The following is a 71,625-nucleotide window of genomic DNA, read 5'->3' as shown; positions in this document are numbered from 1 at the left end:
CTTGGGAAAGCCTGTGTCCAGAAGCCAAGGTGTTCCGCACCTGTGAAATGATGTTTGAGACTCAAGTACTTGTGTAGACATGCACCACACACACCTAAAGTTGAGTATACACATGCATGTACACAAGGACACACATGGACAAGTACACAAGTTAAACATATCATGTATGAGTGCATCTGTACACACACTGAAAATAGTGATACAGAAGTCCACAGTCAACTTAAGTACCAGGCAGCCCTTTGAAAGGCCGGACCTCCTTTCTGCAGGAGCATCCTGGTGGGTAAGACTTAGAAGAATCAGACAGAGTGATGATGCTGAGAACACCAGAGTGTTCGTCAGTGGATGCTGGATGACGGACAGAGCCCAGCAGGCCCAGCTTTGGGGAATCTCATGACTACTGATTCCAATGGTGGGCTTCGTTAGCACCGTGAGTCACCTGGATGCCTCACTTCCATGCAGCATGGGGACCAGGTACTTCTCAGAAGCCAAGGCAGATGGCCCTGCACAGGGGAGAAATGAAGGCCTCCTGGATTGGTTCTAAGAGTAACCTCCCCCACCCTTTAATCATTGCAATGCCTTCTATATTGGAAATAAAATCACATTGTTGAATGGGCTTTCTGATGTTTTGGTTTTGTTTTTTTTTTATATTTAAAAAGTTTTATTGGTTCTCTATAAACTTCATATCATGCAACCCCCCAATCCCACTCATCCTCCTGCCCCCGCCCCATACCTGCCCTCCACCCTTACAACCTTTTCCTGCAACAGTGAAATCTCATGGAAGCTGTAGTGTGTCCGTGTGCCCACAACACTCCCTTTTATCTACTCCTTTGTTTGGAATGCTCATTGCAATGACTCCTTGCTCTGGTCTGAGGCCTCTGGCTTCTGCTACACCATCAGTACTGGAACCTCACTGGGACTCCTCTCGGATATCTTGCTGTTGCCCGGTGTTATGGAGATCCTGTAGTTTTAGAATCAGCACCTCCAGCACTCCAGCAGTTCACTGATGGAGTAGACATTGGTGGACCAACTGAAAACTCTGATCTGGGCCTGAGAGACATCAGAGACGGTCACCCTGCCGGCGCTCATGCTCTCATGCCCTTGGAGCCAGCTCATCCTCAACCCCCACAACCAGGGCCAGCTCTACGCTGCGACCCAGGTGAGGTGCAGGGCCTGTTCTCCCAACTGCTGCAGCAGGTGGAAGGCAGGGCCAGCTCCCCCATGCTCACATCCTCAGGGCTGGCTCACCCACACCTCTGCCATCATGGTCATTTCTACTGTGCTGCCCAGGTGAGGTGCAGGGCTTGCTCTTCCAAGTGCTGCAGCTGGTGAAGGACAGGGTCACCCCCTCCCTGCGCGCCCACCCCGGAGCCCTGCTCTCATGACCCCAGGGCCAGGTCTCCTGCCTTCTGCAGGTGGTAAGGGACAGGTGGGGAAAAAGTACCTCTCTCTCATCCACACCACCACAGAGAGACTAGTGGTAGGGCCAGCTCTACCATGTGCTAGCATTCTTAGAGCCGGCTAACTCTCAACTCCTTCAAGTTCTTAGGGCCAGCTCTCCCACAATGCCCAGGTTAAAGGTGGGGCTAGTTCTGCTCAGCCTTCCAACATCGACATGTCCCCCTTTGGTTGTGACAGATCCTTCCTGTTGCAGGGCCTCAGACCCAGATGTGGCCCCCAGTGTCAGCACAGGACCCCACCATGGTCCCAGGTGGCATCACTGGCTACTCCCATCGGGCTGTTCCTCGCTACCTTCGAGTCTCCAGCTCTGCCTCTCTCCATTGTGCCCACACCCCTCTGTCTCTTTCTCTCCCATTTCTCACATGTACTTGCTCCACTTAGTGGCACCTAGGGTCTCAGAGTGTCTGGGGTCGTTTTAGGTGATCTCAAGAGTGCTATGTTCTGCTCAGGCATTTTAGTGCCTGGCAAGGGTCATCTCCAGCATGGTCTACTTCCCCCAGGGGTGGGGTAGGGCGAAAGACTGATGTTCATCTCAGGCTAGCTCCCTGTCAGGCCCACCCATGTCAGTCTGATGGTCATCCCAGGCTCACTCCTCCACCAGCCCACCCAAATGGCTTTCTGTCTTGGGGTCACTCCTGCCTGGTGCCTGTGCTCCCAGGCAGGGTTCTAGTCTGTGACTTGCTTCCTGCCCTAGGAGTCTGTCTAGGCCTGCCTGGTGCCAGACTGGTGGTCGTCTCAGGCTATTTTTTAGGGAATGTTAGGTTACCCATCATTCAGATATTCGTGGGCCAACACACTGAGCATAGACACAGCTTTCCTCCCCTCTGCCACCTCTTGATGCACATGAAACATGGTAGCCCCACCCACAGTGCCTATGGGGCAGGCTTTTGTTGTTTTGAGATGGGGCTTTATGTGCCTCTCTGCTTGGTTGGCCTGGAACTATGTAGCCCATGCGGGCCATAGATTTGAGGCAGTCTCGACTGGAGTCTTAGTCAGGGTTTTTATTCCTGCACAAACATCATGACCAAGAAGCAAGTTGGGGAGGAAAGGGTTTATTCAGCTTACACTTCCACATTGCTGTTCATCACCAAAGGAAGTCAGGACTGGAACTCAAGCAGGTCAGGAAGCAGGAGCTGATGCAGAGGCCATGGAGGGATGTTACTTACTGACTTGCTTCCCCTGGCTTGCTCAGCTTGCTCTCTTATAGAACCCAAAACCACCAGCCCAGGGACGGCACCACCCACAATGGGCTGGGTCCTCCCACCTTGATCACTAGTTGAGAAAATGCCTTATAGCTGGGTCTCATGGAGGCATTTCCTCAACTGAGGCTCCTTTTCTGTGATAACTTCAGCTTGTGTCAAGTTGACACACAGAGCCAGCCAGTGCAGCAGGAGACGTGGCTTAGTGATTAGGAACACCAGCTGTGGGTCTAGAGGACCAGGTTTCAATCCCCAGCACCTACGCGGCAGCTCACAACTGTAACTCCAGTTCCCGAGGACCCGAGACCCTCATACAGGCAAAGCACTAATGCACATGGAGTAAAAAGTAAAAATTAAAAAACAATTTGGCGCAGTCTGCCACAGCTTTCTTAGTGGCAGGGATTACAGGCCTCCTCATTCCCGGCTTTAACACACATTCCTTGTCTCCTTGCCTCTGTCTCCGACTCTGTCTCAAGTGCCCCATACTTCCTTGTTTATCACTGAACTTGTGAAGATGCAGAAGGTGCCCTTGAAATCCTGAGCTTCAAGCCTCCAGCACTCTCAGCCACCCTGGTCTTATGTGCTGCTGTCTGTCACATCCGAGTTCTCGTGCACACTGGGTTAGCATTCTGCAAACTGAGCTGCACTTCAGCCCATAACGACCCCTTTGCTCTTTGCTCTTGACAGTTCTTCACTGGGTAACTAATTTGCCCACTATCCTTTGAAAACGCTATGGCTTATTAAGAACGTGCTTAAAAATGACCTCACCAAGTGAATTGAATTCACTTCCACAGTTAGCAGCAAAGAATGGGATCCGGACATCGCCTTAGGCCCCTGCACGAAGTCAGGACTTTTGAACTGGCAGGGAGACCCTAAGGTAATCAGCTAGGGGGAGGAGGCTTCCTGATAAAACACAGTGGGATAGTCTGTAGGTCTAAAGAGCCAGTCTTGTGCTCCAGGAAGAACTCTCCTTCCTGGGACACACCACAGCCCATCCCTGAACCTTCTTGGGACCCTCTGTCTGCCACTGTCATCCCATGGGTTATCTTCTGTCCTAAGGAGAGCAAACGAGGCACTGAAACTAGTATGTTTGTTATCAGGCACAGAAGGCGGGGCAATAACGACATTGAAGCAAAGGATCAAGCCTGTGCCCTTGGGTTCTGCTGGCCAAAGAGCTCAAAGAACATGTCCGGGGACAAAACTGCCCAGTGCTGGAATACTCTGCCAGCACTCCACAGAAGCTCCCCCAAACGCCATCCCTTTGGAAAGACAGAGTGCTTTTTTTTACTGATAAGGAGAGTCCCTCCAAATTTCCCAGCCTAGGCCTGAATAAAAATTCCTTCCTCCAGTCCTAATCTTTTCATCTGTTAAGGAGAGGCAGTGGGGAGCACAACCTTTGTGGTCTAGCACCAGAGCCCCTTTCCTGTTTTCCAAGGTGATTCTGAGGAGGGAGCGTCTGTCCTCTGTGACTTTCAAAAACTAAATATCTGATTAGAGGCCTGGGGAGTAGGGCTCTGCTGCCATTGCTGGAAGCCCCTGTGTCTCCCTTTCCTTGTGTGACAGGTTAGCTCCTTAGAATCGCTCACCAGTGCTTAGTTTGGGATGTGGAGACGGGTGCTGCCTTCGGGTGACAGCGGACCTTCTATTAAGAGGGAATGTCCTCCTTGACCTCTGCTAAACTGCAGCCCAGTGACAATCCTTGGTCACGTCTCAGGTAGCTAGTTCTGGATGGGTCCTGTGAGGTCCCTTTAATGTGTAAAACTGATGACATCTGGTGGGAGGTGACAGCTTACGCTCAAGTGCATGGAAATGGCTGACCACAGCCCTCACACCACAGTCACTGATGTCACACTCTCATGTGTCTATGCCCCTGTCCAATAGCAGCCATTAATTTTTGAGGCATTGAGAGCATAGATCATGCAGAAAACAAAAACAAACAAAAGTTTTCTCTCTTCCTTCATTTGCTTTTGCTTTTTGGTTTCATGAGACAGGGCCTCCTGGAGCACAGGCTGACCTCTCCACCACTGTGTAGCCAAGGATGACTTGAGCCAAAGATGATCCTCCTGCCTCCGCTTTCATAAGTTTTATAACTACCGTGGGCTCGTCTTTATGAGACTCTCCCGACTTTCACTTTGTCTCCTGTCTGTCAACTGTCCCTGGAGGATTCTCTTCAGACTGGGCACAGCTAAGTTGATCGTGTCTAGATGTGTGGTGTGTGTGTCTGTGTCCCACCAACTCCCTCTGCAAACTTCAACCCCAATACAACAATAGTAAGGCTTAGTGACTTACAAGCACTAGAGACTTGCTACAGAGCAGAACAAGTGGCCTTTAGCAAAGGGCTTGATAGACTGGTTTCATGATTCTCTTGGCCATCTTGGAATACACATGTAGTACCGGTTAGAGCTAGAAAGCAGCCCTATTACACAATCGATCTGTTAGTATCTTGCTCTTGCCTTGCCAACATCCAGATACACAAGCAATCAATTTCTGTTGTTTATAAGGACAGAACGAAGGTGTTTTGGTTTTCTGTTTGTTTGTTTGTTTTGTTTTGTTTTGTTTTTTGAGAGCAGAAGGGGCCTAAGGTGCCAGGATATGGCTCCATCTCCCACATCTGTTGTTTATAGGATCCTGGCTGCCAGATGTTTTCTTGATCATTTGGAACGTATCAGTCTACTGTCTCTGGATCCTGGGCTTTGGTGAGAAGTCTCAGGTCTAATGGGGAACACAGAAATGTGGCATCTTCCTCTCAGCGCCACAGATGTTAGTCTCATGCCCTGGGGTGCCCTGGAAAACACTATTTCGCCATAACTACTACTGCGGTCAGGAGCTACCATCCTTTAGCACCCATAATCTGAGTTTAAGAAAAATTAATTGACCACTTTGAGTGTAGACATGAGTTACTACAAAGTTATCACAAAGGCTAGGACCCAAGTGAAAACAAAACAGTTTCCATCTACTAGCCGGAGAATCCTGCTGGCCCTGTCATTCCACCCCTACCAAGGCCATGCTGGACCAGGCACATTATGGACAGCCACTCTCTGCTTCCAAGCTGTGGACACCATGTGACTAGCTACTTCCTGCTTTCCCTCCCATGTCTTCCTTGTCTTGATGCACTGTATGCCCTGTCTTGGTTAACTAAAGTAACCCTTCCCTTAAGTTGCTCTTGTGGGAAATTTTGCTACAGAAATAAGACACTCTTCTTCTGTGAAACAGAGTAACATCTGATTGTATGTGCACCATGTTTTACTTAACATACAATTTACAACATTCAATTTACTGTTGAGCAATATTTTAAAACATTTAGAAAAATTCTCATCATGTGCTATGAATGACACTTGGTAATTGTTATTGTTACAAAGAAAAATTTTTAAAAATATACCAACACATTTCCCCTTTCTTTTCTGTGTTTATTTGCATTTCTTGTTAACATGGTTAGCTGATTTAAAATTATTTTAAGGACTCATACTTTCAGCCTTTTTCCTCCATATTCTTAACCAAATGTTTTAGGAAGGAAGGAAGGAAGGAAGGAAGGAAGGAAGGAAGGAAGGAAGGAAGGAAGGAAGGACGAACTGGGTGGTGCGCAGTGGTAATCCAAGCACTGGAGGAGGGGAGGTTGGATGATCCAGTTCAAGACCATCCTCGGCTATATCGGAAGTTCATGGCCAGCCTGGGAAACATAAGATGTTACTTTCAAAAAGAAAGAAAGAAAAGAAAGGAGTACTAATACTGCCTGAGCCATGTTTTATGATATTCCTTTAATTATACAAACTTAAAACAAATTAAAGAAGCAGAAATGTGAATGTCTACATCTCCATCGCCTGGGGACCACACATTGTCACCTTGGTCAACCTTGCTTCTTGTCTTGTCCCATGTAACCCTGGTTTTGCCCCTAGATTATTCCACTACGAGTCCCAGACACATGTCACTTCATCTGTAACCATTTCACTGCAACACCCAAGGCAATCAAATATCCTTAATACCATCAAGCACTCAGTCCCTGCTTCACTTTCCCTAATTGCCTTATACATTTTTAAGCTTGTTTGAGTTAAGACGCAGACCAAGTCAATACATTACAATTGGTTGATGCATTTCTGAGTCTTCCAACTGTGACCTGCCTGCATTTTGTGTTTGCTCACAGTGTTTTAAAGAAGTGAGCATTGGTCTGGTGCAGCTCTCCATAGTCTGGGTTTTGCTCATCACACCCTTTAGAGTGACTTCTTGTGTTCCTCTGAACCCTGGATTCTCTGTAAACTCCAGGGTGCATCTGGAGGCTCTGCCCTAATATAGCTAGAAGCCATTATTTTAAAATATTGCAAATACCTCGATTGGCATTTATTGAGACTTGTGTTGGGTTTCTACAGAACTCATATCTGGTTTTTTTTTTTTTAAGCCACTAAGTTGTGATAATTTCCTATAGCAGCAACAAAAAAGGGACAGTTAGTGTCGTGTTGATTCTTTCAAGTTGGTTTCCAGTTTGACATCCTGCTTCCGCTGTGATAAGTCTATCCACTAGAACACGAGTAGGTTTCCCTGCTGGAACACGTTCTCTTGGATGTAGTCAGAAGTTTCTCTGATTAAAACTTCTGGACCTCATCATTTTTGTCTCCACAGCATCCACAGGATTGCCGCCTTCCCTGCACAGTGGTGTAGCATCTGATACTACTGTCCTTCTTGAGACGTTCTAGGCCCCTTAGGCTGTCCCTCATACCTTCTCTCTCTACACTGACCTCATCTGATGGTTAACACTCATTGCCAATTTGTCATGATCTTGAGCCATGGAAGAGACAAAATCCTGGGTGAGTCTGTGTACCTGTGAGGGTGGGGGAAGCCAAGGAGGGAAGACTCACCCTAGACTGTGTGTGTGTGTGTGTGTGTGTGTGTGTGTGTGTGTGTGTGTGTGTGTGTGATTCTCCCAGGGCTTGGGGAAAGCAAGGTGAGTACCCCCATCTATCTCTGTTTCCTGACTGCCCAAACCCCGCCCCCGTAAGAAACTGAGGAATGTACTGTGCCCTCAAGCTGTGGGTCAAGATAAACCCCGCCTTCCTTAAGATGCTTCGGTCAGAGGTTCTGTCAAAGCATCTAGAAGAGTACAAATAGCCTATTCTTAGTGAGTCCAGCCATGTCAAAGTCCGCCATGCCAGTGGGTCCTAACCCAGGATCCTCATCTCTGATCTTCCTATGTAACAAAACAGGCCCACCTATCCCTCATTGCCTGTTGCCAGTGTCCACCCCTACAAACAACCTCTGTCTCAAACTCACGACAAAACCCTAATTTCCATTGTTCCCCATCTCTCACGACAAAACCCTAATTTCCACTGTTCCCCAACTCTCCTCCTTTCCTTTTAATGGCTCCTCCAGACACTGAGGTAAAATCTGAATGGTATTTAATATTCCCCCGTCTAATAACCTTCCTAAAGGACTATAACCACCACCGTGTGTTCATTTATCTGATTTCCTTCTTTGTTGTACCACAGACAAATGGAATTTTTAGTTAGATTTCTTTCCCCCTTCAATGCTCCTTGGCACTGACACAGACGGCCCCGCCCCCGTGAGAAGCTGAGGAATCATGGGAGTTTGCTTTGTGAGTATTGGAGCCAGCTGGGGAATGAGAAGGGTTAGAAATGTCCAGCTCAGACAGTGTGTGTCCTGTAGAATTATAGCACCTGAAGTCTTCAACAAAACCCCTTCTTCTGGGAGCTTTTGTGCAGTTCGGCCAATGCTTTTGGAACATTTCTTTTGGTTCCTTATACCTGACAAAACGTCTGCTTTTTTGTTTTTAGATATATAATTTCTCGTTCTATGGATGGGCAAATCTTTGAGTCCCATAAAAATGAACTGAGGTGATAATTACTAGACAAGGGGTGGATATTACAGTGTGAGGCAATCTGTCAGTTTAGTGCTTGCAACTTTTAAGAAATGTGTCTTCACCTGTTTGGTTGTGTTTTCCTGTAATTTTTAAAGAGATTTTTGTGTTTCCTCTTTAAGGGTTTCTACTCGTTTACCTATGTTCTTCTGTATTTCTTTAAGCGGGTTATTTATGTCTTTCTTAAAGTCCTCTGTCATCATCATGAGATGTGATTTTTAAATCAGAATCTTGCTTTTACGGTGTGTTGGGGGGTCTCCAGGACTTGTTATGGTGGGAGAACTGGGTTCTGATGATGCCAGGTGGCCTTGGTTTCTGTTGCTAACGTTCTTGCCCTTGCCTCTCGCCATCTGCTTATCTCTGGTGTTAGTTGGTCTTGCTGTCTCTGACTGGAGCCTGTCTCTCCTGTGAGGCTGTGATCTTAGGAGTGAGAGCACTCCTGGGAGACCAGCTCTCTCTCTGGGCAGGATTTGGGACAGTCTTAACTCTGGGGCACAGACAGAGACTGGAGGATCCTATCCCCAGCTATTCCACACAGTTCCTATGACCCAGCCTCCTCCACACCCTGCTCTTGTCTGATTCCTCCTGGGCTGGTTTTCCCATTCTCCATCAGCAGCTCCAGTACCCCAAACTTTGTAGTCCTGGGGTCTTCAGCAAAAGGAGTGAAAACTGGAGGGTAGTCTCTCAACGGGGTTTTCTAAGAAACTTCTGAATTCTATTATCTTTACAAATATAAGATGAGAAATAATTTTTCAATATTTTTTTAATCTTTTTATAAAATGAAAAGAAACACCTATGACTGATTAAGGATAGTGGTTATGGCTGAGTGGTCTGTGTGGTTGTGTGTTTTTTGGGTTTTTCTTTTTTTTTTTTCTCTTTTTTAACCTTACGTTTTGGGTTGAAACATTTTCAGATGTTGGGGGACATCCTCATTAAAGGGTCCTTGTGCTTGCCTTCCGGGATGGTGGTCCCCAGCAGGAAGATCACTGCATCCATGCACCCTTCGACCCCAGCCTTCGCTCTTGGGCTGCTGTACAGACTTCCCTTTACTTTGCTAATTCCAATATTTAAATTTGTTTTACTTGAATGGGTGATGTTTAGGGGAGAGAATTTAAAAAAAAAGCCCTTAAATTTTTGTTTCAACTCCTCCTGCAATAAAAACAACAAATGAAGTGACAGATGTTAAAAAAGAAGGAAGGAAGGAAGGAAGGAAGGAAGGAAAGAAGGAAGGAAGGAAGGAAGGAAGGAAGGAAGGAAAGAAAGAAAGAAAGAAAGAAAGAAAGAAAGAAAGAAAGAAAGAAAGAAAGAAAGAAAGAAAGAAAGAAAGAAAGAAAGAAAAGACCTTTTTAAGTAATGTGTCTAGCGTGTTCCTAGGCAGCCAGTGAATCATGTGAGCCTAGCGCCCTCTTGTGGTCACTATGCGGCCAAGCACAGGGGCTTTCTATGATTTCCAAGGGATCTTTGTTTTGTTTTGAGATTTCGATTTTTCATTTCATTGGTTTTTAAAATTCAGTTATTTTCCAAAGACCATCGTAGAGCATTAAGTCAAACACGTCTGTCTGTCTGTCTTCACCCCGTGTGACCCCAGAGAATCAAGCACTGCTTCTGTTACTGGAAGGGTGGGGATTTGGTTCCAAAGGTTGTCACACTCAGAATCACGAGTTCAGATATCCAGCTTCTGGGTGACCAAACCCACAAAATTCTAACTCTTTTTTTCTTTGACTCTATCTCTCCAACACTTGGCCTTTCTTTGTTTATTCCTTCTGGAGTTCCCAGGTCTTTATCTGGCTCTCTAATGCATTATGATAATGATTTAAGTTTAAATATACTTTTTAAATATCCAAAGAGTATTTTTCACATGTTATACATCAGAAATACATCGTGGAGGGGCCTACAGAGGTGCTTCGGGGGTTCTGCAGAGGTCTGTGTCAGCACCCATGTTGGCCGGCTCACAACAACCTGTAACTCCAGCTCTAGAGGACCGAATGCCTCTGGTCTCCTCAGGTGCCTGCAAGCATGTATAACCCTATGCTCCCATGCAACTCTCACACACACAGTATAAAAAATACATCTTTAAAAATATGCTGTGGGAGAAGACCTACAGAACCAACCTGGGACCATGGGGGCTCACAGAGGCTGGGCTACCAACCAGGGGGCACACAGATGGACCTAGACCCCACCACCACCTACGCATTTGTAGTCAATGTGCAGCTTGGTCTTCATGTGTGTCCCTAACAAGTGGAGTGGGGACTGTCTTAATCTCTGTTCCCTGCCTTTGGATCCCTTTCCCCTGGATGGACTGCCTGGTTGGGCCTCATTAGGAGAGGATGTGTCTAGTCCTGCTGGGGACTAGACATCTCAGGGTAGAGTGGTACCCAAGAGGAGCTCCTTTCTCTGAGGAGAGGTCCTCTCCCTTCTTCTCAGGGGGGGATTTGTAAGGGACTGAGGAGGGGGGCTGTAATTGGGATGTAAAGTGAATAAAAAGTAAATTATTAGAAAGAATAAGTTGTGGGTATCAGTGGCTTATGGAACCAGAGAGAGCCCAGTCAGTCACTTGCCCTAGACAAAGTAGAGGCTGCAGTGAACAAGAGGCAGGTACAGTTTTTACTCTTATCTGTTCCCCAATTGTTATGTGTCCTCCACGAACCTGGGAATGACTCACCGTAGGTCCAAAGACCACAGACAACAGCATCAGCCTTAAGCCTCCATTCCCTATGCTGCAAACCTGGCCAACTTCTTTACTTTCACAAGCTTTGATTTGCAACCTGTAAAAGAATACTAATACCTAACTAACAGGGCTGTTAGGAGGACTAAAAGCATTCAGTGTACAGTGTTTGTTTAGAATCCATTTTGGCACATGCAGCCAAATCAGGGTGACAAGAGTCATTCATTTACATAAAGGTGTGGCCATGAAAGACTCTAGGATGAAGGAGAACACATTCCGGTGAGTCATCATTTAAAACCAAACTTCCACAGTTCTAAACCCCTTTGGGAAACACAGGGAGGATTTTCAGTCAAAGGCAAGGAACCAACCATGAGGAAAGAGTCACAACTTCCATAGTCTCACAATGGCTATGACTGCTGACAAGAAAACAAAAGGACATTTATACCTTCGCTCAATGTTAAATCCCGAATAAATATCCAGGATTCTATGCCATTCACAGTCATGCAAAACCATACACAGTCATACAAGATCATACACAGTCGTACAACTCTTCCCATTCTCCCTTCAGATAGCATGACTCCCCACGTAGCTGGAACTTCCAGAAAAGGTTTGCTCGATCGATCATGTCATTCAAAGGCCTGGGAACCCCATGGGCTGCTGCTTAGGAGAGAGTACCCGAGAGCCCTAGCCGAGGGAAACAGGCCCTGGGCTAGTTTTGAGGAAGAGGTAGCCATCAATCAGAACAGATATAAGGACCTTGTTACCTAGGAAGCAGTTTGGTTCAAAACCCTCTTCCTGTCAGAGAGAGATAACAAGATCAAAAGGATTCCATCCCTTTGAATGGGAGAGAAGTCTGCTAGTCAACAGCAGGTGAAGAGAAGACCAAAAAATAAAATAAAATAATAAAACACTCAAGGAGGAATCGGGCTAGTGGCAGCCTAAGACATTAAAGGCCCAACAATTTGTTCACACTTTAATCTGTCCCCTAAAACTTCCTTAAAGTGTGAACAGGGCTGTTCTTGGCAAACCTCCATTTCTTGAGGGAATCTAAGGTCACTGCTTCACGTAACTCATTAAGATGAATTAACCAGCATGGGGAATAAAAAACAAAGAAAACATCTCCACAACCACAGAGCTAAACCGAAGTGGAAGTTTCTGGTTTCTTTGGAAACTCGGTTGGGTCATGTGATGTTTTCCTGGAAGCTGTCTTCTGAGAGGGTGCTTTGCTGAAACAGACACCGGAGAGGACGTTTCGCTGAAGCAGACGTGTAGGAGGCCGCGTGATGTTTGAAAAGAGTATAAATGGAACCCCACAGAGAGTGAGAGGATGCTCCTGCATTGTGGAGATGTGCACTCACTTCCCAGAGAGAACCGTACCAAAGAATTTCTCAAGCTATTCCAGCTGGTTCTTGCCACTTCCGCTGACTCATTCCAATTAGCTAGAAGGGAGGTTGAAGCGTTCAAAAACCCTAAGTAAAGTAGAGAAGATTTGGAGAAGATAGGTTTAGAGAAAAATCTAAGCCTACACTGAACTGTAGTTGGGAAGAAAATGCAGATTGGTTTGTGGGACATTTATTAGTTTCTTACGGCTAAGCAGGCATCAAGTATTGGGACTATGAAGAGAAGCAGAACACAGACATGCTGTGTCCTCTGAGACTCCACAGGACCAGTCAGTGCAAGGGCTGTATAATGAGGGTGGAGGAAGGTGAGTGGAGGGGCCATTTGGTGAGGGTGGTGGAGGGAAGGGGCTGAGGACATATCCAACCCAGTTGTTCATTCTGATGATCACAAACGAGTCTGGCCTACTGTTTCCATCCATGAAGAAGAAACACAGCCACTGTAATTCACAGCTACTTTCCACTCTCTGAACTGAAGAGGGTTAAAATGGGTCTGTGAGCTAACTCTTCCCTTTAGGAGCTAGAAGCTCAGGGAAGCAAACATCCTAACTCTGACTAGCCCCGGTCCTCAGCTTTCTGTCACTGTGATGAAATACCCAAGGTAAATCAACTTAGAGGGAGAAGAGAGATCTTGGCTCACTGCTTTAGTTCAAGGCTCTTGGCTCTTGTTTCTGGGTCTGTGGTGAGGGAGAACAGCAGAAGGAGGGTAGCATGTGGGAGAGCACTCTGCTGCTCACTCATGGCTGCCAAGAAGCAGTGGCAGCAAGACAGAAATAGATAGGGACACTCTATCCCCTTCCAGGACACGTCCCAATGACCTACTTTCTCCAACTTGCCCCTCTCCTAAAGTTCTTCCACCTCTCAGATTGTCCTTAACGTATGATCTCATCAGTGGATTAATTTGAAAATGTAATCACAGCTCCCTGATGATGCAGTCACCCCCGAAGGCCCCATCTCTGAACGGTGCATTGGGGATCTAGTCCTCAATACAGGAATGTGAGGGACACTTAAGATCCAAACATCCCCTAACATTGTCCCCACGTGGGAGCGCAGTCTCAATCTAGGGTTGAGTTACTAGGACTACCTGGTTCACGAAGTGAGTAAGTCAGACAACATTCTATATCCCATTTGTGTCTTATTTTATTTTTATTTTATTTTATTTCCCAGAACCTATGTGAGGGAGAGAGGTCATCTCCTAAGTAACTCTGGAGATACCAACATGGTGGTTCCACATGAAGATGACTCAGACCGTGTACCCTTCAACCACTCTGGCCCAGACCTCCAGGGGAACCAGGCCAGTTTGAATACAGACCAGGAGACTATGGCAGACCTAGGAAGTTGTTCACTGGGCTCATGGCTCAGGCATGCTCAGCTGCCATTGTCGTGGATATTGAACTTTTGTTAAACTCGTCTGTACAATAAATAGTCTTAGAAGACAGCATCGCCTATACACAGACAGGCAGACAGACAGACACACACACATGAGAGGCAGAGGTAGAGAGGCAGAGAGGGAGAGAGAGAGAGAGAGAGAGAGAGAGAGAGAGAGAGAGAGAGAGAGTGCTTGGAACCCACAGGTCTAAATGGGACATACTCTTTAGATATACTTTGAATGTGTGACTTAGGGAGGGTTTGGTGTTTGTTTGTTTGTTTGTTTTTTAATGTATGTGAGTACACTGTTGCTCTCTTCAGACACACCAGAAGAGGGAATCAGATCCCATTACAGATGGTTGTGAGCCACCATGTGGTTGCTGGGAATTGAACTCAGGACCTCTCTGGAAGAGCATTCAGTGTTCTTATCCACGGAGCCATCTCTCCTGTCTTGTTTTGTTTTTTAAGACCTGGGCTAATTACATTTTCACTGAAACAAAAGGAAAAGTCCAACACACAACAAAAACAAACTAGTCAAGGAATTTTAAAATTTGCAGCAAGGCAGACAAAAGCATGCTTTGTTGATGAATCCCAATAATAATTGATCTGGAGTTAAGACCTTCCAAATCCCTGCCATCTTCTGGCTCTGCACACAGCCAGCCACATTGTTGGAGTTTCATGATACTCCACGGGGATGTTGGATACGCTTGGAAGACAATTCTCCAGGAAGCCATGTGTCCTCTGATCTTGTGAACAGAGTCTTTGTTCCAGATGACTTTATTTTAAGGTTGTTTGTACAATAAATGGTTTACAAAACAGCATCACACACACACACACACACACACACACACACACACACACACACACACGACAGGCAGAGAAACAGAAACTCTTTAGACTCTGAACTTCGCACACGCTGTGTTCCTGTGTGCCAACCCTCTTCCTACAATGCTGTGGGAATCAGGAGCTGAGAAAGCAATGCAAAAATGATACTCTGGCATTGTTATTGTTACAATTAAGATTACTTTGTGTTCATAGAGTTTCATTTGCTTGCTAGTATCTGATAAGCAAGACATACTTCCCAGATCCAGATGACTGGATTTCATTTTTGAAAGCATTTTTTTTTCTTTTTGGTGATTCTCATTGAAGGTCTTATTTATATTTCTAACTGTATAAGTTCTTCCAAGCCAAGGCTCACACGGCAAACAGGAAGCTTCGTCAGCTTGCCTCTAGTTGGGACGTTCAGCATGACTTCGCTTGTGCTGGAAGCATTTGGTTTTGAAGTTGTACATATTGATAAGTCATCGTACAAGTCAGAAGGTTTCTATGGTACTAAAATTTTGTTTTATTTTATCAAGCATTAGAGTTTTTTAAGAAAATAACTGGACAGTAAAATAAAAAAAAAATTACTTTGTGGGGGTTGGAGAGATGGTTCAGTGGTTTAAGAGCACCAGCTGCTGTTCCAAAGGACCAGGGTTCAATGCTCAGCATCCACATGGTGGCTCACAAGCATTTTTAATTCCAGTTCTAGGGGATCCAACACTCTCTCCTGCCCTCCTCAGGTACCATAAACACAATTGGTGCACGGGAACATATGTAGGCAAAACACTCACATACATAGAGTAAAAGTAATATACATCTTTAAGAAACAGTTGCTATTTGTTTCTGACTGGGAGTCTGTCTTTTGTCAGCATCCATGGAGAATGCCTGAACGCCTGAGCCAGTGAAATGGACCCTGAAGTAACAACTTGGTGGTCCCGAGGGAGCAGAGCTCTCCTCTCAAGGCAGAATCTACTGGATGAATGTACTTTTGAGTTTGTGAGGCTGAGTGGCATCTGGCTAATCCCCGAGACTCTTCCCCATCATCCCTGTGCAAAGTACTTGGCTCCTCTCTTCGCAAGCCATTGCTTCCTTAGCCTCAACATGCTCCCTAGTTTTATGTTAACTTGACACAAGCTAGAGTTGTCTGGGAAGAGGGAGCTTCAACTGAGAAAATGCATCGGCACACTGGCCTGGGCTGCCGTTTATTAATTAATGACTAATGTGGGAGCGGTGATGCCACCCCTGAGTTCTGTAAGAGAGCAGGCTCAGAAAGCTTTGGGGAGCAAGCCAGCAAGCAGCACCCCTTTATGGCATCTGCATCAGCTCCTGCCTCCAGGTTGCTCCCCTGCGAGAGTTCCTGCCCTGGCTTATGCCAGCGATGAGTTGTGGTCTAAGTGCTATGTGCTGAAATGAACGCTCCCCCTCCGAGTTGCCTTTGGTCATGGATCTCTATTACAGCAACAGCCATGTTGACTAAGACACTCACCTCTACACGGCCTTTCTAATTAAACTGCACGCTTTCCAAATCTTCCTGTTCTCCTTTTTGCTTCTGATTCTTAGTACAAACCTGGCTAATGGCAGCCAGTAATAGCCATGCCATGGTCTGAATGTCCTCTACAGGATTAATTAGTCTATCACCTTTAAGCTCAACCTCCTCCAGCGTGGTACAATACCGATGAACTGTAGACAAGGTCTTAACTGGGATGTATGGCTTTCTGGTCTACCTGTGAATAGCATCCTTGCTCCTATCGGAAACCTCACACAGTCTTCACCATCAACATTTCCAGCATCGCTGTGGATCTTCTGAGTGTCAGCAGAATTGCCCATTAACTTCCCTGACAGCCTTTCTGGCTTTCTCTAAAAACTTCTAAGGTCTTCCTACAAAACAGTTCCAAAGGTTTAATAACAACACGGTCAGATTTAGTCATACCAATGGCCCTACTTCTTTGGTATCATTTGCGGGGAGGGGGCGATTAGGTAGCTTTCTGTTGCCGTGACCAAGTTATCTGAGAGAATAACTTAAGAGAAAAAAAAAATACTTTAGCTGAAGGTTTCAGAGGGTCAGTCCATAGTTTCTTGACTATAAATTCTGGGCCAATGACAAGGCAGAAAATCATGGTGGCAGGGGACATGGTTAGAGGCTGCTTACCTAATGGCAGACAGGAAGCAGACAGAGAAGGGGACTATAGAACAAATAGAACATTCAAAGCATGCCTACATGGTCTATTTTCTCCAGTTGGCCTACATGTGCTTAAGTTTCAAGTACCTTCTAAAACAGAGCTACTTGGTGGGGACAAAGTGTTCCACATGTGAACCTGTTGGGGGACAGTACATTTTGTATCACAATAAATCTGTAGTTTAGACCCTACTGGCATGTTACCAATGGCTGTACCAAGAACCTATTTATTTTCTTTCTTAGACACAACACCCCAGTAATCACCAACTAGTCCCTCAGTGCAACACTTGTATGCACTTGTGCGACTCAGCACGGTGTTTTGCAGAAAGAGCAAAGCTGTGAACACACCCATTGCCCCTGGTTAATCATTTACAGTCTTTCTGACACCCTGAACTAGATGTTGACTATGCTGCTGTGTCATACTTCTCCGAAACCTCTTCCTTATACCGGCCTGTCCCCAGCCTCCTGTGTGCCTGTAATAACCGATATTGTCTTTTAAAAAGTGAGTTTATTTTATGTAAATGAGGATTCTATCTGTATGCACACCCGCATGCCAAAAGAGGGCATTGGATCCTAGAGTAGATGGTTTTGAGCTACTATGTGGTTGCTGTTGGGAATTGAACTTAAGGCCTCTGGCAGAGCAGACAGTGCTCTTAACCTCTGATCCATACAGCAGAGGACTGCCTGCTGGCCTCGGTGAGAGAAGATACACATCTAACCCTCAGGAGACTTGAGGCCCCAGGGAGTGGGGGGTCTGGTGAGCTGGGGGGTGGAGGGGTGGAGACATCCTCTTAGAGATGGGGGAAGAGGAATGGAATGAGGAACAGTCAGAGAGTGGACCAGGAGGGGAATAAATGGACTGTAAAAAAAAGATTTAATAATAATAATAATAATAACAACAACAACAACAATAATAATAACAACAGCAACAACAATAGTGTTTAATTTCTTTAGTTTATGCCTTTCTGTGCTTGTCATCATCTTTCACTTTGCATCACAGCCTTCAGATTTTTTGTGTGTGTGCATATGCATGTGTGTGTGTGTGTGTGTGTGTGTGTGTGTGTGTGTGTGTGTGTGTGTACACAGAGGCCCAGGAGTCTCTGAGATGGAGACGTGGAATCTAACTTGGATTCCTAGAGGAGCAGAGAGCAGTTCAACCACAAAGCCATCTCTCCAACCCTCTCCCTGTCTCTCTTCTATAAAAGAATTCTGTGTGGTGGTGGGGGTGTGCCCCAGCACACATACGCAGTGGTCAGAGAATGATTTTGTGGAGTGGATTTTCTCTTTCCACCTATGTGTGAGTATGAGAACCACAGTCAAGCCGTCAGCTTTGTATCAACAAGCACTTCTACCCACTGCCGTGTCAATGCCTCTCCTCCCTCTGTCTCACATAGAGCTAAAGATGAATGCCTGCAGCAGAGCACTCCTGCTAGACCAATCAGACAGGATACAGGCAGGGCACTGGAGTTTGGGATGCTTGCGGTTGGTGCCTTACCACAGGAGGCAGAGACTTGGCCGAAGATTCCAGAGGTTTCTCAGTCATCGCATTGGTGTTCATTTTTGTTTGTTTGGGGCACTGGGAGTGTTCTGCAGCATCCTTGGTTTTTACTTACTGGGTGTTATCCTCACTGGGTGCACCTTCACCAACCGTGCAGACAAATAAAAATGTTCCTAGCCATTGTCCAGTGCTCCCATAAAGAGCTGCTAGACAGAAGACAATGAAGGCTTGGGTTAGGAACTGACTTACTTATTATATCTAGTTACTGTAACTAGATATCCATCTGTGCCTGAAAGATCAAATGCAGAAGAACCCAAGGCACGCAAGTCATTTCTGGTTTGGAATATTAAATGCTAAAGATAGGAAGTCAGATTTGAGGGTAAAGTTAAGAATTTTCTTTGAGTTTAGCAGTGGTGGTGCATCCCTTTAATCCCAGCACTTGGGAGGCAGGGGCAGCGGCAGGGGCAGGTTTATCTCTGAGTTTCCAGCCAGAATGGTCTACAAAGCATTCTTTAGCTGTGACCACATCACTTCAACCTCTGCTTCCTTTATCATACTGCTCTTTCCAACTCTGACTCCTGTTTCATCCTTTGCAAACACATTTATCATTAGATCAGGGTAAAGTCCCCATGCCAAGATCTTTATCTTGACCACATTGCTAAAGGCTCTTTCGCCCTACGGTGTAACTTTGAAGGCTTCGGGATTCAGGATATGGTCATATTGGGTCCCCCTTGTTCAGTATATCACAATGTGTGTCAGTGTATCAAAGGTGTCTAAAATGAAGCTCAGTGTACAGCTTCTGATTTGAGAGTTCAGGCCATAAACATAGACATGATGTCATTGGCATGCTGGGTGCTTATGGGTATGGCTACTGCTGAGGGGAAAAACAGGTAAGGAAAATATGAAAGGCATTATTTGAGGAGACATTATTACACGGGTGGGTATATCAGGACTATGGAATTGCTGCATACCACAGAAGGTTACATGGTAAGTTTAAGGAAGAAAGAATTCTGCTTCACCATGGCAGCTTCCCTGTACTGTCAATGGGTCCTTCCGTCTTCTCACTCCATCATCCTCAGATGCTTGGCTGCCATCTTCAGGTACCACCAACCCAACATGGCTGCCCAGCAGGCATCCCTCAGGTTCCTGGAAGGACAGGCAAGGCAGTCCTTGCTCGGATCTCATTCTCTCCCTCTCTGAGACAGGACCTTTCATACAGCTCGGTTGGCCTAAAAGTTGCAATCCTTTCACCTCAACCTCCGGAGTGCTGGGATTACCAGTAGGTGACACCATCTCAGATCTTAGAACAAGCAAGCAAGCAAACAAACAAACAAACCCTTTATGCTGGGTACGATGACACATGCCTTTAGTCCTAACACCGCTTCAAACAAACAACACAAACAACGACAGAAACTTTCCTTTGCAAGGAAAGATTTGAGTGGGAGAGAGGTTTGGGGAGACAAATAGGAGTGAGGGATGGAGGGTAAACCAAAATGGAGGGTGTACAAAAAAGCCCATATGGAAACCTACTATCTTGTAACCCAACTTAAAAATATAATTTAAAAAATTGCTAGAAGAGTAATACCCTGCCTAGCTGGGAATGCTGTTGCTCAAAGCGTCTAAACAAAGACCAAGTGCCGAGTGCAGGTACCTTTGCATGGGCCGCTGGTCAGGGAGGCTCTGGGAGCTGCAAAACATTGCGGGTTCTTGCTGCTCCTCTTGGTCGTCTATCACAGACAGATGATAGGACTCGGTGGCTGAAGACCTGACATACTTTGGTTGTAGGCCATAGAGAACTCAAGCTGGAACTGAGCTGGAAACGTTCTCCCCGCTGTCTAGTTTCACAGTGTCCGAAGATGCTATGCAGGCTGCTGGGAGAGAGAAGGCATCAACAGTTTTATCCTGTGAAGGACATAAGCAACACGCCAATAGTGGCACGATGGTTAAGGGGTGCCCCACCACTCTCTGCTTGGACTTAAGGCTGCTCCAGAGAATGCACACCTAGCGTTGTAAACCGGTATCACAAACCCAAATCACACGGCTGGGGATGTTATAAGCCCTAGAAGGGAACTTATTCCTGTGGTTTAGCTAAATTGACACGGTGCCAAAACTGTCTTCTGTTTATAGCCCTGGACAAAGGCTCTTCTCAACCTTAATAGGAAAAGCCTCCTTTGCAGTGACAGCTGGGACTACAAAGACTCCTGGCTTCTCCAGCTCCTGTGAATTAGTGATGGTTGGATGCTCAACCCTAAACAAGATGTGTACACCACCACGTCTAAGGGGAGCATTGTGGACGAGAAGGCAGAAAGAACGTAAGTTCTGGTAAATAGGGAGAACGGCTGGCTGCAGAATGCCGTCTTATGGAAACAACAAAACTTGCAGTCATGAAGGTGCAGCCGGTGTGATTACCAGTAAAGGGCCTGCGAGGGACTGGCCCTATACAACAACCAGTACTGACAGGGGACGGAGATTGTGGGACCTGCCCATCCCTGTGGACTACTGGCTACCAATAGACTGTGGGAGAGGGGGACCCATTGTCTTCAGTTGTACATCCAGTGCTTAGCCACTCAGGTTTCCGGGGATAGTTCCGAGTGTAGGGTTATGGCCTGTAGTGTATACAGTATAGTGTAGTATAAGTGTAGATGACTGGAGGTTGATGTCTTATGCAGGCAAAGGGAGAGATAAAACGAGGCCTGTCATTGGACGAGAAGGAAGGGAGGCGGGAACAAAGTTTTAGAAGGAAAGGGAGAGGCAGAAAGGAAGGAGGCCACGTGGAGGCTGACATCCTCGCCTTGCATCTCCACATAGATACAGGTAGTTATGAGTATCTCTTAAGGGATGGATTTCTATAGGTCGATTTATCTTATCTAGGTGGGCGGTTTATCTCTTTATTAATTGGTTGTGAGTTTATTGTGTGGATGTATTGTCGATTGAGAATTTAACATATAAATCTGATTGATAAACTACGGTTTATTAAGTCATGATTTCACCGGGTAGTTGGGAATTTAAACCTTAACTATAAGGCGGTGGTTGTTGGGAGTGTGGGCAGAGGCCATGGGAGCCATGATAGGCCAGCCACTGCTGGACTCCTAGAGCCCTGATTTTACCGGGTAGCTGGAACCAGAGAGTTCGAGGGTAGCAGAGAACCACCAGGAAAGTCACTAATTACAGATAAATTATGGTTAGTTCCATGTGGCTCTCCGGTGCCGTTACTAACTCTAGGGAGCAGCGTGGCAAGGTGCCACGTTGGAATGGCTCGAGGACCGCCTGGGTCTGAGTACATGGGGGCAGTGTGGAGTCGCTGAGGTAAAAGTACCCGCAGCACCATGTGGCCTAACGGTGCCAGTGCTAGCGTGGGAGAAAAGGTTACCTTTAAAAAAATATTTACCGCAACAATGGCTCTGGTTTAAAATCACAAAAACAAACATGAATGTAGAAGGGGATGAGTAGAGAAGCGGAGCTAACGGAGAGTGAGGGAGATAAGAGAGGGCATGGGTGAGGATTATTAGACTCATTGTATCCATGAAAGGAGAGAATGGGTGCAGGGAAGGGGTGGACAGAAAGACGCCCACTGATGAGGCTGAAAGGGAGCGAGCCTGACACAAGGACAGAGAGGCTGCGGCTGTTACCCAAGGACTCGCTTTTGCCTTCCTATGAGCTCAGAGGTTGGGTTTGGTTGCGGTACATTGAGTTCCCATTGTCAAGGGATTCTGCTTGAGAACTCTGTGGGAGAAAAGGGCGGCTGTTCCAGCTCACAGAATCTGTTAGAATCCACACACCCGACAGCGCTATGCTTTGTCCAATATGGAAGTTGATGCTGGATGTCAGCCTGCTTATCAAAGCCAGGGTATAGAATAGTAAGAGTGTTATCTGAATCTTCAAGCGGGTTTCTTTACACAACAACCAAGTAGATACAGCTAAATTTTGCTTTGGAGAACTTACCTGAAGCTTGACCTGACCTTGAGTCAACTAAAACTGTCCCTCACCACTGTGAGATATCAGATTGGGATGGTACTGAAATGGGCAAGCCTTTTCTGTTATTTTCCAAGAAACATTTTTTTTTAAAAATGCTCTAATCTAGTCTGATTCTCTTTCCTCCCATCTCTAGCCTATGCGCTCAGCAAACTATTCACTGGGCTAGCATCCTGATTTTTTGTTGTTATACACTTTCCATCCCAGAATCACTGAAGAGCTGTTGTTCCAGAACCAGGTCATCAACAGTACAACTACTTAACTGCTGGGGACAGCATACCATGACAGGGACTGCCAGCAGTAAGCCAAGATAAGAAGCTCACAGAAGCTCCTTAAAAAAACAGTTGTTCCCATTTCTCCTAACCTTAGCCCTGGACAATGGCAGTATAGGTTTCATTTGTGCGTGATTGCTTTTCAGTTGATCTTGGTGTGCATAATTATTCTATTATATCTGACTTTCCTAATTCTTTCTCCTTCTGTTTTGATGAATTCTGTGAAACTAGATGTCCCTTGATGTAAATGATTCTTAAACAATTAAAAGTTGAAACATGGGGGCACAGCACAGCACAGTCCTAGTGGCCCAGGTGCATGCTGTGTGTTCTCATCTTGGAAACAATGCAATAACTACACAATGGCAGTTCCAGATTAATGCTTGACTTGTAAAGAAAGTTTGAAGAAATTATTAGAAAATGAATCAGAGCCAACATTGGGACCCCAAGAAAGGAAAAAATCTATTGAAATTATGAAATACGTTTTGTACAACATTTGAGAGTGGTTCCTGGATAAGAAAGTTTAGAATGCATAAAATTATATACTAGTAAAACTACGTCAAAACACTGGGACTCTGAGGAGAGTCATGTGCAATGTGTGGAAGCAGAAAGCTAGCGGAACCACTGAGTTAAGGGTTAACTTGATTCTTTCTGGACACTGTCTGGCAGTTTTGCCTATGTTGTTCATCATTAGAGCTTCACAGGAAAATGCAGGTAGCTGACCTTGGAGCTCTGAGCTCTGCAGTATAATAAGTTAAAAGTTAAAGTTGAAATAATGATAAGTTTGCAATTATTATTATCTTGGCCACAGGCCTGGGAATAGGGGACACTTGAGACTTTGTGGAACAATTGTAATTCTTAGTTCCTATGGGATGTGGTTATTCTTTTGATTTTGATTTGGCAATGATTATGCAATGTCTTTTTTTCTACCTGCTTTTGGATAATCAATACAAGACTGGGGAAAGAGAAAGAGAAGAGAGGATGTGAGAGCAAGTGGAGAGAGAGAGAGAGAGAGAGGGGGAGAGAGAGAGGGAGAGAGGGAGAGAGGAAGGGAAAGGGGGGGAGAGGGAGAGAGAGAGGGAGTGTGTGAAATATGTTTTAGATGTGTGTGAAGAGTGTGTGTGTGTGTGAGTGAAAGGGGAGTGCACAGGAGAAAAGCAGAGTGTGTGCAGCCTCAAGCTGCGAGCGATCAAGTGAGAGAGAGAGAGAGAGACAGAGACAGAGACAGAGACAGAGAGACACAGAGAGACACACACACACAGAGTAACTTTAAGCCTTGAAAAATTGTCTGTCAGTTTGTACCCAAAAAGTAGTCTGTGTTTATTTATTATGAATTTTCCAGATATCCCTGCTTCCAGTTGACAACTCCTATCCTGTGTCCCTTGAGGTTGTACTCCGACACGTAACACTACTCCCAACAAGTGGGTGATCTACTATGATGAGTCTTTCCCAGGCTCACAGGTGGGCTCCTCTAGACAGCATGCTGCTTTGACCAATATTGAATCTCCGGAGAAGCAGAAAAGTGGATTTGTAACTCGTCATTTCCTACCCCATATATCCTCTAATGCAAACATTATCACCTCCATTTGTGTGTTGAAATGATTGCTAAGGTTCAGGAAAAGTTGGCTAGGATTTGTGTTAACACCAGCAAACCAGATTAAAAACCACACCAGCCAGGTGAGGTGACACACCCGAATGTTAGGCGTCTACTTTTCCTTTTAGCCAAACTCAGCCCTGTTTAAGAAACGCTCTTAGGGGAATGTGAAGGTTGCAATTCGTGGACTCTGGGCTCACGCAGGGATGAGCGAACTTTTAGAATGGCGTGCCTTTGTCATGGATACAACTCTGACGCTAGCACTTGTGTCCCAGTGAGCTTCAGGTTCACGCCACCTGGGAAAACCATGAGTCCTGTAGTCTGAAATGCATTTTTATAGCTGTGAACAATGTGGCAGTAGACCTGGTCCAGCTCGTCCAAAACTACCCAACATTGCTTACTGAGTGCTGGTGCACACAATTTCTTAAATTCTTAAAATTCTAAGGACTTGCATCAGTCTACAGAGAAGGCACAGAAAGGTTAGTGTGCTTGATTCTGCTAGGTTCTGTCAGCAGAAAGCTTAAAGTCTTCAGCAGCTGTTTCGTCCAACCTTCACCAATAAAAACCACAAAAAGTTATACTTTAAATATAATAGGTAAAAACTCTATGGACATGACTTGGAAAGACTCTAAGTTTCTTCTGTGACTCTATCTGGAAAAGTATGTCATATCCAACCTTGACTCATACAGGCCTATTTCAGGTAGGGACAGTTACAAACTTTTTATGCATGCTGAGTAAGAGAAGCTACTACTTAAGAATTCATGCACACAGCACATTTGTATTACAGAAGTGTGACTGCCCGTGGAGAGGCCCTGAAATGAACAGAAAGCAGACATCCAGCATTTTACCTTCTGTGTGAGAGGGAGGCTGAAGGTGTTAGAGCACACTGAGGTATTTGTATTATGTAGAGATATTGATGGACTGACCATTCTGAGCCATTCCTACATCAGGAACACGGCAGACAGCAAGATGGATGAATCGTCCTTTTGGCTAGGAGGTAAAGAATTCATGTTGGAAATGGGAGGGCCATCTCATGGGCCAGGGAGGAGGGGAGGGTTAAAACGCCCAAGCAGCAGGATAACACAGTCGTTGCAGGACTGGGAACCTGGATCTACAAAGAACAGACTGTCAGAGAGGCCACTGAGTCAGTGCACTTAGAGGTGATCAGTACAGGGGTTGATGGTAGAATCCTCCAAGATTCAAGTCAGGCATGGGAATGGAGAAAGCAGATGGCTGGGCTCTCAGAATGCTTTACAGAGCAGATAAACCAGGAAAGGAAGTACGAATGACCAAGGTAGAGGATGTGGAGAATTCAGAGACTGAGAAGAAATCCTGAGAGGCCGGCTAAAGACAAAGGCCGGAAGTCAACGTCAGGGTCTGGAGTTTTGGTGAGTGCAGTAGAGAGACCATTCACCAGCATGTAGATGACTAAGAGAGGGTGTCAGAGAGCCGAAGCAAGCTTAAGCGCACAGCGGGGGATGATGGGTAGTAGACAATTGGGTCATGTAGATGTCTAGATCCTACTAGCGGCTATCTGTGCCAGAAATGCTCAGGAAGAGGTTTCTGTTGTGGACAACTGGAGACTGAGCAGGCTCCATTTTTGAGGGCCACTGGAGCACAGGCCTGCAGCAGACACCGTTCAACAAAGCTATTAGAAAAGGACTCAGTGGTTAAGACTACTTGCTGATCTTACAGAGGACCCAGGTAACTTGTTCCAGGAAATCTAATATCTGCTTCTGGTCTCTGTGGGCTCTAGGCATACATGTGGTTCTCATAAATGCAGGCTAAACACTCATACACATAAAATACAAATAAGTATGTATTGTTATTTGGGCTTTGTTAAAGATTTATTTCATGTGTGTACAGTTACTGTCTTCAGACACACCAGAAGAGGACATTGGATCCCATTACCCATGGTTTGTGAGACACCATGTGGTTGCTGGGAATTGAACTCAGGACCTCTGGAAGAGCAGTCAGTGCTCTTAACTGCTGAACCCATTATTTGGTTTTTTGAGATAGGGTTTCTCTGTATAACCCTGGTTGTCCAGAATCCCTCTGTAGACCAGGCTGGCCTTGAACTCAGAGATCTTCCTGCCTCTGCTTCCTAGTGCTGGGATCCAAGGTCTATGTTACCAATTAATAAATAAGAGATGGTAAGTGAGATAATAAATGATGAGACACGACTCAGGTCACATAAAGTTTTAGCCATCACCCTGTATGATAGCTAGCAAAGTAATCTAAGTAACACTTTTTTTACCATCTATGAGCACCACAACCTTGTTTTGCTTTTTGGCAAAGCTCAGAGCTAGTGGAACTGAACTGTATTTTTGAGACAAGGTCTTAGGTATTTCAGTCTAACCTCGAACTCACTATGTATCCAAGGATGACCTTGAACCTCTGAACTTCCTGTCTCTACTTCCTAAGTGCTGGGACAAGAATGCACTACCACACCTGGTTTACGCTAGGCATCAAGCCCAAAGCTAAACATTCTTACCAACTAAGTGACATCCCTGGGCCTGGAGAGACTTTCTTAAAGCACCACACAGATTTTAGGTTTTTGGGCCACAGTTTCTGTGGCAGCCATGTAGCCATTTTTTACTTTTGAGACAGGCATCACTGTGTAGCTCGGGCTGACATAAAACTCAACACACACCCAACTGTCACTAAGTCCTAAGGTAACAAGAAAGCAACTGTAGACAACACAGAAATGAACAAGCGTGATTCATCCGGTAGGGTTGCACTTTCTATTAGAGGTGAGGTCGGTCTGTGCTATGTGTTGACATAGTGCTCTATGGTTTTAGTTCCCAGCCCAGCATTCTCTATTCCACCTCAGATACTACCATGATTTAGTGCAATGGTTTTTCCTTCAAGTTTGCAATTTAAGCGATCGACCTAATGAATGTCAAAAATACTAACTCAGCGTTTCAGTGTTACATAGACACCTATTGATATGAGCCTAATGTGGAATGTGGTGGAGTTTCCAGTGAACAGGAAACAAAAGGCAATCTTAATTATTGTGCGTACCACAGCGTGTGTGGAGGTCAGAGGGCAATATGCAGTCAGTTCTTTCCTTCGATTATGTGGACTCTTGGGATTAAACTCAGGTCATTAAGATTGAAAGCAGGTAGGCAACTTTGACCCACTAAGCACTCTGATCAATCCGCGATAGGGGATTTTGACAAGGTTCCTTGGTTCTGGTTTCATCTATGCTGCTCCACAGCTACAGATGCCTGGCCCAGTTAGCGTCACCTGTGCCAGCTGGATGGTGAAAAATGTTACAATCTCCCCAGGCATCGGCACATGGAGATGTAAATAATGTGATTAAAACAGGGTCATTAAAACAAAATTCTAGCAATTGAAGTCAGCCTACTTCTAGAAACTGAGTGGCATTAACATTACACATTGGTCCCCTGCCCATGTCTTCCTTATGAATGAGTTGTATGCTATATTGAAGGACAGGGAACTTGCCAATGAAACACAGTATTTCTTCTTTGAAAATCCATGTATATGGTAAACCTGTATTTTGTGAGGAGATAGTTTGGGACAGTTTCTCAAGCACACTAAATTCTCAAACAAAATAATTTAGAACCCAACTATTAATTCTAAACTTAATAACTTTGTGTATTATTAACAAGTGCATGCAGACAGAGGTCAGTGTGTCCTTCAATAGTACTTCAAAGCTTCATCAGGGAGCAGGAGTTCACCTGGATGATCTACACGGCTCTCATTCAGGGCCCATTCTTTGGCTTCCAAAATATTTAACAAAAGGAAGCTGGAATAGCTATCACTAGAAATGAATGTGTCAGCTTGCTTCTGAGTTTGACTAATGAAGTCATTTAAGACTATGTAGCTGTGGAAAATCTGTTAAGGACCCTTTTCCTGACAGCCAGTGTGTACCCTGAGATGTCCTTTATTGAGCAATCTCCAGTAGTTAAAGCGAACAAATATAGAATCTGTAAAAGTCTAACAAGACAGACAGTGGTCTACCTACCTAAAACAGGCAACTTAAACTTGACGGGTGAAACATGGGGAAATCAAAGTGAACGCGGGACTTGGCACAGGAATTATCTCAAGTGTTCAGAAAGGCATTAGAGTTTATGTGTATTAACTCCAGCTTCTCAGAAGCAAGTGCTTACATTGGCTGAATCTAGTTCTAGGTGAATGCCATAAACACAGCAGCTGTTAGCTACTATAGTCATCCCACGTACACTTCATGGGTTTGACAGCCACACTTGGGTAATGGACACCTGTCTAAACGATCCAGTATAGGAAGGTCTATGGGGCAAACTTTTCTAAGCATCTGATTAGAAATTCATCTCATTTTCCCTTCTGATATCACTGAACTAGCTACTTACAATAAACAACTAAGAACAAGCATGAGTTAGCATGCTAGCCCTTTGTTCCACGTCCTTATTGGTAAAATGTGTCCTCTTTAACAGCAGAGACTGTCCCCTTTTTGCATCTCATGGGTTTACTCTTTTCATCACTGGGTATCCTGAGTCTAGCTAGCCTAAAAACACAGGAGGTCCCATATATATAACACAGGTCTTAAGACAATGTATTAGGTACAGGTATAGAAATAACAAATTAAATCTAAGTTTGACTATCAGCAGGGATGCTTTACTTGGGGTCCCACATAGTTTCCTCTTGTGAGGTAACCAGCCTGCTGCCAGGAAATGAGTCATCAGTGCTCATCACTTCTGGGTTACAGTATCTGAGTTTATAAACTGTAAGACTAACACACGACCTGTCACACTAATGAGGCCCATTTGAATTTATAATGAAAGCCCATGGTTATAAACTCTTACAATGTTTATATATTCGTCTCAATGGCTTACTTTCTCTCCCTATCGTTTCCAGAGGAAACAACTCCAGGGCTTCATTTCTTTACACATTGGTTAGTGTCCCTGGAAAGCTGTTACAAAACCTAGGACTCATCTAATCTTGCCACAAAGCTCAACCTCTGAAGGAAAAAAAAGCTTCTCAGGGCTGCAGAGGACTCAGAGCACTGGCTGCTCTTCCAGAGGACCCAGCCTGGAACCCTAGCACCCACATGGCAGATCCTGCTTGTAACAGCAGTCCCAAGGGACCCAACACCCTGGGTTAGTCTTCAAGGGCACTGAACATGTGTAGCACACAAGTGTACATGCAGACAAAACACCACACACAGAAAATCAATCCAAAAACAAACAAGAAGATCCTATCCATCGGCCCAAAACTCCAAATTACAGAACTTCTGAACTTGTTTCCACAGATTGTCTTCAATTTCTTGTATGAAGCAGGATTTGTCATCAAGTGCTGTGTCTGACCTGAGACCTAGTTAATCAGTCTGAAGTCATCGATGCGTTCCCCAGCCTTTTCACTCAGAGACACCACTTTCACCCTGCTATTCTCTATAAAATTTAGGACCATTCAGTGAGTGTATAACTGTTCACCTTTACATGTCGGATTCTGGCAAAGAAGTAAGGGTGAAGTGTTGCTCTAGTCTGAGTTGTCCCGGTATCAAGGTAATATCAACCAGTGCCTTCACTAGACCACGGTTTTACTAGGGAAAGTTTAAACAGCTTAAGTTTTGCCAACCATCATTAAAGCACAATCAAAAGATCATGATTTGTGATTGATTTAATTATCTTCTGACTGTTGATAACTTACAAACTATCTCCTTTATTTTCATCTTTCCATCTAGTAAGTTAGAAAAGAGTACCACTCCCAATCAGGCATGAACAGAAATTCCAGTTATGACTTTCCAAATGGGCATTTAAGGACAATTCTGAATTACAGCTAGTCTTAGATAAGAGAAGATTTAAAAGGCCTAACTTGTTCTTAAAAAGCATTTTAACTTGTAGATCAACTATAAAAGAAGTGTTAAATACTCTTTATTTGATATACATAAACTACAGTAATGCCTTTCAGTGGTGAAAGGGAACATCATTGATGTGGGGAATTCTAATTAAAACAGCATTGTCAAGAATAGTTCCGTCTGGTGTTTAGCATTGCCTGTCAGAGGCCAGTGAACACACGCTGAAGCACGGGTGAGTCTTCTTGTTCCTGAGGCAGTGAGAGAATTTTACCAGGATTTAAACATATTCATATACCCAGTTATATAAATCTAAGTATAAAACCATTCAATAGGTTTGAGGCGACACCCTCATATTTATGGAAAGGAAAACATTACTAATTAAGTCCAATCTTATCTTGAGAAAGGGAAAGCAGTGATAACATGTATTCAATTGGAAGTGTTACTTAAAAAAGATCATATCCACTTTATGACAAGTCAATTTTACTTAAATCGGGGCTGTCCAACAAAAACATTGTTAGCCATTCATGATCTGAATTTGGTATATGAATTAAATTATGGTATACATTAAAAGCCATGAGACATTTGTTTTGTAATAAATAAGGCAGTGGAATTATTCATTAGTAGCCTTTTTAAGATAAGCTATTAGGTCCGCCCTTTCTCCCTTCTTCTTAATTCCAGCGAAGATCATTTTTGTTCCAGGGATGTACTTTTTGGGATTTTCCAAATACTCCATCAGGGTATCCTCTCCCCAGGTGATACCTACACAGAAAGAGATGCAGCAGTTAAGTGTTTTATACCTGATAAGTCTGCATTGGTTACACCCATGCAACCTGTGCTCTGTCTGAACAGCAGCTCCACACTTACCTTTGTTCTTGTTGGCATCTGTGTAAGAGAATCCAGCAGCCTGGCCTGTCTTCCGCCCAAACAGACCATGGAGGTTTGGTCCAGTCTTATGCTTGCCTCCTTTTTCCACAGTGTGGCACTGGGCACACTTTTGAACAAAAATCTTCTTGCCTTTTTCAACATCACCCATTTTAAATTCTAGAAATGAAAAAGACCCAACGGTTCAAGTCACTTGTTACAGCAAAACATACTATGGATCCCAATGACCACTCAAATCACTTAAGTACCAACTCTTTACAATACTACCACCAGGTTGGATGCTATCTAATAACTCAGTCTGTTTGCAATATCCTTCAACAGCAAGCGCGTTATTTAGGATTAAAGCAAACCTTCAAGACAGGCTCATGCCCAAGGAAGGGAAATGGAAACCCACAGCTCAAGCTTCGGTTTCTGAAGAAGGCAAGGTCAAAAAGTCAAATATGAAACTAGACTACAATTTTGTTAAGCCAAAACCACTACAACTCTTAGCATTTCAGAATGCTTAATTGCTGTCTGTGCTGTCATTTAAAGTCACTTCCAAAGATAAGGGAAAATACATCAATGGGGGTCGGGGGCTGAAGATCCTAAGTGCTTCCTCCTCCTGCTCTGGTCTCATTTGGAGGTTAAGTCACTCTTGCATTAGTCCGACCCGGGAAGGCAAGGGAAGGAACCTTCTCACTCTCGCGTTCTGAGATCCCAGGGGTAACCACGAGGTCATCCAAAGGGGACTGAAGAAACCCACCCTTCCAGAAACTTAATCAGAAAAAGAACCAGCCCAGTTCTTTTTTTTTTTTTTTCTGAGCTGGGGACCGAACCCAGGGCCTTGCGCATGCTAGGCAAGCGCTCTACCACTGAGCTAAATCCCCAACCCCCAGCCCAGTTCAGCAGCTTCTGCTCTCAGAAGGTGCGGCGGGCAAGCTCCCTCTAGAACTCTGGGCCCCAGCCCTCCACCCACGGAGCCTCCACAGTTCCGCATGTCTTTGTAGGTCAGGCCTGCCTCGGTCTCCTCGCCCTCTTCCCGCCCCGCGTCCCTGTCGCGCGCTCACCGGTCCGGGCTGGTCAACACCACAAAAGAAGAGACTCTTGGGCAGACGTCCCGCTCTCTAGCCCAAGGACACGCCGGCCCGCGCCTATGTACCGGTGTCAATGCAACCACACTTGTTCTGCCCTCCCGCGGCCGGACGTGCGGCAGCGCCGGGCACTGCGCCGTGGCGTAGCCGCATGTCATTGGCTTCAGGATTGGGAGCGCTAGCAAGGTGCGCGCGCATGCGAGCTAGCATGGTAGGTTGTACCGAGAGGGCGCCCTTCCTCTAGAGGCCTCGTTTGCCCGACACTTACGACAAGCCTTTGGACGTAAGGCGTGGACGTGGATGACGTCACCCTCCGGCCTGATAGTTGGGGAGGAGCGAGTAGCGGGGCCGTCGCTCCCTCGGGATTTGGGTGCGGCTGGGCTCAGGTAACACCGGCTCTTAGGACTCCTTCTGCCTCCGCCCACCGGTAGTGCTAAGACCGCCGCCCAGTCTGAAGGCGACCTTTACCCAGGCTTGGTCTAGATTCCCTGACTAGCGCAACTGCACTGGCCTCATGGTGGACGCCTGCTGGTGACCTTCACTCTGTTAAACCATCTCCTGTTCTCCCAGTGAAAGCCTCCAAGCTGGGGATGGTGCGGTACATGTGGCAGACGGGATCTTATCCCTGTTTTCTTCCCCTAGTTTGTAGAAAAAACAAGGAGGGTGTGCAGGCAAGCTTTAAGGAAGAAACAGGATTTGCCTGATTAGAGGATACTTGGGAATCTGCTAGATTCGCATCCCTTCTGTCCATATTGGAGATGGAAGTTTTCTGTTGCACTTCAAAACGATCTCTCCGACACGCTAAATTCAGCCACTGGAAGTTTTCTTCATTACTCCTGTCTCCCAAATTCAGATGAATGTCGGTCCTTTCCCTATGTTCTGACATGTGTTTATAGATGGCTGGTGTGTGCCAGGCCCTTTTCAGTATAAACCTACATATTCTGGTTGAGTTTGTTTCTATGCTACCATCTTCCCTTCCACCGTCAGATTAACACTAGGTGTTAGAAGGCTCCAAATCTCCAAAGATCTCTTTCCAGCTACTGGTCCTGTGATCTGCTCGAAGACTTCAGTCTGTATGAGTATAGATGTTAGGTATTCCCAGGGGTAGTTGATTCCAAAATCAATCCCCAGAACCCATACAGAACTTCAGTTCTTCACATAAAATAGTGTAATATTTGTATATAATCTACACAATCTCCCCAATATTTAAATTATTTCTAGATTATAACATATAACGCCAAATATGGTGTTACTTAGGAAAAACGACAAAAATGCTAGTCCTTCAGTATTTGCGAGAATATTGTTAGCCTAACTACGTAGTATGTGATGTCATCTGCTGTTTTCTGATGACATGGATGTGGAATCCATAGAGGAAGGTCTGACATATTTCCATTGTTTTTAAATAGTCCTAACTTTAATTCCTCTTTCTCTTAATACAGTATTATACTGCCACATCTTACTGTAAAACAGTGGGACTCACAGCACATTGAAGACTTTTGTGGCTTTCGGGGGTACTCATTGAACATTCAGATACAGTGCTTATGTACACTTAAGTTGTTCGTATATAGGCTTATTCGTCAGACTCTTAAAGTTTTTAAAGACATGGTATAGCAAATCTGTAGACATTCAATATGTCCTTAAACCAAGCCCTGATAGTGCCTTCCATATTTCTCCAAAGAAAGTCCTCAACTGAAGTCACTGTGCTCTCAATATCTTTTCTTTGTGGAATAGAAGATAACCATTTTTAGTTTATAAATGAATTGGCCAATGAGAAGATTTCCAAGAACATTCTACTGCAGGTCTTGTAGGTACACCAGTGACTCAGCTGACCAAGTGAATAGTTTGACATCTTAGTTTATTCCTGTAAGCTAGATATACTCAATTGATTGCTTATCCAGCATGCATTCATGAAGCCCTGGGTTTGATCCCTAACACTGTGCAAATGGATGATGGTAGTGGTGGTGGCCGTAATCCACACCAGGAATCCAGGATTGGGCAGGAGAAGACAGTAGTAGAATGAGAAGTTTATCGTCATCCTGGGCTAGTTCAGGCTGGGTGACATAAGGAGACCTTGTCTCAAACAAATTTATTCCCACGAGGAAGAGACTAGGAAATAGACAGCTCTTCATCTTTTTCTAACTAAAACAATTGTGGATAAAGAGTCTTATTTCTAAAAATTGTGGGGAGATAAGGAGAAAGAACAGTAAAATCACTTGCCAAGCATGGTGGCAACGTGCCTTTAATCCCAGCACCAGGGAAGCAGAGGTAAGTGGATCTCTGGGTTCAAGGCCATCCTGGGCTTCAGAGCAAGTCCCAGGACAGCCAGGGCTACACAGAGAAACCTTGTCTCAAGAACAACAACAAGCCCCCTCCAAACAAACAAAACAAAGCAAAAACCCCTCCTTCCTGTGGAAAGGAGATACCATAAATTCTATGCTGTTGCAGTGCCTCCCAACATTTGGGAGGGAGACAGAAGCATCAGTTCAAGGTCATCCTGGACTACATAGCAAATTCAAGACCTGTTTGAGACATAATAACCCTCCCCCCCCTCTCTCTCTCTCTCTCTCTCACACACACACACACACACACACACACACCATAAACAACAGCAGTCCATAGTCAGCCTACTTGAATTATTTGCGTAGGAAAAGGAAACTGCATATTGTTTTATCTCCATTTCTCTGTGTGCTCTATCTTATCCTTTGGAAGGATAGTGGCTGGTAAGAGTCGTAACTGTTTTAAAGCAAACTCCTCTCTTTTCAACAATATCATGGATTGCCTATTTTTTTTTAAACTATGAACAAAAAGCTATTAAAATGCCCTTCTCAATCAAAATATGTAACCGAGGCCACAAGAAGTCTGCAGTTTGCAGGCAGATAATGTGCTCGTCCCATGCTGAGTCTAGGGCCAGCTTATGGACCGAGAGGAAGCCATCTCCAGCTGTACTAGCAGCTCAGCAAATGAGAAGTTCAGCTCAGAGGTGGCTTGGAGCAGCTTTGGCAGGGACGCCTGGGTAATGCTGCTACACTTTAAAGGATCAAAACAGTTATTCCCAGTAAGCAGGTTAGTCTTGTCTGCCTTGGATTTAGTGATACTGGGATGAAACCATTTCCTTCAACTTTGAGGACAGTGAGGAAGGAAGATTCTAAGAGCCATTGGGAATGGAAAGCACCAAGGAAACTGTCTTCCAAATGCAGCAGAACTGATGCACATACGAACTCACAGAGACTGTGGCAGAATACACAGAGCTCACACAGGCCCGAGCAAGGTGGGGTGCCAGCACTGAGAGGGGGAAGTGAGCATGATCTCCCACCCCTAAGCAAAAGGCTATCTCCAATTGGCAACCACATAGACTCAAAGGAAAAGTTAGTTTCCTGAGTGGAGGCAAGTGGGTCTACAAACCTCACTGAAGGCCAGGGCTGGCCAGTTATAGGTGGAAAACTCAGAACCAATTCAGTTGATTTTGGAGAATTTTTTTTGTCTCACTTTGGGCAGTTTTTACCTTTTTGTTCTTTTGCTTGTATTATGGCTTCTGGCTTCGTGTTTTCTTTGTACGTGTGCGTGAGCACACTTTGTGCTCTTTTTTCCCCCCTCCCTTGTTTATTTGCTTTTATTCTATTCTCTTTATTTCTAATTTGCCTGTTGGTTTTGTAAAGAGAGAAGGGAAGAAGATTTGGAAGTTGGAAGGGTGGGTGAATGGGGAGGGCCTGAGAGGAGACGAAGGGAGGGAACTGTGATTAGAATGTTGCATGAAAAAAATCTATTTTCAATAAATATGTAATTTTAAAAAACCACTTTCTGAGGAATTCATAGTTTCAGGTTGCCTTCATGCAGGTTCAGAATTATATTTTATTGTCTCTGCACAGTCTAAGAAAGTTCTGTCTGAAAATACGAACAAAGTGGCTGCGAGTGGACAGTGCATCCTGGTCTCTGGTGAATCTGCAGAGGACTAGAATATCTAACCCAAGTTCCCGACGATCCCCGTGCTTTTGGGAAACTCTGAGCCTGAGATGCTAATGAGAAACAACAAAGATACAGCTTATTCCTAAAGCGCTCAAGGCAGTCTGCTGAATAGGAGCGTGAAGTAGAAGTCATCGACAGAGGCTGCTATATCACCATGTAAGTATTCACCTAACTGAATGTATGTGTGCGTGTACGTTAGACTTACATGTTAAATTTTACTACTGTATTATGTGGGCACCTGCATGTCAGGTTGCATGTGTGGATTGTGAAAGGACAATCTGTGTGAGTCTGCTCCCTTTTTCCACCAATTGAGTCTCCGAGGTGGAGCTCAGGTCATCAGCCTGGCAGAAAAGGTGTTTGCCCACTGAACTACCTTGCCCGCATTGAGCCTTATAGAAAGCATTTTTTTCTACTGTATATACTTTATTTTTATGATTATAACTTTAATTTGTAAAGTTCTTTTTGGTTCTTACCTGTTTTGTTATTTTCTTAAACTGTCTTTGGTTTCTTGTACATTTTTTTCTTTGCCACCTTCTCTGAGCTGAACTTCTGATTTGCTGAGCTACTAGTTCAGCCAGAGATGGTCTCCTCTCAGTCCATAAGCCAGCATTAAATAGCACATATTTTACATTAAAAAAAACTTAAAGGGCCTACTCTGATTTTTGTCATGTTGTCATAGTTAGGGTTTTACTACTGTGAGCATGCCTTTAATCCCATCACTTAGGAGGCAGAGGCAGGTAGATCTCTGAGTTCAAGGACAGTCAGGACTAGAAAGAGAGTTCCAGGGTAGCCAGGGCTGTTACACAGAGAAACCCTGTCTTAAAAAACAAAGGGAGGAAAAGGAGGAGGAAGAGGAGGGGAAGGGAGAAGGGAGGAGAGGAAGAGGAAAAAAGAAACGAGGAAGAAAGGAGGAGGGGGAGGAAGAGAGGAAGAGGAGGGGAAGGGAGAAGGGAGGAGAGGAAGAGGAAAAAGAAGAAACAAGAGGAAGAAAGGAGGAGGGGGAGGAAGAGAGGAAGAGGAGGGGAAGGGAGAAGGGAGGAGAGGAAGAGGAAAAAGAAGAAACAGGAGGAAGAGGGGGAGGAGGAGGAGGGGGAGGGAAAAAGGAAGAGGGAGGGAGAGGGGGAGGAGGAGGAGACGCTCTCTGCTTACAATTTGGACACAATTTTGGTGTTGTTTATTCTTCAAAGATTCATGTCCTCTAAGCTTGCTCCAGAATTAATGAAGAGCCATTTTCGGCTCTGGCTGTAAGTATACATTAGTTCCCTCAAGAGTGGATTAGTTCCTGAGAGAGCCAGCTGTTATGAAGGAGCAAGCCTGGTCCCTCTTGCTTCCTTCTTTGCCATGAGACTTTCTTGTGTTTCCCACCATAAGACACTGTTTGCCCTCTCTCTCTCTCTCTCTCTCTCTCTCTCTCTCTCTCTCTCTCTCTCTCTCTCTCTCTCTCTCCTCTCTCTCTCTCTGTGTGTGTGTGTGTCTGTGTGTCTGTGTGTGTGTGTGTGTGTGTGTGTGTGTGAGAGAGAGAGAGAGAGAGAGAGAGAGAGAGAGAGAGAGCGCACTATATATAAAGCAATGACAAAATGCCAGTTACTATAATTTTGAAGGCAAACCAGGGAGTAGAATAGAGAATGTCAGATAGATACATGGCTTTTGTACTGGCTGGTTTTGTGTGTCAACTGGACACAAGCTGGAGTTATCCCAGAGAAAGGAGCCTCCCTTGAGGAAATGCCTCCATGAGATCCAGCTGTAAAGCATTTTCTCAACTCGTGATCCAGGGTGGGAGGGCCCATTGTGGGACTGGTAGTCCTGAGTTTTATAAGAAAGCAAGCTGAACAAGCCAGCAGAAGCAAGCCAGTAACATCCCTCCATGACCTCTGCATCAGCTCCTGCTTCCTTACCTGCTTGATTTCCAGTCCTGACTTCCTTTGGTGGTGAGCAGCAATGTGGAAGTGTAAGCTGAATAAACCCTTTCCTCCCCAACTTGCTTCGTGGTCATGATGTTTGTGCAGGAATAGAAACCCTGACTAAGCTTTCTTAATTAGATTTACTGTAGTTTAATTTCCTCCTTTTTATTGTGGTAAAACACGTCACATAGAGTTTGCCATGTTCTGTTCGGTGGTGCATTAAGTATAGGCATATTGTGCAACTGACCAATATCTGTTCATAGAACTCCTTCATCTTGCAAATCTGGAATTTCACACATCCTGAGATGGATAACTTTGTTGGCTTGACTGGATTCTATAATATCCAGGTAGCCAGTACTATTTCTAGGTATGTCAATAAATTATGTCCAAGAAACTGGCATTTCAAAATTAGTGAACTAAGTAAGACAGATCCTCTTTCATCCATAATGGGTAAGCATGTGCAATTGGTTGAGGGCCCAGAGAAAACAAAGAAGGGCATTCCTGCTGTTTCCTCAGGAGCCAGAGCTCCCTTCTTACCTGTGGGACAAGCAGTTCTAGATTCTCTGGCCTTTGGAACTTGTACCAGCAAGCCCTTAGTTCTTAGGCAGAATTATACTGCACTAGATTCCCTGGTTGTGGGCTCTCCGGGTGTGGATTTCACCATGCTACTCACTTGTCTGGACTTTTCAGCTTTCAGATGCCTTTGTGTGTGTTGTATGCTTGTAGCATAAGACATAATCTAACAACCAAAGTAGTTTTCCTGTGTTATTTTTTAAGAGTGACATTGGATGGATAGTCTTCTTCAACCTGGAATCCTCCATTAAAAACTGTCACCAATGACCTTTTTAATGAACTATGTGGAATACAGCTGTCTTCTCACTAAAGGACAGAGCCCTTCATCTTAATTACAGCAGTGATGAATAGGGTAGACTTCCTCTTAGGAGTTGGTAACTGTGACAGCACTGAATCGAAGGCTGTGGTACTTCTGCATAGCAGTGGCTTAGAATGCAGTTGTACACCCTTGAGACTCAAGGAAAGTGTATGATGAGAACGTCAAGCTCTTGCACCCGTATACGTATGGTTCAGTGGGTAAGGCACTTGCAGCAAAGCCCAGCAACCTGAGTTGTCTAACTCCCACGTGTGCACTTTGTGTGTGTGTGTGTGTGTGTGACAATTGTAAAAAGAAACAGGGTGGAACTGAGTTCCTATACTGTGGAGTTGTGTCTTTTAAATACTTGTTCTTTAGAAGTTCTGTCCTGTGGCATGTTCTATGACTAAAGGATTAAATTAATATGTCCACTGTATTGCCCACTACCTTGGATATCCAAATGGCTTTTTAAAAAGATATTTACTTTACAAAAAAAATTGTGTTAAGTGCAAGTGCATGAATGCCACTGTCATCAGACTGCATGTAAGTGCCTCTACCCACTGAGTCATCTGTCAGCCCCAAATTTCTAATGTCTGTTACACGCATGTGTGCATGCCGAAATGCTCCCCTCTATCACTCTCTACTTTATGCCTTGGATGCAAGATCTTTCCTTGGATGTGAAGCTAGGGTTTTTCAGGTGGGCAGAAACCTAGCAAGCCCTAGTGATTGTTCTTTTTCTTCCAGCACCAAGGGCTCCTTACAAGCATGGTTGGAATCCTAGCTGCCTTATGTGGGTCCTTATGGTTGGAGAATAAGTGCTTTTCCCTGCTGGGCTCTCTCCCAGAACCTATATTATAAGGTGTGGTGTTCCAGATCAAACCCAGGCATGCTAGTGAAGGACTCTACCACTGAGTTACACTCCAGCTGTAGTCTATAAAGACTATGATTCAGGAGTTGTCATGTGATTGATTATATTACATACAGTTTAAGTATTTCAATATGGAATTTTTTGCTTTCCTTTATACCTACCTATAATTCATAATTTTAGCTCAGAATGGGCTTCAGGAAGGTACATGTTGGTTATACAAAAAAAATTCAAAACATGTAATGTTATTTTGTGTATGCACGTGAGCCAGTAAGTTTTACTGGCATTACTTATAGGATTATAGGTGACGGTTATGGACAGGAATAGAAATGACTCAAACAGGTGCATCCCAGCCCGCCTTAGCTCAGATGACAGTTCACAAAAGCTGGGGACTCGCGGTACATTTTGAAGTAGCTTGTCATGCTGGAGGCTCATGTAGGCTCTCTTCTGGGAAGCTTAGCTGACCTCCTTTCACGTAGTTTGGCTGATCTGTTTTCACTCACATACTTGGTCTCATCTCAGCCTCTTCTAAGCAACTCAGCTTATCTCAACTCCTAACTTTTTCATGCTAGTAAGTTTGTCATGGTAAATTATTTTTATAATGTATTTCTTGGGCCAGTAAGAAGCCTCAGTGAGTAAAACCACTTGCCGTGTAAGCGTGATGACCTGAGCTGGATCCCTGGAACCCACAGTGGAAGAAGACTCATTAAGGTTGCTCTCTGATCCCTCCACTGGGGCTGTGATGGGCACACAAACACACAGAGCACGAAAGAACTTTTAAATATATATCTCTTGATGTACTGATGTGCTGGCTTGCATATGGAAGTTAACTACACATTAGGCAAACACTTCAAAGATGAAAGTGTTGGGATCTGGAATGACTAGCATCAAGCCACACATTTTCTTGCCAAAATTGCAAATCTAATAAATTGTATCGTCACAAAATAATTTTATCCATATAAAATAGCTGTTTGGTATTAGAAGGCTAAAGGGAAGCAAACACATATATCCTATAATGTAATGTGCACACACAGAACCTTCAGGGTTCATCTTTCCCATTGACTTGTCGACATACTTTTATTGAAGGTGTATAGCTTGGAGAGCCACTCTACGCTCAGTGAACTGAGGCTCTGAGGCTTTGGATTCTACACCATTCCATTTTGTTGGTTTTTTGAGACTGGGGTTCTCCTAGAACTCAATTATGTAGACCAGGCTAGCTTTGAACTCACAGATATTAATTTTACCTTTTTGCCCATTATTTTGTGAAAACATTTACAGAAAGAGATTCTTGACACACTAATTTTATTAAAGCATGATACATTCTATAGCTGTCTGTCAAATCTTCAATATTTGAATGATTTTTTTCAACTTTTTCATTTCTCACAAAATGATGATGTGAATTTTGTCTACACATTGATTTTCATGATTTTGGGAAACTTCTTCAGAGTGTAATTTGAAGATGACATTAAACACTACTTTTTCTGGCTTTGATATTTTGTTGACAAACTTAAGTGTTTTGAGAAGTCAGGACATTATTTTGGTCCCCCTGACCAGATTCTAACTTAAATTCTTGAAAACACAACCTTATTAATGTTATTATGGCTTAATACAGAAACAGAATCCAGCCAAATGCAGGGCACTCTATGACATATTTTATTTTCTTGCAAGAGGCTGGGTTTCAAGGGAATATCTCAATTATAGAAATAATGGCTATTGTGGCCATAAAACTGATGTCTCATCCCACACTGCAATTTATCTCTGAGGTCTTTTTGTTCTTCTTGAATGGAGTTATGCAAACGTTTATGTGCCATGGACCTTGAGAATGAGTTCTTAAAATCTCGAAAGTTGGTATTATGCTTGGGCACGCCAGCTCTAGGAATCCAATTCAAGAGAGGTTTTGTTTCATCACTGCTTTCTATGTCTGTGCCCAAAAACTCTGGTTTTCTTAAATAGTTGTCAAAAGTGAGATCAGCCATATCTGTTTTGTTTTGTAGAATATTAGACTTACTGAGGCGAACAGGGTTTAGACACATAGCATATGGGTCACGGTAGGTGGACTTATGTGGTTCATAATCCAAGTAATGGTTTGACTTAGAGCGGGCTATGGGTAGGGGCTTCACGTCCAGCTGCCTCCAATACAAATCATCTGACTTTTTGGTGTCTGTGATCTTTGGAAGGGAGTGTAGGTCAAAAAGACTACCCATGCCTTTTGATTCATAACTCGATGGGAGTGGATAGGTAGACAACAAGCGTTGTTCTTCCTTAATCTTGTCTTCAATATTCTGGCTTTTATGGGTTAGTCCAGACAGGAGGTGATCATTCATTGCCATCATTTCTGCAGAACTGGGTATGAATGTATGAAAAGCACACAAAACTCTTGGGGTACAGTCTGGACAGGAAGGTGGTATTTGCACCGTAGCCTCCAGAGGTCGTTGGTTCTGAATAAGTCGGGCAATTCTACCATCCAAAGGTCTAGGAGGTTTTAAGGAAGGATGGAATTTTTCTTGCTGTACCAGTGGAATAAAAGGGGGAAAATAAACTAATTAATAAATGTAATATTATAACGATGTAGCTACCAGCAGGCTAATCTCATACTCATTTTCACTATCTTAGTAAACAGGAGAAGTGAGGGAAGTGCACACACTAAGATACTTCTGTATTTATTTGAAGACATTGAAGTTGGGCCCAAATAAATACATACTTCTCTTTTACTGGCTTTAGGTAAAATGGAAAATATATAGGTTTTATTTGGCTAAAGACAAGTTTTTCTTCAAGTGTGGAAATTCTTAGCTCTCAAAATTTCAAAGATACAAAGGGACTCACTGGACAAAACCTTATGAAACCATGATTGTGTTGACTATCCATCTTATGCAGTTATTTAAATCATCATAGGCCTCAGCTGAATCACAATCACCTCAGAGGTGGCAGAAAGTGGAGTTCCTAACTTTAGTTCCAAGACCAGGACTTGTGAAGTCTACAGTGGGGTCTGAGATCCCTTATTTTGGGAGGGAACAAACTCCTGCACTGTGAGCTCTCTTCCCAACGAAAGAGCGTGCATTTTAACAAATGTTTTGGGTGCAGCTAAGGCTGGTGCCATGCTAAATGCTTGGAGAAGCACTATGCTGAGTCTGTGTCTGTTTACTAGTTTTTGGGACTGAGCACAGGGCCTCGCACATGTTGAATGCCACCAAGGTATACCCACTGCCCTGTCTGAGCTTTTGGGATGTTTTAAAAGCGTGGATTCAGTCAAACTTGGAAACTCCAAAGATAGGAAGCACATTCAGGATATCATTGCTGGAGCTATGTCTGCAGGGGAAGAAGGAAGAGGTGGCATGTGTTCTATTTTGTGGCAGAGGCTTGAATGAAAAGCTGTATGCTTTTGTTTTGACAGATGCACATTTAAAATTTGTACAGTTTTAATGAAGGCATACTTCACAATGAATGAAGGACAGAAAGCCAAAATTCTAACTCTGGTAAATGGTATGCATGTCAAATCTTAAGGGATAAAGTATATACTAAGCTCTATAGTTTAAAATGTGTAAAAATAATAAAATTATTGATGGGTGGTTAGAGGGAGTAATTATGCAAAAGACTGAATAAGCATTGATAGCAGAATCTAGCTGGTGAGTAGACAGGTCTTAAATGAAAATTATTTCTGCATGTTTGAAAATGTTTATAATAATATGCTAAATAAAACATCAAAAAGAAGTATACATATGTCCACATCAGGGAAGGTAATAATTATGAGTGTGTGTCTTGGGGTGGGTAGGGATGTAGTTTATTCGTCAGGATATTATTTACTAAGAAGCTTGGGTTCAGTTGGCAGTGCTTCATTTAACTGGGCATAATTTATGGCAGAAGCCTGTAACCCAAGCACTAGGGAAATTGAGACAGGATTGGGAGTTCAAAGTCATCCTTGGCTACACAGAAAGTCTGAGGCTAGCCTAGGCTACATGACACCCCATGTTTGGGGAAAAATGAGCAGTGATAACATAGCAACAGTAGCACAGACTTAAAGAATAAGGGACTTTGGAGGATCGTCCTGGAGAATGATCCTTCTGAGTGATTCATTGGAGAAATCTCCATACTGATCAGTAATTGTTATAACCTTTAGCTAATCAAGCTTTGGTGAATATGAGGCAAAGACCCCAGCTTCCTGACATGTTTCACTAATTTGTCATTAAAAAAAAATAGGATATCAGACTGTAATAGTATCAGCTGTGTAAGCAAGAGCTTTTAGTACTTCCTTTTTTTATGATATATCACAGGCTGGCTTTGAACTTGATATGCAGCTAAGGATGACCTTTAACTCTTGAACCAATTACTTCCAAGTTTCAAGTGCAGGAATCATAGCTGTGCCCACCATGCCTGGTTTACGAAGTGCTGAGCAATCAAACCAGGATGTCATGCCTGCTAAGGTAGCACACTACCAACTGAACATCTCTAGTTCAGGACTTGCATTTCATGCTTTAAAAAGCTTCACAGGGATTTTTATCTTCACTAACACATGCTCTCCTGAACTTAGGCATGCATATTGAGCACACATCAGTGTCGAAGCATATAACTAATCCAACAGAGAGTGCCCCATTGCAAGTACAGAATCAAAACAATCAAAAGGCCCTTGGTGATTGATCAAGGGCAGTTTCTGGACCCAATCCAGGTTTTTGATTTGGAATCCGCTTAACAATGCTGAAGCTAATATAACATTAAAGTGCTTGTTGTGATCTTAAAATTATCCATATTTTGTATGCTTATAGTTATATATATTTCCACAATTTATAGCTTTGAAAATTACGTTTTCAAAATTTATATTTATAGAGAATATAATTTAGGCTTTCAGTAAACCAACACATGAATATTAGGTCATTTCACATTCTTTATATAATTGGTCTAACAGATTAAATAGTTTATTACAGGGCTTGATAATTTCTTTCAAGCCATTTATATAATCAATTGTCTATTGATATAGGCAAAAAACTTAATTGGCTTTTGATTGTAATTCAGCCAACTCTCAATTATTGTGATTATTAGGAAGAAGTCAGTCATTTTTTCAAAAGTAATGGTAATGGTAAGATACACAAGTTTGCAGAGATCCAGAATTGAAAAGAAATCATGAAGTCACTAGCTAAGTTGTAAGCAAATTCTTTTGTGAATTATTTTATCAACAGTAGCATGATAGAAAATATGTTTAACGAATAATACTGTGAAAAAGTTTTCTTTTTCCAAATAGTGACAAGGATATCTGAATCAGTTCCAGTAAATTCAATTATCTTTGAAAACCCACTAAGTTGTCCTTTTGCTTAGGTGGCCACCAATGCACAAGACACAAAACATGGGAAGAGCAAGGAGACGATACCTGGATATTCTCCCCCAAATAACTGAGAGTTGACTGCAATTACTTACAGGCTGTGGGTCAAATCCTATCTGTCCAGTTAGTTCTGCTAGCTCCTTCTCATGGTAATCATCCAGCTCAAGGGGGTTCATAGGACCTAGACCTTAATGGAAACATTGTCTTATTATTTTGGTAGAGATAAGTGAAAAATGATAATTAAATTACTCTGTAAATAGGAAAACCTGCCCACTTTATCGTATAAATTAGAACCAATAAAATGTAAGCCAGCCCTACCTCCCAGTCACCCACTTAAGAAACTGAGCTCTCCCACTGATTTGATGAGAGCATGGAAGAACGTCAGGAAACAGAAGCTTGCGGCAGATAGCATTTGCGGAGTGTTCCCCTTCTGTTTTCATTATTTGTACTGCTGTGAACTCATACCTGTAAAATCATGAGTGTATGAAGAGAGCCAGTTAGAACGCTCAAGATTTCTCTGTATATTGGCATCCTTTGCAGAGGTCATAGTATCCCACGGAGTCACAGATGAGTTAGGAGCAAAGGTTTTAGGAGGCTTGGGGTAGAATACTGGCTTGTTTTTCTCAACACATTTAGGAAACTAGAATAGGAACATAAAGATTGCTGTTACGAGTGTATCTACCTGAGTAAGGACTGCTTCACTGTCCCAGCAAGCAGCAGTTGAGGTCATTTTCTTCATTAATTACAATGTTCAAGCCAGGCCTGGTGGCTGTAACTATAACCACATTTTATCACAGAGATGCTAACATCTCTTCTAAAAGTCTCTGAGAACCTAGGTTGGAGTTTGTCCCTGGATAGTTTATTGCTAGTACAGTTTCATTAGCCGTCCTGAGGGTTCTGTGTACTGCTGGCTGGTTTTAGCCAAAAATGGCTGCTGCTTTGTCTTCTGTCCCTGAAAGGAAACTGCATGATGTTGGCTACAGCTGATGAAGCCTTAACTCACTCAAATTCAATTATAATGGTCATTCTTTATGTACAGCAGTATTTTTACTTAGTATTTTCTAAAGAGTTGTGCATGTCACATGGCTAGATGCATTTTGTGGCTGTTTAGCTGGGGCCTGGATGTACAGACCTGTGGCAGATGAGAATGATCATCGGAAGCAAACGTTCCAGGAGTACACTGGCAAGTACAGTCATGCAGGGGGAATGCAGCTGACTACCCACAGCGGTTTTTAAGAAGGTTGGACAAAACTACTTGGAAGTTTACTGAAGAAAGAGACTGATTCTAGTTGAATTGAGAAGTGAGGCCAGGAACAGGTGAGAAAGGTCATGTTATGCCCCACCACAACAACTAGGCGGAGAGATGGGGACAAAAGCTGCAGCAGCAGAGGTAGGCTGGAGGTGCGCAGTATGGGATATGGTGTCATTTGTTGTCTAAAATCCAAGCCCGCCTTTCATGTTTGCAGGGCATAAGGGCTAAACTATAAATAGAAACCTTCCATATGTCTAAACAGTTAGCCAAAATCAACAAACTATTATCTACTTTGACATGACATTTAACAATCCAGAGAACAGTTCTAAATTCAGACTTCTTAGTCTGTTACAAGTTTTGCACCAAGACATGGCAGTTCAGGAAGGGCCAGGTGCTGCACTTAGCCTCAGGTCCTCCTAGTGCTCTCTTCTGCCTGCTCGTTCTCAGCATCCCCATTCTGGACACTAGCCACCTCCGGTTACCCTGTGAGCCTAGAGCTGTATACTGGTTGGGGGTATACTGTATACTGATAACCCTTAAGGATGGACACAAAGAAGAGACTCTAGACTGGTGTGGGGTGGGAGACAGGAACACGTGTTGCACACAGACACAGCCTCCTTACTCCATGAAGTCCAAGCTCTCCAGGGATGAGCACAGCCACAGGAAGGGCTATGGAAAGTTCTGAGCCTAGGGTGAGATCGTTGCTAGCATTCTTGTAATGTTAAAGTAACTCTCATCTTAGGTATAGAACTCGTTTACATAAGGCACTTGAGTTTGCGTCAGGAAATATTAAGTAACTACCTCTATATGCTGTTAATCAATCTATCGCTTGCTTACTCAGGGGTAAAGAAAGGATCCCCTTTAAAAAGAATTATGTAATAAATTTCATTTGTGTACCACACACACACACACACACACACACACACACACACACACACACACACACACACACGCTTGTGTGAGTTTATGTATACCACCTGTGTGCAGGAACCCACAAAAGCCAGAAGAAGGTGTTGGGTCACTTGGGACTGGAGTTACAGGAAGTTGTGGATGCTGGGAAACAAACCAGGCTCCTCGACAAGAGCACTAAGCCCTCTTTCTTTCTGTATCTTTTGCATTATCTCTAGAGCTAGCTTATTTGAAAACAAAACAAAACACCCCCAAACCATGGACCTTCTTCAAACATTGTCCTAAGAGGCTAGGCTAATGGACTTTATCCTGGTTGAATTAATAATCACCCACTGGAATGTAGTCTAGGACACAATAAATTAAATAGGAAATGTGAGTGTTCTGGCAAGGAGTTGACCATCAGGAAACATTATGAGTGGGGTGTTGTTACGATGATGCTTTCCTTAGGGGCTAGTGAGAGGGGAGTTGACAGCAATCATGACAGGGGTTCACTGGGGAGGGGTATGTCCAGCTCAGGACTGTGCAGATACTCCAGTTTATAAGAAGGATGATATGTTTTCTGCAGAGCCCATGAAATATATATCTTAGTGTTGTGTGTGTGTGTGTGTGTGTGTGTGTGTGTGTGCGTGTGTGTTTCTATATGTTACCCTTGAGACTGGGTCTCTCACTGAGCTTGGAACTAGAGCAGCAGCTAGAGCCTTAGCAAACCCCTCTCTGCCCCTCTCTGCCCCTCTCTGCACAGCTTGCGGTTTGCACGGACTACAGCTGGCTTTTTACCTGAGTGTTGGGATGTGAACTCAGGTCCTCATGTTTGTGCAGCAAATTGCTCTTACCCTCTTAGCTATCTCCCCATCCACAGCTCAATAATCTTTAATAAACACTTATTGAGTCAGTACTAAATATAGAATTATGTGCAAAGTTCTGAGGGCTCTATACTAGGCACCAAAACTGTCAACCTCCATTAAAACATTAGTAAGTCATATAATGGTGACATTGTAAGTGAAATTTTACAACATTTTCTTTTGGTTGTGCTTTAATTTTGCATGTTGGTGCTTATTTGGGCTGAAAAGGGGATTAAGAGAAAGCCTATTGCAGACAGATGCCCCCTCTACAAGGACCTTAGCATTGTCAGACACCAGTTTTCTATTGGATCCTACTTCACTTAATTACAGTGAATCACACTAATAAGTTATGATTGTGAACTTCAATCATTTCCCTATGGAATGAAAAAAGACACAAACGAGAACAAATAAAGTGGCAGATTTCTCTGTGTCTAGTTAGGACACTGGAAGAGAGGACCAGAGGGAAGAGAGTGTTCAGGGGTATGGAAGAGCATTGAGGATCAGCAAGAATGAGGGGTTTCATTTTCTGAATGCCCTCCATGTGGCTGGGACTGAGTGGGGGTGGGGTAGGGGATAAGGGGGATGTGGGATGTGTGGGTGGGAAGCAGCATGGAGAGGGAGTTTAAAAGGTTTGCTTGGGAGCTCACTCTAATTTTTTTATAGCCAGGTGCTGTACTGGAGTGACAGCTGTCCCAGCAGTGAGGCTCTGGAGGTTGGTGAGCATCAACAGGAAAGAGAAAGGAGGTTATTCCTGCTTTCATATGGTGAAATAAGCCAGCTCTCTTTCAATGGAAGCCAAGGTTCTGTACACATGCTTGGGTTGAAGGAAAGCCATTTTGCAGTGAACATTAAATTAATAAATAGGCTTGGAGAGGCTCTGAAAATTGTTCAAATTAAGCTCAAAGTTAGGAAATTATATGGTGCCTCCTTCTGGGATCCTATGTCATTTTACTCAAAAGATGGTTACAAAGTACATTTCACTTTAAAGAGACTTTATATCACAAACCCAACACTAAGTGCTCTCTGTTCTTGACAAATAAAAGGGAGAAAGGGATTTAGGCTAATCCACATAGCACAGAATAATCAAATACAGAGAAGATCTGGTTAGAACAGCGAGGACTGAGCAGTGACTGTGGGGAACAGGGGGTCAGATCAAACACAGTACTGTGGGCTGTGGGTGGGAATGAGGGTCTGGAGCTCAGTGATCCTCATAGTATGAGCTTCACACATATGTCAGAGGGGATGCGGACAAGACAGCATTCAAAGGATTCTGTTAGAACTAAGCCGCAGGGCAGTGAGGTGGTTTAGTAGGTAGAAATGCTTGCCATGAAGCCTAACAGCCTGAGTTTCATTTCAGAACTCTTGAAAGGAGAGAACGACACCAGGAGTAGTTGTTCTCTGACTCCGTGTGTGTGTGTGTGTGTGTGTGTGTGTGTGTGTGTGTGTGTGTATTTGTATATGTATATGTATGTATATATGTATATTTTATGTATATACCAACACTGCTTGGGTGAGCACCTTTTTTAATCTTGGCACTTAGGAAGCAGAGGCAGGTGGATCTCTGTGAGTATGAGGCCAGCCTGGTCTACAGAGTGAGTTTTAGGACAGCAGAGCTACACAGAGAAACCTTGTCTTGAAAAACCAAAAATCAGTGGTTTCTATAAACTCTCCCATTCGAGTAGCAAGAGGAGGGAAATGGGAGAGGAAAAGTTCAGGGTACTCTCAGAGTTCACAGAAAGTGAAGGTTGTGATTACCAGCAGCTCTTGCAGAGGACCGGGTTTGGTTCCCAGAGCCCACAAGGGGCTCACAGCCATCTGTACTGCAGTTCCAGGGTACAGTGCATTTTTCTGACCTCCATAGGCACCAGACCTAACACTGCATACATAAGCAAGCACTCATATACACAAAACCAAAAATAAAAGAAGATGAACCAGGATGTACACCCACCTAGTGAAAGGCAAAATTTTTTAAGGTTAGGGATGGTTTGAAAAATGATCAAAAAGTTAAAAATAATTAGAACAGACCACAAAAGAAATTAAACATGAGAGACATGAGAAAGAGTAAAACCAGTGGGAAGTAGTTGTATAAAGCAAATATGGGAGAGTCTGGGCTGTAGTTCGGTTGGTAGTGTGAGTGCCTGGCATGAATAGTGCCCTGGGTTCCATCTCCAGCACTGCAGAAACCAGTGCAGCGGCACATGCCTGGGGTCCTAGTACGTGGGAGGCATGCGGGAGGATCATGTTCCAGTTCATTCTTGACTACAGGCAGAGTACAATACCAGTCTGGGCTACATGGAATCCTGTTATAACAAGCAAATACCTAACAACACCCCCCAGACACTGTGGAAGGGAAAAATACGATATTCCCCGTTCTCAAAGGAGCTGTAGTTGGTGAGCTGTAGAGCCAGTGTGGAAACTTATTGGCTATAGAGTATAGTCGGGCTCAGCAGAGAGAACCCCAGCTGGACTAAAGCAGTAGCTTACCCAGCACATCCCAGTTTTTATATTATTCCCAAACGTTTTGTGCTTTCCTGAAATCATAGTTAATCAAAGCTCGAAAAGAAACAATATGTCTCCCATATCACTGAGACAGGAGATACCAACTAAGGACAGCTATTAACCAGAACAAGGGACTCATGACTTGGATCCCAACTATGTTTCAATAGAAACAATTTGTGGCGCTGAGCCCCAGAAAATGAGAAAATTTTGGACAGGCAGAAAGGCTGTGGAAGAGGGTTTCTCAGGGCAGGAATCTACTGAGGAAAGAGCAGCTGAGGGGAGAAGTAAGGCTAGCAGAGGCCTTCCAGACCCTCTATGTCACTGGCCTTCATAACCAAAGGGGAGTGACAGGAAGAGAGCACACAGCAGGGACTATTAGAACATGAAGTAGTGGGGTGCTCACCAGGATAGCTCTCACATTTACGTCACTTACAGAATAGGTTTGTGCCTGAAAGAATCAGAGGTCCTGTGATGTTTTTATTTTAAAATAATAGCTTATTTTTAAACAACTAATTTTTAAGGGTTATAAAAAGTGAGGTCCAGTTAAAATGGTTGTGTCAAGGATTCAGACATACTTCAAATCACAAATGGGAGTTGTTTATGGTATAGACAACTGTATGTTACTGCAGTGTCCACATGTTGCCTGCCACAGGAGTTTTTCAGTAGAGGTCAGGTGTTTCCAACCTTACAGTATCAACAGTGAGCTGCTTTCCTAGCTCACAAAGTCTCAGTGTAGGGAGCTGCCATTGGGTGAACCTGGCTCTGCCTCTTAGAAACCACTTGGCCAATAAGTGCTGGCTATTGTTGTTTTCACATGCCCAGATATATTCCCTCACACTGGAAAATGCCCAGATATATTCCCTCACACTGGAAAACGCCCAGATATATTCCCTCACACTGGAAAACGCCCAGATATATTCCCTCATGCTGGAAAATGCCCAGATACATTCCCTCGTGCTGGAAAATGCCCAGATATATTCCCTCACACTGGAAAATGCCCCCGTTTTATCCATGTGGAGTTCTGGTACAGGGGTGAAGGGCAGAGACAAGCCTCACAAACCTGAACTCTGTAATCACTGCATAGTCACAAACCTTGAGTCTGTGTCCCCATCTAGAAAACAAGCTTGGCGATAGGAATCTTAGAAACGTACTGTAAGATTTAAATGATTGTGTGCAGCAATTTAACACACTATGTTTCCGCTTAGACTGTGATAAAAGGCATTACTAATGACTGGAATGAAGATAGCTGATGAATCGTTCTAAAGCAAACCTTCCATTTCTTCTATCATAGGTGGAACCACTTGAAGTACTTAATTTATGATGAATCCCAAGGGTGGAGTTAGAGAATACAGAGGGTGGGAATGCAGTCCGTCCCAAGTGCAGTTTGAAGGAAGGACACACACATAACCGTTTTTGGCTTATGACCTGAGATGTCCCACAACTATCACAAGTATATGAAATCATTAATAAAGTAAGAAAATGTGAAAGCTAAAATGGCACATTTTTCATCTAGATATAAAATAATCGGTCCCCCATGTGAACTTTTATGTGTCTGATGCATGCATTGTGTAACACAGGTACGTGGGTGGGGTAGGGTGGGCATGTGCTTGTTAAGGGGTGTGTACATGCCATAGGTTAACACTGGACCTTCTCTATCATTCTCCATATTCTAATCCTTAAACAGTCTCTACTGACTCAGCTAGACTGGCTGGCTAAGCTCACCCGGCATCTCAGCTTTTTATGTAGGTACTGGAGATCAGAGCTCAGGTCTTCACATGTACACAGCAAATACTTTACCCACTGAGTATCTCCCCAGCACTATCTTGTGTATTTTATAAATGTATTAGGTAAAACTATATTAATTTCCCCTTAAACACACATTTGCAAAGGTACTTACATCATAATATACACTCTGACCTGGCCAAGTCAATGCCTTTTTCTTTGAATCCGAGGGAAGATCAAGTAGTTCATATCTGTAAGGGTTCCCTGAAAATGGAAACAAAAGCAGCTATTCTGAAGAGATCTGCACGGTCTTTTAGTTAACCAGACCTACGGGTGCATAAGACCAGGAAGAGAGATCCTGTTTCTACCACAGAGGCTGAGCTTGCAGTGCGGTCATGAGTGTCTGCAGAGGCTGATGTAGTCTGGGGCCCTCAGCTGACTGCAGGTAAGCTGGGCATCTTTCCTAACCTACTGGTGTGAGGTCACTACATCCGCTGATCTCCTTGCCTCTTTTACTACTGAATTCTTGCCAATGATAGGAAGTCATACAGTTTTGATTTCGTCACATTTTACCTCTTGTCTTGAGAATCGTTGAATCATAGGTCTTGGTTGGCAATGTAGGAGGAAAAGGCTGCTGGGTGCGAGCTTTAACACCGGTGTAGAGGTCCTTAGGTGATGTAAAGGCCGGAAACATGGCGCCACGGCTTATGTGCGTATGATAGGGATGTTCAATTGGATATGATGAGCAGATTTCTCTAAGATTCATTGAGTAAATAAAAACAGACAAAGAAATACAATAAAAAAACCCATCAAATATTTACTGGGCTCCTTGGCTGTGGTACATGCTGTTCTAATCGCTGTGGAGATGGCCCAGACCACTTTTCCTATACTCATAGAGATAGCATTCTTTAGAAATTACCAAAACAAGGAAATCCTAATTTTTCTAGATAAATCAAAACTAATTTAATTTGAAAATAATACCATAATTATTATTAGTGAGTAGTTTTCCTAAATGGCTATTATAAAATAGACAATGTATTAATTTTATAGTTTGTAGGAAGATAGATTGTTTTTTGTTGCTTTTAACTGCCATTTCATGTTTTAAGGAGATCTGTGTAATTTATTATTACAGAACCATTTTGAGTATCTGACCTAGTAATCCAATGTCTTGGACAGGAATTCCAACCCAGGCCACTTGTTCCTTTGAGCAATTAATAACACTCACACACACACACACACACACACACACACTCTCTCTCTCTCTCTCTCTCTCTCTGTCTCTCTCTCTCTGTCTCTCTCTCTCTCTCTGTCTCTGTCTCTCTCTCTCTGTCTCTCTCTCTCTCTCTCTCTCTCTCTCTCTCTCTCTCTCTCTTGTGAAATTAAACCTAAGAAAACAACACTGTGGAATAAAATGTTTGAGAGGCAGCGGGATCTAAGTGTGCTATTGCTAGGAGAACTGGCCCAGACTAAGGGGAAGTACAGGAGCCGTAAGAACGAGAGAAATTTGAGATGGCAAGCGCCACAGAATAGAGAATGGTTGTTTATAATTAGAATTCAAGAAAACAAGACCTGTATTATAGGCTGAATTGTTCCTTCTCAAAAATCTGTGTGTTGAAATGCTACCCCAAAGCCTTCTATTATAAACTAATTTGGAAATAGGGTCAGTGTGCATGTAATTGGGTAAGAGAGGGGTCATACTGAAGTGGGGTGGGCTCCTAATTTGAGGGCTATTTGGTTAAAAGAAAGTCGAACTTGGACACAGGGAGGTGTGCACTGAGAATGCCATGGGGTCAGAACTGAGAGGACACATCTGTACCCCAGCAGGCCCTGGGCCAGCCAGGATTCCCCTCACCACTCTTTAAAGGGACCAATCCTGCCTACACTGTAATGCTGTGCTTCTGATCTGCCTCTTAGAAATCAGACTCAAGAAAGACCAACCCAAGAAATGGAACCCAACAGAAGGGCCTTTCCTTTCTCACTCCCTTCTTTGTGAAGAGTTTTAAAACACTCAAACAAAAATTCATCAAAAGCTGTTTTTAATACCTTGCTTCCCCAACCTTGACCTGGATTCTGACAGCTTTTTGAGTAGCTAGCTCTTTGCTTTATCTGGAACACAGTTTCAACATGTTAAAACTTCCAATAGGTGTAGGAGAACTCGGTGGCCAGGAGCACCTACTGCTCGAATACAGTTCCTTATGCCAGTCTCTAACAAAAAGAGCTCTGTATCTCAAGGTCCCCGGAGTGGGCAGGAAATGAACGAGATGGCCCAGAAGTATCTCATCACGCCAGAAAGGGAGTAAGTGATAAATGTAGTACCCTGTTCAGAACCCACTGCACTGTGGGAAACGTTAACATAATACAGGGACTGATTCAAAGACAGCTTACGGCCAGTGTAAGACACAAAGGGAACTGGCACTGGATTCCTTCCTGAGCCCCTAAACCTAAACAAACACCCACAAGTTTGAAATAGGTTATTATTTTTAAAAAACAACCCTAATTTTTATATAAGAGTATGTAAAATTCCCATGCAGAACACCAGAAAGAAAAAATTTTTTGACAGAAACTAACACAGCCCAGGCTGACCTCAAACTCACTATATACCTGGGGATGACCCTGGCCTCATGATCTTCTGCCTTTTCTTCCAGAATGCTGGGCTTATAGGCATATGCCAGGACTCACACCAGGGCCTGGGGCACACTAGGCAAGGGTCCCACCCTCTTAGCTACATCCCAGCTCTAAGCAGTTCATACCAATGCTTTGCTCTTGGAAGCTAGTGCAGAATTCCAGATACCATCTTCATACATCAACTCTCTCAAGAGCACACGGGGAAGGAAGGACAAAAAGAGTAGCCACAGTCAGGAAGCCCGTGAGCATCCCCGAGTCTAGCACCCAAGGGTCACATCAGCAATAAGTCAAGTATGGTCTTCCTCCCCAAAACACAGCACCCATCTTACCATTAGAAAAAAAACCAGTCAAATTCCATTTGGAGTCATTCTATAAGTATACTATAACCCTCAAAACTGTTGAGACTATCAAAACAAGTCTAAGGAGCTGTCCCAGCCAAGAGGCCCCCAAGGACACCTGCCCTAAATGCAATATGGTGCTCTAGGTGCGATTCTGGAACAGACAAGGACAGCGTACACAGCTGATCAAATCTGCATCGTGGGCTCATTAACTACAGGGCAGCATTGCTGGTTCATCTGCTATGAGAAGCATGCGGCGTGGATGCTAAGAGGCTCCCAGGAGGGACAGCAGGGGTACACAAATAAACTTCTAATCGTAGATAAGCCTAAAAGTGTGCTAAAATAAAATTGCATTCAGAAAGACTGACTGGGTACAAGGGAAGAGAAATAAGAACATCATTGCCTTGGACCTCACCAGACTGTTCTCCAGCACTTCAAATGCAGCTTTCGAGACAAGTCCCATCTGCACTCAGACCCATCTAACTCATAAGTGGTGCTATCATTTTTTATTATAGTGGGGAGGAAAATATAAAGTATATACTCACCCTACTGTTGAATTAGGTGGTTTGGGTAACCTTGAATAAAAACAAGAGAAAAGTCCTAATTTAAGTTGGAGCTTTTAAACACTTGTATTCCTATTAAAATGTTAAGAATATGAAGGTTATTCTGTGTTTAAACCATGCTGACATGTGGGCAACTTTTTATTGCCTTGCACAATGGTAAGACACAGGCATTGGTATTTCCATATCTTAGTTGTCTATTGGTCAGTTTTCCCATTGATTCCAGCCTGACCCTGGTCACCAAACCTTCTGCATGTTTTATTTGCAGGGACACTTCAGGGGCTAGGGTTCCTGTTATTACCTCTGCAGTCATAAGCAGGCAGTAGCCAGGCAGTCCTGAGAGCCTGACTGACATCACGTGTGATGCAACGGTGTATCCTAAAGCGACCCGTGCGGCCTGGTGGGAGGATACATAACTACTGCTTACGCTTTGTCCCTTGGCCCGTGGCTGCCGGTCTCTCATGAGAGTAGACAGAGATTGCACAATCACCAGAGGGAAGGGAACAAAACCAGCCAAGTTCCCAGAGGCCTGGGTTTGTGACCCAGTTCGTTCCAATGTGGTGTACTTACTACTCTGAACCCACAGGCCGAGAGATAACACCACAAGAGCTGGAAACAAGCCCAGGAAGAGAGCGCTAAACACTGACAGTGACACTTTCGGCCTGTGCTCATAAAACTGAGAGGCTTCAGGTGCAGAAAATAATGAGAATGTTACTGTTTTGCAATAAAATAAATCAAAAATTTGAATACACTGTTAATTGTTTTAGATATCCTCCATGCTGGATATATTCACAAGAAAGCAGTCAACCATATAACTGTATTATCCTATTATAGTGCATTATAAACGCATGATTCGCTTGAGCCATGATGCTTTTAATCTGTACTTGTATTCTGTGGGTATGAACTGAAAAAAGCAATAATTTTCTGTCTTCCATCTATGTTCCTGAAGCAGAAGCATGGGGGCAGAAGTGACGAGTGTGTGAATCCAAAGGATTTAGTGTTGCTACACTGACTTTATATAAATAAAACATGAGTTGGCGTCTAACATTGTTCTTACATGACAAATTTTGCTATAATTCATGACTAAAATGGACTTGGTTAAAAATTAGATGAAATGTTTTTTAAAATTAAAAATTTAACAGATGTTCAGAGACACTTTTTTTTTTTTAAACTCTGCCAAGTTTGAGTTCTTTTGTTAATGAAACTCAAATGGGTAGAGCTTGGGCAAACACAAATTTTGGCTCCATCTAGTGGCTCAGTCCTATATTGCATTAGCTTCTTGCAACAAATATTAAGGGTTCCCTGTTATTCAGTGTCTCTGCAATTGCTGTTACGTTCACTGTACGTGGAACTGGGCTCCATTAAGGAGATGGCATTTTATTTTTAGTTAAGAACAATGTAGTTGTTTTTAAGTATACACAAGAAACCATTCATGTAAGCAATTTAATATGATGGAGAAAGCACTTTAAATTGCAGGTCAGATAGCAAGTATCCCGTATCTAAAATCAGGTGATCATAATAACCCCTCTCATCATACACTCAAATTCAAATTGTGTTGAGGACTCTTGGCATGTTTGGTGACTCTTTAAAAGCATGTGATTCTCACTGGACTGAGGAGAAAGGCAGGGGCGAGGTCTGAGGTGACCCACCCTGCCCTCCTGCTCTCCGTTAGTCCTTCGTTTCCACAGGCTTGTGTAAAGACCACATATAGTCTGTTTGGATTGCCTGTTCCATTTGCTTGGTGCTGATTTCTGGTGCTAGTGGTCGTTAATATGAAGGAGAGGTTTATTTCTATAAAAGGGCTTTTGAATTTCTCACATAATTCATTTCCACTTAATACTCTGTGACCTCACATAAAGCAGCCCCTGCCCAGGACTTACAAAGAGTCGTTTCCATACAGGTCACTCTTCTTATTCTGTGTCAAATAGTAATACTGTTCAATAGGGAGCTTTCTGAAAAGACAACACAGTAAACAATGTATGTTTACAAAAATACGGCACACCCATGAGCCAGTAAAGGACGAGAAGGTGAAGACAGCCATGACTATATAGAGCTTCTATATAGAATGTATACAAGGTAGCACTTTAGGTAGTTGTAAGGTCAGTTTTCAGTAAACAGGATGGGACAGCACTGGGGCCTGAAGCGGTGGCTTTAGCCCACTTGTTACAGCTAAGGGTCGTTTACAGGTGAAGAGCAGGGAAGCTAAGCATCTTACAATCTGTGGGACAAAGAAGCGCTTGGCTCCAAATGCCTTCTTGGTAGACATTAAGTTAGAGTCTGGCATAAATTACACACAAGTTTCCTCTCTTGGTTGGCTCCTATTGATGACATATGCTTTTCTTCTTTCCTTCCTTCCTTCCTTCCTTCCTTCCTTCCTTCCTTCCTTCCTTGTTCTTGTCTGGTGATAAATTTTGAATTTATCTTTTACACATTTTAACTTTTTCTTCATGTAGTCACATTAACTTTTAGGTACCCCATCATTACTGTTAAAGACCACCAAGAAAAAGTTCACAAATCCTTTAGTTCACATGGTACTATGGGTCTATTTAATACTTTTTAATCATTTGACAGTAATTTAGTGAAGAATCTACTTATGGAGAACTCAGAAATTTGCTACTTGATTAAACATAAATAAAAGCATTTATGAAAGTGAAAACAAGACCACATATTTTCATTATGTTGATTTTATTCTTTCTGTGAACGGATGAATTGGGAGATGTCTGGGTTCACTTAGAATTTCTGAAGCGTGAAGTGAGTATTGTTCAAAATCCCTTTAAAGAGTTTTACTTACAGATAGTCATGTCAGAAGACTTGGAAGAGCAATGATGGCTCCCATGGCATGACAGAATCACTCTGCTGATAGCTAACCTTTCCTTAAGTCTTGCTTTTTCTATCGCCTTGCTTCAAATACTGTCGCCATGACATATCCCTAAGGAGCAGGCATCTGCTTCTCATCAACAGAGTTATCAAGGAAGAAGGAGCCTACCCTGTGTTAGTTTGCTGTCTGCTGCTGTGATAAACACTGACCAAAACCAGTTGGGGGAAAAGGGGTTTATTACATCTTAAAGGTTAGTTAGTCCATCATTAAAAGAAGCCAGGGTAGGGATTCAAGCAAGAGCCTAAAGGGAGGAAGTGAAGCAGAGCCCACAGAAGAGGAGTGCTGCTGGCTGGCTTGCTTCTCCAGGCTCTTATACAACCCAGGACAACGTACCTAGAAGATACTGCCATTGGCTAGGCCCTTCCACATCAATCATCAGTGAAGAAAATGCTCACAGGCCAATTGGATAGAAACAGTTCCTTAATTCACAGGGGGAACTAGTCTATGTAGTTGACAAAAAATAACCAGCACACATCCCCACAAGTAGTGGCTGTGGAAGCAGAGAACCCAACTGAAATATCCTTCCCACCCAGGAAAGATGACCTGTGGGCTCAAAGGCAATATTTTTATGAACTAATTCAGGCTTGGCTATCAGAAACCTGGGAAATACTTTGTATAAAAGGCTCTCTTTAGAGAGAAAGCAAAATACCATAAGAGAAGAGTTTTTGTTGGGGAGAAGATAAATCATTTCTACAGTTTCTGCAGTATGCTACAAGATAAAGAATGTCTGAAGAGATATTTTCAAGAGAAGTATGCTAAAACAACGGCTTTGACATCAAGGAGCATGAGAAAAACAGATACCTTGTCTGGGTCAGGGAAGACTGATGTTTCTAAGGGGAGTAGTACTCCCTCCTCAGGGTCTTAAGGCCATGTCCAATCAGAACAACGAACCTCCTCCTTTCAAACTGGATTTCTGAATATTTAACACTCATCTTTTTGGCTCTCCCTATTTTTTTTAAACACACTGGCGTTCTGTGTGAATTCCTCTAATTCTTTTAGAATGTTGTGCCTCTTTAACATTCAGATGTTGGGACCATGGCTGTGTGTTCCTCAAAGAGTTGTAACCCAGTAGCTAAGACAGTGCTTGCTATGTTCAAGTTATGGAGTAGATAATAAATGGGTCAATCAATAAATCGAACGGGTGGACGCACTTGGGACTTTAGCATCAAACAAACATGGGACCAGATCTCTGCTCTACAGATCTGCAACGCCTCAGAGGCTCCAGGGAAGAGTGGCAGCCGTCTATAATGTCTATCCAACAAGTGTTCGAACTTGAGATCCTTATTGTCTGTGACCTGCCTGAATCTTCCCGTTTGCTCTCTGTGGGGTCTTGTTTTTGATTTGTCGATGCTTAGAGAAGGTCACTGACTGCACGTGGCCATGTATTAACATTTCATTTTCTAGCTGTGGCTTATCTTTCCTAATTTATGTCTTTCACATGCTTAGGATAACAAGAAACTAGCTACCTAGACTGTTAGTAAGCCAGGCAACTGGGAGTGTTAGATAAGGCAGGAAAGAAGGTGGGCACTGTGTCACCGTTTTATGGAGTCCGTTCTGGGTAAATACAATAACCTTCAGCAAACACTGTGGTATCTAATTTAATTTGCTGCTCATGCTTTATTGTTTTAAACCTAGGGCCCTGTGCATGTTAGGCAAGTTCTTCACCATGGAACATTGAGCTATTTCCTGATTTGTTTTCTTTTATGTTTCATTTTTAGACAGGGTCTTTTTTACCGAGTTGCCCTGATCCTCCTGCCTCAGCCTCTTAGTCAGTTTGGATTGTATACCTGCATCACCAGCCTCAGAGTCCTTCAGTTTTGTGTTTTCAATTCCCTTGCTGAAGGAATGACTTCAGTCTATTACTTAAAAATATGACCGGGTCAGTGAGTTCAGTGGGTAAGGATGCCTACTGCCAAGCCCGACTAATGCCTAGAACCTACATAGCAGAAGCAGAGAACCAACTTTCAATGTTGTACTCTGACCTCCATGAACCCACCCCAGACACATACGAAAAATATGTAAATAGTGTCCCATAGCTTCAAATATTGTAGTAAAGACTGACGAAAGAACTGGAAAGCCAAGTCTCAAACCAAACGTCCGTACAAACTGGGCTAGCTTTTGCTCAAGCACAAACATTTGTAACCTAATCTCCTCCTCCTACCCTTTATCTCATTTAATTTAAATTTTTGTTCTATGTGTATGGCTGTGTGTGCTTACATGAGTATCTTTGTATCATATGTTATTGTAACTATGTGTGTGTGGGGGGGCAGATCTCCCAGAACTAGAGTTAGCTGTCATGGGGTTGGGTACTAGGAACCAAACCCATGTTCTCTGGAAGAGCAGCCTGTGCTCATTAACAGCTGAGCCACCTCTCAGCCCTCATTTGGTTTTACTACGTGGGGAATTAGTTAAAAATTTTAATTACAATACTTCAATATCTCAAATGGACAGCAACTTAAAACGAATCCTACAGACTTTCTGCTGACTTCACAATTGGGAAGCACAGAATTTGCTTTTCTATTTGTGTCTTTCTATAAGCAATAAGAGGAGCAGACATGTTGACAAAGAGCCAACAGTGAAGGTGAGAAATGGTCAGTGCAGATCTTATGTGAGTGTGAATGCTGGAAAGTTCACTTACTTGGGCCAGATCTCTCCACCAAATCCATAATGCTGATGTCCTTTGCTCATGAGGCGAGGAGGCTCACATTTTGGCCTGTGTTCTTCGGGAAGGGAAACAGGAAGCATGCCACCATATTCCCGGTCGGCACCCCACCGAAGCCTGCATTGTGGCAGTGCCTGCCTCAACTCCTGATACCTGTGAGACAGGACAGACTCTTGACTGCACTGAGAATCCCTTTTGCTTCTTTAGGGTTTTAGGTCTCCTGATGGCTTCTGAGCCTTGTGGGCTGCACTACGAGAGTGTAGGGGAGCAGTCAGAGATATAGAAGTGGAGCTTGGAGAGGCATGAGCTGCCAGGTAGTTCTGTCTCTATGTCAGCATAGTAAGCGCTTAGAGCACCCACACCCACACACATACCCACATACAGTAACCTCTAAGTGTAATGGATCATTAACCCTCAGAACTAGCTTACAAATAGAACTGAATGGAATTGCTAGGTAAACAATTACTAAGCTGTGGCCCATGGGCCTACTAACTGTTTTGAAAATAGTATCTTACTGGAGTCCTGCATTTCATTTATGTATGACTAGTCTGTGGCTGCCTTCATCCTGCAACAGGAGAACTGAGCATCTATGGTAAAACTGTAAAGCATGAACTGTTTTGTCTGGCTCGTTACAGAGAACATGTCCTAGGCTCTACACTAATCAGTCTAGGAAAGTTTGGTGACAGTTCCTCTGGGGACCTGGCAAAGAGCTAGCTGTCAAACCTTTCCCCTTTCCCCAGCTCTGACGATGATCAACACATATGGTTTAGGGGTCATGACAAGGGAAAATATTAAACACTTGTGATTAATGATAAGGTAGGCTTTAATTTTTAAGTTTGTAAAGTTACACTTGAATCATAAATGAGTCAATTTCTCAATATCTGACCCCAGTAAATTGCATTGTCCCAGAAGACAAGCCAGAAGGAAATGTTAATCAATCATGTGTACTGGAACACAGTGACAATGGAAAGTTGAAAAAAAAACATTAAAATAAAATTAAATAAGAGGTAATGCCTAAATCAACTGTGACCCCCCTATTGCCGGCCCCTGCAGTCTTTCTCTGTGTCGGGGCTGGATGCTGGGATTGACAGGAGTGAACCACCATGCCCGGTATATTTCCTTTTATTTTAGATACTTGGTGTGAGTATATGTTGGGACTTGAACTAGAGCTTCATGCCTGGGAGCGAGAGCTCTGCCACCGAACTGTTCCTTGTCTCTAAATTTTCAACAGAAAAAAAATTACAAAAGGGTATGTTGCCTATTAACATTCTCAGAGGAGAACAACTGAGATAAAATACTGCCCACTGCAAGTGCTCTAAAGCACACAAGTGGATAAGATAATTGAAGTGAAGTGTAAGATTAGATCGTTCTTTGATCGTTGGGTAAGCCAGAACCCTATTTCTGACTCTCTTACTGTTTACAGTTCACTCAGTCTTCCTCAGGTTCTTGTGCCCCTCTTCTGCGTTCTAGAATACATGAAGGTTAAGCCTGGGAATGTATATTTTCACAAAGCTTCTCAAGTGATTTTTTTTTTTTTTTTTTGAGGCAAAGTCTTACTTGGAAGCCCAGGCTGGCCTTGAACTCATGACAACAGTTCTTATTCAATGGTACTGCCTTAGCTTCCAAAGTGCTCAAATTATAGGGATAAGCTGCTGGGATTATCCATAGGTGAATTAATGTACTCCGACTGCTTTGCCCATTACGTAAAGGACAAACTGGGCTGGTGTGATTGTATGTAACCATTAAAATTGCCAAATTAACTCAAAATCTGTCACACTTTTTAAGGGCGTGCCTTTGTCTATGCTTAGAAACCGAGTTTCTGAACACTAACATACACGGGGACTTTGATTTCTCATTACCACCAAGGAGAGTGATTCCCTGGCATGCAGGGGCTTTCTGTTCTCTGCTGTTTTGTTTTGCTTTGGTGAGTACCCTGTGGTTTCTGTTGAGAGCCATTGACCCAGAACTTGTTTGGAAGCAAGCCTCAGGTAGGACAATGTGGAGATGCTGCTGTTATCCTAATGAAACTTTCCAGAACATCCAGAAGGCTGAAGGAAAGTATCTTCTCTAAGCTGCCTGGCGCCTCCCAATGAAGGAATTGAGAGGAAGGGTTTAGGAGCACATGGTCATCCTGGCGTTCTGTCTGGAGACTACAACAGGAAAGCCCTCACTCGAAATAACAGGGAAAGCAAGGCTTGCCTGTGAGAAGCCAGGATCGTTGTTCTCAGACACTGCTTTAAATGGCCTCTCCCACTCTATGGATAACTGATCTTATGGTCACTTAATTTTCTCAAATGTTTCTGTTTTCAAAAGCACAGATGATGTCAAACATCTGTATACATATTTGTTATTAATAAGAATATTTTGCCTGCGTGTATGTGCACCGCATGTATGTGCACCACATGTGTGCCTGGTGCTCACAGACATTGGAAGAGGGCATCAGACTCCATACGACTGGAGTGTGAGCCAGCGATGAACCGGGTCCTCTGTAAGAGTAGCAAATGTTCGTAAAGCTCAGCCATCTTTCCAGCCCTGAAAAAAAAACTTTTGCAAAGAGCAGGTTTATAAATTGAAACGGATCCATGAAACCTGACCAGGATGGCGAGAGACTAAATGTAAGAGGAGTGTCTTGGAGAACCAGTGTTGGGGTTCAGACCCTTAGGGAGACCCTTGAAGAGCTCCAGGCCTGGGGATGGTTACTTGTTATTTCATATGTTTCAGACAGAAGAGCCAAAACAAGCAGATAGACGTTACAAGAAAGAAAAGTCTTCTTAGAAACATCGCAAAGAAAATGATCAATAACCAGGGACAGTCCAAGGTGGAAGGGATTACCTGTGTGGAAGCAGTGTACCACTGTGGAAGGTTTTTGTCTTCTGAGTGTGTACATGCCTGACTGCATGTATGGTACACATATGTGTGCAGGTGCCCTAGGAGGCCAGGAGAGGCCATTGCATCTTCAGGAACCGGAGTTACTGGTGGTTGCAAACTACCATGTTAATGTAGGAGATGGGAGCCAAACTTAGGTCTTGAGAACCAAACTCAGGTCCTTTGGAAGAATGGCAAGTGCTCTCACAGCCGAACTATCTTTCTAGCCCTACTTTGAAAGTGTTTAAACTGAGGCAAGGTAGCTTTCTGTCTAATTCCCTAATAAAAAAGTTTGTGTATGTATTTCTATCCAGATGTGTAAAGCCAGAAGTTGACGTTAAATTCCTTCTTCAATTGCTCTCCATTTTTGGAGAGCGGGTCTCTCACTGAACTTGGCATTTACTGATTTTACTGACTAGCTAGTTAGTGAGCCCCAGGGATTCCAGGGCTGCTCCTACCTCTGCCTCCCCAACACTGGGGTGATGGGCTCACACTGCCTTCACATGCTTTTTATGTAGGTACTGGGGATGAAACTCACATCCCCAGGTTTGTGTGGTCAGCACTTTTCCAGATAAGGCATCTATCACCTATCCCCTTCTATAAAGAATTATTGGGGACTTGGCTATGTGAAATTAGAAAAACACAGGACAAGAACACAACTACACAAGGTACTTAGAAACAGACAGTTATTCTTCCTCTAAAAGTGATTCAAGTAAGTCATGGGGGTGGGGGGAGCTGACAAAGTATTTGTCTTAACCCTACATATGTCATAGGTGAAGGAGGATAACAGTTCCCACTGTTCTCATGGCTGTCATGAGGAGGGAAAGAGCTACAACAAAATGATGCAGGGCTCACACAGCATCGTGTTTGCAACCAATTCTGGGATTCTTTCTGGGCAGAAGGTTTTGGTAGACAGGCTATTAGTGTATACCACCATAATCTATTTAAAACAATCTCCGAGTGAAGGAAGGGGCCATTCTAGGTTCTAGAACAGGGTTGGAGATGTAACTTGGTGGCACTGTTTGCCTGGCAGGCACAAGGTCAGGGTTCAGTCCCTAGCAACTCTCCTTTCTCCCCCCCCCCACCTCTCATGCAGTGGAAGAATATGTCTGCCTTTTTATAGTATGCAGTACTTTTCCTGTTTTAACAGATTAACCATGTAGTAGTTTGCCTTCCCTTTCATGTGATAAATGGGAGAGCTATAGAGATGTGTATGCTATAGAATAAAGTCACTAATGTGATGAAATCTTTCTTCTGAATTTCTCTAATTTTTGTGTTACCTGTCTTCTGAAGCGGTTGGTCGAATAGTTGTTTCATAAGGGGTGTGCAGTCCATTAGAGTAAAAGTTGTTTGACAGAATGTCAGCTCCTTCAAGCTCCCTGCAACAGTAGGGTCTGCCGTGAATAACCTCCATTTTTCTCGCCTAAAAAGGCAATCTGGATAGATTAAAAAAAAAAAAAAAATGAACGTTTGGTCTTGTCTTGGTTAGTATAACAGTGACTCTGCCTTAGGTCTGACAGGAAACATTTTCTGCTGCCAAAATTCTTCCATCTCATCGACGCACAAAAAGCAGGGACTTACTGTCTTACTGGCTGTGAGGGTCTGTGGATTCTGTCAAACCTGTAATAAAGTGACGTTAACTTCTGTGGAAATAAACTGAAGCAAACCTGCGAAGTGGAAGATGAACACACTGTGAAACAAGCATCGAACCCCCTACTACAATTCATGTCTTCAGGTAACTTATACTGTGGTGGCCTTTCTAAGCCGGGGACGGGGGGGGGGGGTACGACGGACACTCGTCATTAACAGGTCAGGAGCCCTTCCTCTAAAGGCAGTTTAAACTGGGTGGTTCAGCACCTCTGGCCACACTGGGGGGACACTGGGTTCCCCAGAGCGCTGGAGAGAAGCCCGCCCTTCGGAGGACTCGTGTCAGAGGCTCCCTGCAGCCAGGGGTCGCACGCACCTGCCACATCTGTCCGGGAGCGCTGCCTGACTGCGCCTCCCTTTCTTGTCTAGGGAGCTGGTGGTTCTCCTCTCCGCGGGGCGTGGAATTTCGTGGTCTTCCGCACCTGCGGGCCCCGGGAGCGTGCGGGCAGGTGCGGGGCAGGAAGGCCGAAAGGCTGCAGGTAGGCCGGGGTGGGGTAGAGGCTGCCTGTGACGGCGGCGGTGACCACGCACTAGGTAACACATCCTGAGGGTGGGGCGCCCGCGTGGCTGGTCGGAGCGCAGGCCGATGAGCGGCGGTGAGCCCTTCAGAGGACCCCAGGCCACTAGAATTGGAAGAGAGGCCGGAAGTGAAGCAAGAGGGCTTTGTGGCTAGCGGGAAGGTGGAACCGCCGCTTTTCCCCATCAGCCCCATCGCGGGCACTGGAGTCCTAGCACCTATAAACTCCAGCACCTCCGGGTGCCTCTCAGCTACAGACTCGACCCCACCCCTGCGCTCCGCCCCCGCTCTAGGCCCCGCCCACACGCCTGTCCTTCTTCGTCCCTGGGCCTCCCTCCTTCCCAGGTCCCTCCTCGCCCCAAGGCCTCCAATGGGCACCAACTCAGCCCCAGGCCCCGCCCCCACCCTGTCTTACCTCACGCCCTGCTACAGGCTGACCCCAGGCGCCCTCTGGTGGTGCCAGTTTGGCAATCCTTTCATCCCTATACTATCTATCTGGTCTACACAGTTGTCCTAGAGTGAGCATGCTTTCTCAAGGTGTGAAGGAAGCAAAAGCTCTTGTCCTGGGTAGGAGAACGAGAAGATCTTTGTATAATAAACAGATTGTTATAGTCAGTTTACAGTTATGATGTGCTCTTTCAGTTCATCAGTTACCGAAAAGCCCGAGGCACTGGGTACCCCTTCTCCTAGTTGATGGGTCACCCAGTTTATCTCACAGCTCTGAAGAATTGGAGAGCTACTAGTAGCCTGCTGAGCGCTAGATCAGAGAAGGGAACACTCTCAAGCCCGAAATTATGGATAAGCCAAAAGGATGAAGAATTTGGAAAGGGGGAAAGTCCTGGTCTATATAAAGAGAGGATGAAGATTTTCCGATGTCATGGGAAAAGCCACCGTCTTCCTTCAAATCAGTACACCAGCCGTGTTTGGCTTTTCTTGGTGCTTGTTGCTTTCTGCAGAACTGAATATTAAACACTTATTGGTTTTCGAAGTCTTTTGATTTTTTTTAAAGATTTATTTATTATATGTAAGTACACTGTAGCTGTCTTCAGACACACGAGAAGAGGGTATCAGCTCTCATTACAGATGGTTGTAAGCTGCCATGTGGTTGCTGGGATTTGAACTCAGGACCTCTGGAAGAGCAGCCAGTGCTCTTAACCGCTGAGCCATTTCTCTAGCCCTCAAAGTCTTTTGAATGTATTATTTCCAACACTATTAGGATAAAGTGTCTGGAGTACCCTGGCAGGTTGGGGCCAAAGTGTGTTGCTAAGTGTTCGTGCTACAGAACAGATCTAATGCCCAAGGGGCTTATTGGGGAAGGAAGAGAAAAATGCCTTCTCCCAGTGGGGACATGAGAGAGACAAGAGACCAGGAGACAGAACAAAACAGACAAGACAGACACAGACAGAGATAGATCTGGGTGGCCAGGATCTTTTAATGGATGTGTGTGCTGCACAGTGGAAACGCATTACCATGGAAAGATGCTGCCGCCACCGAGTTGCAGAGCTGGCACACTGGCAGAGTGCCCGATTCACAACATTCCTCCCATTTATTATTAAAGGTGAAGAAACAGGAAGCGGTGATGGTGAGGCTGGAATTGAGGGAGCTGCTCTCTTTAAACTGTTTCCTGCTATCTGGGGCCAACAAAATCTTTGGGAGATTTTGGCACAGTCCTGGGAGAGCTGGCTATTTCACTTGCTGTCCAGGCTCTGTGGGACCATCTGAGGGATGCAGATTTTGAGAGAACACCTGGACCTGGCAGGATTCTGAAATACGTATTAGGGCAGAAGATATTTCTTAAGTGTGAATTTGCAGCTTTCGGGCCCATGGTTCTAGTAGTTGAGGGAAGGAAGTCCAAGGACCAGGAAAAGGGAGAGAGATCCCACCCTCAGGAATAAACAGGATAGGCAGGTGAGGAAACAGTCCAGTAAGAAACAGTTGTTCCCATTTCTCCTAACCTTAGCCCTGGACAATGGCAGTATAGATTTCATTAGTGCGTGACTGCTTTTCAGTTGGCCTTGGTGTGCATAATTATTCTACTATATCCAACTTTTCTATTTCTCCTTCTGCTCTGGTGAATTCTGTGAAACTAAGTGTTTGTTGATGTAATGATTCTTTTTCTTTTCTTTTTTTTTTTTAAAGATTTGTTTATTTATTTTATGTACAGCATTCTGCCTGCATATGTGACTGCAGGCCAGAAGAGGGCACCAGATCTCATTACAGATGGTTGTAAGCCACCATGTGGTTGCTGGGAATTGAACTCATGACCTCTGGAAGAGCAGTCAGTGCTCTTAACCACTGAGCCATCTCTCCAGCCCGATGTAATGATTCTTAATTAAAAACTGAGGCATAGGGGCCCAGCCCAGCCCAGCCCAGCCCAGCCCAGCCCTGCACCGCACAGCACAGCACCGCACAGCACAGCACCGCAGAGCACAGCCCTAATGGTCCAGGTGTGTGCTGTGCACTCTCATCTCAGAAACAATAACTGCACAATGGTAGCTCCAGATTAATGTTTGACTTGCAAAGGAAGTTTGAAGAAATTATTAGAAAATGAAATAGAGCCAATATTGGGACCCCGAGAAAGGAAAAACAAAAACTACTGAAGTTAGGAAATAAGTTTTGCACCTTTAAGAGTGGTTCTTGAATAAGCAAGTATAGAATGCATAAAATTGTATACTAGTGAAACTAAGTCAAGACACTGGGACTCGGAGGAGAGTCATTGTGTGCAATGTGCAGAAGCAGAAGCTAGCAGAACCACAGAGTTAAGGGTTCACTTGACTCTTTCTGGCCACTGCCTGGCAGCTTTGCTCATGTCATTTATCATTAGAGCTTCACAGGAAAATGCAACTAGCAGCCATCTATGAAACTCCCAGTCACTTATGGCTCCTAGGGCCACGTGATTCAGCTCCATCTTCCATCTCTTTTTGTCCTCTGTTCCATTCTGTCTCCTCCATCTCTCTCTCCCCTCTAAAACCTTCAGCTCTGCCTCTCCTTCCACTGCCCAATCACAGACTCTAGCCTTATCTGACCAATTAAGATTTCACTGACCACACCTGAGGAAGGCACTCTTGAGGGAGCAGAACACACAAACAGCAATCCACAATATTGCCCTGGTTAATTAAAAGGCTCTTTCCTCTCAGCTATAAATTGAACACAGCTATTACCACTCTGTAATTTATAAAGTATAAGACATACTTAACACCCAGTCCATATATTTTGTCAATTAAATAAAGCACTATCATCTATCCTAGCGTAAACATGTTATGTCCTGGTTTCAGATTGTGTATCATCTGAAAACCATCCTCTCAATCTATATCATCTTGCTCAATGCTAAACAGCTTGGGTTGGCTATGAGAGTACAACTAGTCTTCAACCCCCTCAGAATTCCAAGAGTGACATAAAATTTACCTGAAAGTATGGGAAGCACTAAGATAGCTTTCAAAACAAACAAATTGTAGAGACAGCTGCCTAGCTACACAGTCCACTGTTTCTCAACACGTTGGAGCATCAGTCTGCGGCTGTTTGGCCCAGGATCCTCTGACAGACCTCTGTGATGCAGAATTATGATGGACTGATTTCTGTCTCTAGGCAGAGATTATCAGCCAACTATTCCGCATAGTGTGTCTTTTCTTCTGGACAGTATTTTTGTCTGTAGATGAATAGACGATTTCTGTCCAGTGGATACCTTGCCATGATGTACAACCTCACCTGGAGGTATAGGCGCTCAGTTTCTTCTTTGAATCCAAGAATAGGGTGATGTCAGGAGCAGATATGTCTCAACAACAAATGATTAGATAACATTAATGCCACTTTCTGTGGGTTTCCAGAGTTTTGAAAACTATGTAAAGTAATCTAGAATGTTGTCTTTTAACTACTTGCAGCTATTTCTAATTAAAATACCTTGAAAAAACACTTACAATTAAGTCAGAACCACGAGTTTGTTATCTGGCCCTTACTGCATGTGCTTAATCATCTAAAATCAGTTTGTAATGGCAGTTAGAGAAGGATTGGGTCTAAGCTTTGTATTCTTAAGTTTTCTATCAGTTGAAGAAATTCATACCAATGAAAACCTTAAATCTGTACCAAATAAATTCTGTACCAATGTATATGAAATTATAACTTCAATTTTGTAACAATATAAAGATTTTTACCAAATGAGATTATGGTTACAAAATCAATATTAGCTATTCCCTCCTTGTTCAAAATACGACCATTTCTAAACTCCCCAGAAAGACATCCTAGAATAACTACCTGCAGACCCCCAAACCCCAGGAACTGAGACGACAATGATTCGTCATAACTTCTTCCTGCTGAATATGGCAGTGTGGTATCATTGAAGGGGGTGGGAAGGGTAGGGAAAATGGGGGAGTTGGTTAGGCCTTAAGAAGGCCATGCCAACAATTGTTATAGTCTCTGATGTCTAAATTCTGACTGGATCCATCTGTAAGGTTGAATGACACAAGGCAACCTGGAATCCATGACATCATGAGTTCCAGCCTGTCTGAAGATGAATCTCACCAAAACTGTACACTCTGCAATACAGAAATCTTAAAACGGAATATAAGTGCCATCAAGATATCTGTATGGATTGTGTTAGTCTGTGTAGGGTTACAGACTAGTTAGGAATGAAATTTGGCTCCTCCTTTGAGCATGTGAAAGACAATTTTTTATGAGCCCCCCCTTTTAATAACTAATCCTAAGTCTTCATTTGTGCCATGTGAAGGACGGCACAAAGAAGCTTTACCTTTTGTGTTTGATTCTCTTGAATGGCATTCTTCAGGGTGTCTCCCTCTGTCATAGCTGATCCATATAACTCTGGAAGGTGTCCTGAGTCTAATTACCCTTTCTAAAAAAAACAAAGCCTTTCTCCCAAATTAGTATGTCCTTTAGGCAGTAAACCAGGAAAACTTTTAGCTTGACCTCTCTCCCAGAGGGTTAACAAGATAACCACAAAACTCAACATCGTACCCATATCTTGATAATTAAACAATTTAAAAAAAGTGAAACATACTATTTGAGCCAATCTTAGGCCTTTTCTAATCCATCGAGCCAGGATTCTTAACTTGAAATCCCTGTGGAGCCCACGTTAGAAAGAATATGAGTATCCTGTAAGACTTTATTAGAGAATTTTACCTTTATACCATCTTTTTATTATCTTTTTTGGAAGCATTAGCCTTTTTGATAGTTCAGCCTGTCCTTACACCGCAGGGGCTCCCACATCTGGGCCCTTTTCCTGCATTAATTCAAACTGTGGCAAAATTCCCCATGTGACTCGGGCAAAATCTGTATCCTCTTCTAACTTTAAACACAATTAAACCAAACCTTTATGAATACCTGCTTATAGAATGTGGGCAGCTTCTACTTATTTTTCTAT

The 71,625-nt window shown here is 43.8% G+C and overlaps 2 protein-coding genes and 1 non-coding gene across 3 annotated transcripts; all 3 read right to left on the bottom strand.

The window, feature by feature from the left end:
• Window positions 1-2,211: 2,211 nt before the first annotated feature.
• Window positions 2,212-2,342, bottom strand: LOC116904729. Its single transcript, XR_004388419.1, has one exon. It is a non-coding gene; the product is annotated as a small nucleolar RNA SNORA17 (small nucleolar RNA).
• Window positions 2,343-30,410: 28,068 nt separating this feature from the next.
• On the bottom strand, window positions 30,411-32,141 carry LOC116903823 (cytochrome c, somatic). Its single transcript, XM_032906536.1, has 3 exons — window positions 32,010-32,141; window positions 30,946-31,122; window positions 30,411-30,840 (listed from the first exon to the last, which is right to left on the bottom strand). The coding sequence occupies exons 2-3, from the start codon at window positions 31,112-31,114 to the stop codon at window positions 30,692-30,694; spliced, it is 318 nt and encodes a 105-aa protein (XP_032762427.1). The 5' UTR covers window positions 31,115-31,122; window positions 32,010-32,141; the 3' UTR covers window positions 30,411-30,691.
• Window positions 32,142-40,915: 8,774 nt separating this feature from the next.
• Window positions 40,916-66,530, bottom strand: C6H7orf31 (chromosome 6 C7orf31 homolog). Its single transcript, XM_032906535.1, has 10 exons — window positions 66,054-66,530; window positions 65,371-65,526; window positions 61,202-61,378; window positions 57,566-57,637; window positions 55,671-55,700; window positions 52,736-52,917; window positions 52,338-52,426; window positions 45,404-45,578; window positions 45,034-45,125; window positions 40,916-42,137 (listed from the first exon to the last, which is right to left on the bottom strand). The coding sequence occupies exons 2-10, from the start codon at window positions 65,502-65,504 to the stop codon at window positions 41,322-41,324; spliced, it is 1,767 nt and encodes a 588-aa protein (XP_032762426.1). The 5' UTR covers window positions 65,505-65,526; window positions 66,054-66,530; the 3' UTR covers window positions 40,916-41,321.
• Window positions 66,531-71,625: the final 5,095 nt, after the last annotated feature.

Source organism: Rattus rattus, chromosome 6, assembly GCF_011064425.1.
Source record: "Rattus rattus isolate New Zealand chromosome 6, Rrattus_CSIRO_v1, whole genome shotgun sequence".
NCBI lineage: Eukaryota > Metazoa > Chordata > Mammalia > Rodentia > Muridae > Rattus > Rattus rattus.
Note: the sequence above shows the minus strand (reverse complement) of the source record. Positions and strands in the feature narration are given on the sequence as shown.

Excerpts from the sequence above, each read along its gene's own strand:
- LOC116903823 (XM_032906536.1), bottom strand. The coding sequence starts at position 31,114 with ATGGGTGATGTTGAAAAAGGCAAGAAGATTTTTGTTCAAAAGTGTGCC. Across the intron at positions 30,841-30,945 it reads AGATGCCAACAAGAACAAAG|GTATCACCTGGGGAGAGGAT; the intron begins GTAAGTGTGGAG and ends CTTTCTGTGTAG.
- C6H7orf31 (XM_032906535.1), bottom strand. The coding sequence starts at position 65,504 with ATGGAGGTTATTCACGGCAGACCCTACTGTTGCAGGGAGCTTGAAGGA. Across the intron at positions 45,126-45,403 it reads ATACACTCATGATTTTACAG|GTCTAGGTCCTATGAACCCC; the intron begins GTATGAGTTCAC and ends GTTTCCATTAAG. Across the intron at positions 42,138-45,033 it reads TAGGATTTGACCCACAGCCT|CAAGAAAAATTCCATCCTTC; the intron begins GTAAGTAATTGC and ends CCACTGGTACAG.